This window comes from Delphinapterus leucas, chromosome 5, assembly GCF_059928025.1.
Source record: "Delphinapterus leucas isolate spDelLeu-1000000601 "Yukka" chromosome 5, BTC_Dleu_Yukka2, whole genome shotgun sequence".
In the NCBI taxonomy this organism is placed as follows: domain Eukaryota; kingdom Metazoa; phylum Chordata; class Mammalia; order Artiodactyla; family Monodontidae; genus Delphinapterus; species Delphinapterus leucas.
The window spans coordinates 13,918,735-13,987,703 of NC_143133.1; the positions used below are offsets into that span (position 1 = coordinate 13,918,735).

Genomic DNA, 68,969 nt, shown 5'->3' on the forward strand with positions numbered 1-68,969 from the left:
CATTAAACAAAGCTAGCCATCATCTCAAGTTATTTCCCTGTTAACTATTTTTGCAGCACATGCATGTTAGGCAAGTATCAAAAACAAAACAAAAAACAAAACAAAAAGCTAAAAAATGTTAAATACATGGTTTTTTTGTTTTACTGCTGCGCTTGATATACATGAAGTAATGAATATCAAGCAATTCATTTTTACTGCATCTTTACTTGTACATTTGTTCTTAGGTTGCCTAAAACATTTAAATACAAATAAAATGAGTGTAGCAAAAATAATGAAAGAAAACAGCAGGTAACTTTACAAATAATGGAATGTGAACCGTTTCCGCCCTTATCCAGAGTAAATTGGGTCACAACTAAAGGAACACTTCAGTAGCTGTAGTCAGTGGTGTGCACACTGAGACTGAGTATTCCACAGATAACACATAGTTTAACATGTAATATCCATGGGATATCTATTTCTACTACAGCCTTGTAAGTGCTCCAAACCTTAAAGTACCCACAGCTACACCTGTGACTAGAACCAATTATCCCTTTTATTCCCCACCAGGACAAACCAATATGTAGTCAGTTTTCTTTGCTTAGACATGGAAGCAGTTTTAACACTGGCCCTTCTGAAGCCAAAATGTACCAAAAGTACTATACCAAAAGTATAACTATACAAGTTATAAGTATTTATAACTTGTATAAAAATTCCACATCCCCATATTGGCCACCTCAAGATGAAAACAGATAACTCCCTAAATGTTAACTGGCTCTACTCCCCTAATATTAAACATAAAAACCACATGGGAAATATAGAAATTCAAATAGAAGTAACATAAACCTGTCATAAATCATAAACAAAAACTATTTGTGGGACAGCATGGATGACAAACAGTCTACTGTGTCAATTTTAGAACGAGGCAGACGAAAGTTGGAAGGCAGGTTAATTTTCCTCTCCTCCTGCTTCAGCTTTGTCTCCTTGGGTATCCGATGTCCACAATGTCAAGGTGTCTCTCAGTAACTGCATTATTAGTGTGCTGTCTTTGTATGACCCTTCACTTAATGTATCAAGTTCAGCAATGGCTTCATCAAATGCTGTCTTTGCAAGAGAGCAGGCTTTCTCAGGGGAGTTCAGAATCTCATAATAGAACACAGAGAAGTTAAGGGCCAGACCCAATCTGATAGGATATGTTGGTTGCATTTCCTTTTTGCTGATTTCAAAAGCATCTTGGTATGCTTGCTGTGATTGATCCACAATCCCTTTCTTCTCATCGCCAGCAACAACCTCAGCCAAATAACAGTAGTAGCCTCCTTTCATTTTCAAATAGAAGACTTTGCTCTCTGCTTGTGAAGCACTGGGGATCAAGAACTTTTCCAAATGAGACAGTACATCATTGCAGATACCTCTTAGCTCGGTCTCAATTTTCTCTGTCTTCTCCAGCCATCTGCTGTTTTTTCTCAGCACCTTCCGTCTTTTTCTCAGTACTTGAGACGACCCTCCAAGGTGACCTACAGGCTCCTACAACATTTTTATAAGCAACTGAGAGAAGATTCCTCTCCTCATTGGATAATTCAGCTCCTTGCTCAGTTACAGACTTCATGCGGGCTGCCATGTCATCATCTCGCTCAGCCTGCTCGGCCACTTTGGCCTTCTGCACCACTCATTTTTATCCATGACTGGGTGTTCTGGCGGGCGCTTCTGGGCCGCCTCGGCTCGCAGCCCGGTGCCTGGGCCCGGCCTGCCCGCTGTGCCGCCATCCGGGTCAGGGAAAGCTGGGTGCCGCTGCCACAGCGCAGGGCGCAGAGGCTGCGCCGAGAAGCGGGCGGGAGAGGCAGCCATACATAGACTTTTGATTCCACCAGGAGGGTCCCCCAATTCCACCAGCCCCCTCCCGCCATTGTTGAAGGGTCAACTGTAGCATTTAACAAACCCCGGAAATTTCAAACTACTAAAATGTTTCTGTTAGTGCTACCCAGATGCATGACTGTTGCATTTTAAGCTAGACTGGGGAGAATACTTGAAGAATCCTAAATTCTAGCTCCCCTAATAATGTCCTTTGTCTATCATCCAAATTTGCCCTATGAGTCCCGGTGCTTAGTCCAGTTCCAGACAACTGATGTGCATGTCACGTATCACCTGTACTGGGGACAGCTCTGGACTCAGAGTGTCCCCCTGAGGCTTAGTAGGTGACAAGATAGGCCAGAACAAGGAGACCCAGAACCCCACAAATAGAGCCCAGGAGGAAAGCTGATGATGGAGAAGGGTCCCAAAAGGGACGACTGGTCTGGACAATTCAATGTCTTGTTACAACAGAGTAACTGAAAGTACTGTTGGACTAGAGGAATGACTGTGTGTGTGTCTGCAGGGGTAGGGGGAACAGCAGGGCGTTAGAGTCTGACAGGAGGGGACTTTTAAAAGCTGATACTTTCCCAGCCCACAGAAGAAGATCTGGGGTCCCAGGCAGCACACCAAGCCAGGGAGGGGACCATCTGAGGCCTGGTCATGGGAATGGCAAAAAACTAGTCACCAGTTATAGTGAAATGAGCCACATCAGATCCTTTCAAGAATTAGTGATGGTAGGGACTTCCCTGGTGGTCCAGTGGTTAAGACTCTGCTTCCACTGCAGCAGGCGTGGGTTCGATCCCTGTTCAGGGAACTAAGACCCCTCATGCCTCAGCGCAGCCAAAAAAAAAAAAAAAAGAAAACATTAGTGACGGTATGGATAAACACATAAAACTACATATGGGAGGAAAATTCTAGTTTAAAAATTATAAGATTAGGTATCTAGTCTCATGTTTTCCCCTTACAAATTACGTGACCTTCAACAAATCACTTGACCTCTCTCAGCCTAGTTTAGCTGCTTTAAATGGAGACAATAACCATCACACCTATTACACAGGGTTGTAAGGATCTGATGAAAGGACAGATGTGAAAGCAGTTTATAAACCACGGTGCTCTAGACCTGTGACATGGCTTCTTTCCTCCTTGGCTGCATATCCAAGGGATGCTCTGGACTTGCAAGAGGAAGAGTGGCTAACAATGTTAGGACTTTCACCATGGTAGGAAGTGGGGAAGCACCTGGACTGGGAAAGTATCAGAATCTGTGCAGCTCTTAAAAGCCTCCTCCTGGGGCTTCCCTGGTGGCACAGTGGTTGACAGTCCGCCTGCCGATGCAGGGGACACAGGTTCGTGCCCTGGTCCGGGAAGATCCCACGTGCCGCGGAGCGGCTGGGCCCGTGAGCCGTGGCCGCTGAGTCTGTGTGTCTGGAGCCTGTGCTCCGCAACGGGAGAGGCCACAACAGTGAGAGGCCTGCGTACCGCAAAAAAAAAAAAAAAAAAGCCTCCTCCTGCCAGACTCCAATGTCCTGCTGCACCCCACCACACCCCCACAAACACACACTGAGAGTCATTCCTCTAGCCCAACAGTATTTTCAATTATTCTGTTGTCAAATATGTGACTACTCTATTGTAGTTGAAACTGGAGGCATGGAGACCCCAAGGTCCAAAGATGTGCTTTCCTTGGCCTGCTGTTTGGCCTACAAAGGGTACATCTGCTCCCTCCCCCACAAAAATTAGATATATGCTTTATATATATTTATATATTTAAATATATATATATATATTTAAAAATCACAAAATTCCCATAAAAAATTTAGTTTTCTAGCTTCTCTTGAAAAACCAAAAGATCTAGCAACACTGGGCCCAAATTCCCACAACGCCAACACAAACTTTAGGGAGCATAAGAATCACAGCAAGAGATCATTAAAACATAAGCTGCAAGACCCCATCCTCAGAGTTTCTGATTCCTTAGGTCTGGGATAGGACCGAAAAAACAGCATTTCTAACAAGTTTCAGGTGATTTTGATGCCGCTGGTCAAGAGACCATACTTTGAGAACCACTGTGCTAGATCCTTGCATGGGCTGTTCCTGTTCAATAGGGATGCACACTCCAGTTTAACATAGCCCACACCACATCCTATGGTCAGTGACACAAGTATCTGTTGTCAACTATCATGCTTACTCTCTTGTTTCTCTTACACATGCAAAGTCACTTAACTAACCTAATATGCCTGACCTCTTAAGCATTCGAGTTACTAGCAACCTCTGCTACTTGAGGGCAAGAAACCTGCCTTATACACCTCCTTCTCCCTCTCCAACCCGTCTCTCTGCCTCTCTCAAACATACATACTCACCATCTTACACAGTGTCTTACACATAGCGCTCAACTATGTTAGTTGATTTGAGTACCTGCATAAAGTCTGAATCCTTCAAGGCCTGAGCTTGAAGGACAGCAAGCCTTTTAAGCTAGGAACTGGTTTAGGCCTCCTTCCCTTTGTCTATTGGATCCTGATGAAAGAGCAGGTCAATGCTGCCTCAAATGTGGAGGTGGGAGACAAAGAACAAAGATCATTACACAAGATGAAGCATAAGCTCTCCTGAGACCCATTTCTCCTTTTTAGCTTCTCAGAATCAGTACTCAGCCCCAAATCCTCTAAAATTAGTTATCATTCAGGAATACTATCAGTTGAGCAATTCAACCAACTGCCTTCGCTAAGTGGTTTCATGATCATCAGCTTGAGGGCAGGGGAAGAGGCCTGGGTGATAAATCTAGATTCCCTCTAACTTTCTTTTCTATGAGCCCATTCATGACGACTTGGAACAAATTCTAGTACACATTTTGAAATCCACCAAAATGCAGGCCAGACTCCTCCCTAGTGTCTACCCCCAACCCACACATGCTCTGTCTTGTAGCCTTGGCCCTAAGCCATGGTTTGTGTAAAATGGCCTCAAATTTAATTTCCACTTAGAATTTAAATGTTTCTCTCTTCAATAATGAAATATGGGCAGTTCCTTCCAGAGAGCTGTAGAGTGTCAGTCTTTAAGGTCAAGAACTTTTATCCTTCTTTTACAAGCTGACAGCAAATGAAAAGAGTTTGTTTCACCAAAAGGGATACCAAGGTAATTTGTGAAGACCTGACCTCATTAAAATATTCTTGAAATGTGACCAAAAAGGAAGAAACATCTAAGTAAACTGTTGGAGGCCTATCCTATGTCAAAAAGTGGCCTCAAAGCAGTATTATTATCACTTCCATTTTATGAAAAAGGGCCCTGAGACTTATAACAACTTCCCCAGGATTATACAGCTGTAATCAAAGACAGAATCAAACTCACTCTCAAGCCCACAACATCCCCATTACCAATTTATCTTCACCATCCATACGTCTTATACCAAGGGCACATCTTCCCTCTAAACTGTCTCTAAAAAGCTTAAGAACTCAGAGGCTAAATATGGCCCCAAACTCAATACATAAAATAGAAGACCCCATGGTAATTGCTTCTTAAAACTAGAAGAGAGAAACAAAATGAGCACACAGTGAATCAGAGCAAAGATATGCAAACGCATTTTTATAAGTGACAAATGATTCCCAGGCTAGAAAGGCTTTGCTTGAATGTAATAACAAATCTCAAGAAAACAGATCCCTCAGAAGGAGATTGCGAGGTAGCAGCAAAGGTATAAGAGTCTGAGAAAAGTCATCAAAGCCCATCAAGCAGCCTCCAAGGACAGTCCTGGCTGGCTGGTCCAATCCTTAATAAAGGGAGATGCCCAAAACCTGTCAATGTCAAGAAGCCCAAAAGCCATGACGGGAAAGACCAATAGATTTGAGCACATACAAATTAAATTAAAGGATGCCTTAAAAAAGTCAAAAGGTGAATGAACACAGAAGAGGAGGAGATATTTGAACACATGTCAGAAAAAGCGTTAATATTACTACTACTATAAACATGCTCCCTCCCGCCAAAAAATGATCAAGGAAAAACAATCCAACAGAAAAAATGAACAGGAGAGGAAATGAATAGACAAATCATGGAACAGGAAATGCAAATATCTCAAAAACACACAGAAAAATTCTCAACTGCACCTGTAGTCAGGAAACATGCAAATCATAACAAAGTTGCACTGTTTCTACTGACCAAAGTGCCAAAAAAAACCCCAAAACCTAAAAATATCAGTATTAGAACTAATGAGGGTATAGGGAAACAGATACTGTCCCATGATTCTTGGGGATATGAAAATGCTACACAATCCTTGGAACATTATTTGGTCATGTACTGATTTAAAAATAAGTATGACCTCTGACCTCAAATCCCGCTTTGGAGAATTACATATTGAGGCATTTTAAGTGGCAAAAAACAGCCTCAACATTCATCAACAGAGGAATAATTGAATAAATTCTGGACCTCCATATAAATATTGTAGTTATTGAAAAGAACAAAAATAGCATTATTTGGAAGATAGCAAAAGGCAGTGGACTTGAGAGCCACATTGCCCTAGTTCAAATTGCTGCTCCCATTAACTGGGCAACCTTGGGCAAATTAGTCACATCTCAGTTGCTTGTCTATCCACTGGGGATCACAGTACCTACCTTGTATGGTAGTTGTGGGGTAAATGAGATAAAGCATAGGGCCTGGCATCCAGCAAATACTGGATATTCTGTTGGGGGAGCAGGGAAGAACTGTACAAATTGTATAGCATAGATATATTTTAGTTAAAAGTGTATATATGTTTTAAAGCACACTATGTATGTGTGTGTGGTGGTGAGAGGAAAGGAGAAGGTTTTAGCTCTTCCTCTGCATGTCTCTGTGTTGCAAGGAACATGTATTGCCTTTATAGGTTGGAAGACTAATCCTGTAACACTTTTTGAAAGTGGCCTACTGAGAGTGCTAGCAGGAGTGGAGGCTACGAAAGCATAATTAAAGATCGGGAAGTGAGTCTGGAAGCTGGGAAGTTTGGTGGGTCTGGAGCGCAGAGTGCGCTGTGGAGGCAGCAGGTATAGCAGGTATAAGGCTGGGGGTAGTAAAGGAAGGACTGCGTGTTCTCGGAGGAGGAGCGTGGACTTTCTCCAGATATTCATGGAAAGCTCTTTGGAAGAAAGGAATGCAAAGTATTGGCTGTACTAGGGCAGTCTGAAAGATGTACTCTGCCCCTTCACCAAAACAAAAACTTTCAGTAGCTCCCTCTCATAGGGATAAAGTCCAGACCTACTTAGTTTAGGTCTGTGAGTCTGATAGCCAGGCTTCTCATTCCACCTTTCCCCAACCTTACTGAACTACTTGTAGTTCTTAGAAGGTTCTGCTCTCTCCAGCTGACCTTTGCTCAGGCTGCAGCTTCTGCCAGCAGTGCCCCCCACACCTTTCCTTGTTCTGCCTGGCTAACTCTTCAGAGTTCAGCTCAAATAATCCTAACTCCTGGGAAGCTCACCTTGATCCCCCAAGGCTCAGTTTCCCTTCTAGGTCCTCCTACATCACCCTGGCATGAACCTAGAAAGAGAACTTTTGACATTGATCTGTAATTGTCAGTTTATTGTCTGCCTCTCCAACTAAACTGCTGGTGCTTAATAGTATTACTTGTTGATTCTTCAGTACCTAGCACAGAACACAAAACAAAGTCAGAAATCTATAAATATTTGTTAAATAAACAAATGTCTTGAAACATACAAGGCATCTTACTCTTTCCCCTTTTTTGTATTCCATGTTTTCCCAAAAAGTTTCTCACTTAATGCCCTATCCTATGTGTGCTAGCCCACAGGCAGAAAATCCACAACAGATCATATTACTACGAGTCTGGGTCCATGTGACAGCTATATTGCTCACTGAAAACTAATAAATTAGTATAGGGATTTTACAGTCTTATACTTTCATTAACGTAAGTTCTGCCCTGGAGGAAAAAACCTCCATGTGCTGGCAAAAGCTGACATCTGAGCATTTAAAACAAAAGGGCCACAACTCTGAACTATGGTAAATTACTAAGGTAAAGACCTCTTGGGAGGCCTTCTCTGGCTACATCTGGACCTTGAGTCATTCACTCATTCAAATATGTAATAAACCCCCACTAAATGGCAACCTTCATTCCAAGCACTGAGGATATAGCAGGGAACAAGACAGACGAGCCCTACCCACCATGGAGTCACATTCTAGTGGGGGTTAGCAGAGAGCCAAATAATAAACTGTGAAAAATAAGAGAGTTTCAGGCAGTACTAAATACTGTGAAAACAATTAAGCAGGATAGGAAATGATTAAAGTTGGGGAGAAGGGATGACAGCTCTTTAGATGTGTGGTCAGGATAAAAGGCTTCTCTGAGGGATGGACATTTGAGCTGCAACCTAAGTAATGAGAATGAATCAGCCATGAGAAAATCTGGGAGCAGAGAATTCCGGGCTGGAAAAAGAGCAAATGCAAAATCTCAAAGGTAGGAATGAGCTTGGTGCATTCAAAGAAAGATAGAAAACCAATTTGGCTAGAGCATAATGAACAAGGAATGTGAGTTAAGAGCAATCAGAGGGTAGATGTACAACAGATCATAAGGGCCATGATGAGGAGCTTGGATTTTATTCTAATTGCAAGGGAAAGACATTAGGGAAGTATAGTTAGGGAAGTGATAGTCTGATTTATATTGTTAAATGGCTAATGATTGAGAATGAATTCTAGGAAGGCAAGAGTGGAAACCCAGGAGCCAGACAAGAGGCTATTGTCATGGTCTAAATGAGAGCTGCTGATGGCTTGTACCAGGATGGTAGCAGTAGACATAGTGAGAAGTGGTCCGTCAAATTTGGGATCATATTTTGGAGGTAGGATCAACAGGACTTGATCTTCGATTGGATGTTGCAGGCAAGAGAAAAAAGAAGAATCAAAGTTGTGATCTTTTGGTTCTTCTCATCAGGAATTCCTGCACCTGCTTGCCAATAAAAATTTATGTTCTGCCGGAGAACCTCCTTTCAGTAACCATAACAAAGTCAAAGCCAGTCAAAATTTCCGCTAGTGTATGACAATATTTGAATTATGCATGCCAATTTATGACAGAGGGTTCAAGAACAGTTTATTCTTCATTAAACTGAAGCTTTAAGCTCCTGAGTTTTTTTTTTGTAATCTAAAAAGCAGCTCATTTTCTAAAGACCCAAGTTGCTTACAAAACAAAGATTCGTGCTTTATAATCTTATTGTCTCATATGAGGGCCATATTTTATATCATTGTTTTATGAATGTTAAAAGGCTTAGCAGGCCAAGTAACTTACAGTACAGGAAGAAACAGAATGGCACGCCTGATCTCCTTACAATCAACCCCTAATGTATTCATTCACCTTCTATGAAACTCTGGCAACAATGTGTCTTGAAGAACTAGCTGTTTAAGGCTACAGAGCAATTCTCTTTCTCCTGAACTTAACTATTCTGATGTTTCATATATTGCCCAGTAACAGTCCTTTAGAAAATAACATTTTGAAAACAAACAACACTCATTAGTATGTACAAATCTATGAAATATACACAAAATATTATTAGAAAAATAACAGGTAGGATTGAATGTAATTTCATAGCTAAAAAAACATAGGAAAATTCACAGTAGTATTTGTGGTGTTAATATGCACAGCACTGTTAAGGACTGAGAACGTTTAGGGGACTCAGTAAACCACATCCCTCTTCCTACCAAGTTGTGAGCCAACTGAAAAACAGGAAAAAGAGTAGACAGCTGAGAACTGTCGCTCTTCCTGATAAAGCTGACGCTGGAGGCGAGATGGCGCCAGTGGGCCTCCCAACACTGAACCCTAGGACAAGGCAGACTTACCACTGGGTTGCTGACTGGCAGAACGGGATTACAGAAACTCTCCACTCCACCTACTCCAAAGACTTGTCCCTGTAAATTCTGCAGCATAAAGGAATAGACTAGAAGTCATGATTCCTGATGGCAGCCTGGCCCCAAGGGTAAGACTTGCCAAAGGGCTGAGCTTTCTCATGCAGCTTCTCACTATGTAGTATCTTACTCAATGGGGAAGAGGAAAGGCTGGCCCAAGACGCCAGGAATGTTAATAAAACCCCCTGCAACTTACACCACATTCCCCACATAATTTTATTCTCTTAACCTAGTAATCTCCAAACAGGAATAAATCTACCCTGGGATTCTACTTTCCAAGAGGAATACAAGCACAGATAATTTTAAGGAAATCAATTCCATTTATTCAACTTTCACCTACTCCTTCCTAAAGTTGAGCTGTCTAAAATATGACTGAGGTTGAGATTTCACAACAATTCAATTTTTCCAATTCTATTTTAAAATCAGTCTTTTCTCACTTATAAAAGACAGGCATCCTCTCACCCATCCCAGATATTACTATGACAATTTGCTCCCATGTGCAAAAAGCCTCTAAGGCACCGTACAAAGGAACAATTCTAAATATTGATGTCAATATTTAATTTAATCAATGCATTATAAGTAGCAGGAGGATTTCCTGGCTTTCCTTATCTTAAATATATTTCTATTAAGAGAAAAGCATGGTGCTAGAAATTGGGTATTTTGGTCTGTGCGGGAATGTTCTGAGTTCAGATAATTGTAGAGCAGGGTGGCAAGAGTTACGATCATTTTTGTCTAATGCCATTTCCTCTTCCATTTCCTGATGGTGTCAAACAATACTGTTGAGATAGCAAAAAGAAATACTGAAGGAGGTTGAGCCCTATTTCATGTGGGCAACAAACCCACAGCAAAGTTTCATGCTCCAGATATCTCTCTCAGAATTCAAAAATGGAATATATGTAGAAAACATTCTGGGAAATACCAGTTACAAGGCACATCTGCTCAGTTATGAGAGAGAACTTGGTGCCATCCTCCTGTGTCTCAACTGCATATTTCAGATGATTTCAAGGAAAAGGATGTTAAAAAAATTCCAAATTTCCTTCTAATAGATCATCATTACATTACATGTAAAAGGAACATATATCACAGATACATTAATGTTTTGTAGTTCTTTTTGAACAATTATTCAGACTCATGGGAGAAAATATTTTCACTAGTTTTTACCTGAAGATTATTGAATATAGTAAGTCTATACTTGTTTTCTTACCCAAACACTTCTGCTTATTATTTGTTAACCACTTCTCACCTCATTATTCATTCCTATCTTTTATGTAATAAACTTAGATTTAGATATATAATTTTCTATTGTAAATAATGCATTGAACATCATTTATTCATCTTTTGTAAGCCCTGCACCTAACAGTCCCCCAACTTGTTTTTTTATTGTGTCCTAGCAGGAAATTACATTCATGAACCAACTGGAGAGGAGGAGCTTCACCCATTTCATTAAGAGACATATTTCCAGGAAAATTTTAGTTCTCTTTAGTAATTATTTGGAAAAATTTGTAATGTACTTAAGATTAATTATGTATTACTACTAATAATTGTAAAAATAACTCAATCCAAAAGAAATTTTTGGCATTTAGAACCTTTTGGTGGTAGAAATTTTTTTAAATTATAAACAATTTTTTGACTGCCACAAAGACTGATAGGGTAAGCAATAAAATACATTTGAGCATAAAATATATTTTTAAGACTTCTGTGGGGAAGTAGAATAAAAACAAATTCAAAGAGAAAAAAAGAGTAATGTAAAATTTCTGTAAATATGGATGATGGTGAGTATTCAATTTCTATGGGATTTAATTTCACTAAATGCATTTTTAAGTGCTATAACCCTTTATACTTTAAAATATTCATATTTAGATTACACCAGAAATTACATCTTTTGCAACTAAGGACAAAAAATTTTACATGTGAACCTAAAAATTATTTTGGGTGGTATGTCAGTAAAAATGTATGAAGACCATTGCTTTGACCCTTTCAGCTTACCCACTGAGATCACCTTAGGACATGGTTATCCCCCTTGGCTAAGAAGTCAGCAGTCAGTTAGTGTAGTCCTGCTCCCATCTTCATAAGGCCACTTCAATACTGATTTCAGCTCTTTTGTGGAATCTCGTGGGGCCACTGGTAAAGGGTAGGTGTTGTTCCCAGAATGCCCTGAATGGGTCAGAACAATACATCAATTAAATCAGCTCCCATGCTATTCTGTACGCAAGGCTATAATTCACAACCTGTTCTATTGCCACCTCAAATTATGTCTCACTACCTTGTTCAACATTACCAGAAGTTCTAAAAGAAGATCAAATGATAACATAAAAATACTCTAAAAACTAAAAGCCAAAAAGACATCCTCAATCTGATTATGACCCCTTTCCAATATGAATTTTCCAGCAAGAAATGAAAAGTTCAGACATTACATTATCTTATTCTTCTGAATTACAGCCCAAAGTAATCAGTACCGACTTCATGTTAAAGTCCAAAATTATTAACTTCCAACTTGTTAACACTCTTGCGCTTGTGGATTAAAGTTCAAACAACAGGTTTTTTCACTCCATGGCAGTGAGTTTAGCTCCCAAGCCTGAAGCTCCCCTTCCCCCAGAGCGCCTATCCTGTTAAGCTTACCCCAAGCCTCCCTTGTCCTGGGCAAGCCTCCCTTGTCCTGGGCAGGCCCCCCTGGCATGGGCAGACACCTGTGAAACTTGTGGTATGAAGCAGCAGAGTAGAAAGCATACTTTCTGTGGGCGGCCTGGCTCTCATGAGAAAGGAGAGAGGAAGAAGGTGGGCTGCACACGCCAAACTTACACATCAGGAAACTTGTTAGAAGCGCTGGAATGAGGTATCGAGTGTTATGTTAGTGGCACCCCCTCCATACTTTAAGAAACATCTGATGTGGGAAAGAAGTGTTTTCCCCTAAAATAGAGAAATAGAACAGAATTACAAGAAACAGTCTATCTTATTTAAGAAATATTTATTGAGCTCAAATTTCTAAGCTACATTTGCTGAGAGATTCCTAAGTGAATCAGAGCTGGATGCTGCCTAACAACCAACCACTAACATTTGTAACATAGTCATATATGTCAATGCCATATATTTTAGGTTTCTGTTACAGCAGTGCCCTACTTCCAGTACCAATTTTTGTATTACTATCGATCAGGCTTTATTTGCTACCAAACAACCACAAATATCTCAGTGACTTAGAACAGCAGAAACGTATTTCTCACTCATACAACCATGTGTATTAGCTAAGGACTCTTTTCCACTTTGTACTGACCCTAGGACCCTGGCTGATGGAAGCAGCCACCATGTGGAACATTGTTGGGGTGGTAGATTAAATAAGGCCATAAGTTCTTTGTCACTCTTCCCCCCAATCCCCGTCAAGAGGTTGAGTTTATTTACCCTCCCCTTGAAACTGAGTTGCCCATGTGACTGCTTTAACCAATAGAATGTGTTATTTCCAAGCCTAAGTCTTACAAACACCTGGAAGCTTTTGCTTTTTGAAGAGTCCTGAGCCACCATGTAAGAAGTCAGGCTACTCTGCAGGAGAAGCCATTTAAACTAAGGCCCTGCAATAACACTGGAAAAAGAAAGGCTCAGCCATTCTAGCATCCCCATCGAGCCTCCAGATTACTCCAGTCCAACAATACCTGGCTGGAACCACATGAGAGACACCAAGCAAGATTAGACAACTGCCCATGAGCCCATTCAACCCACAAAACCATTGATGATAATAAAATGTTACGGTTTTAAGTCACTAAGATTTGGGATAGTTTGTTATGCAGCAATAGGTAACTAAAACTTTCCGTCACTGTGCCAGAAGGAAAGAGCATGAGAAACTGTGCACGGGTTCTTAAAGCTTTTGCTCGCAAGTGACACAGATCACTTCAATCACACTTCAATGGCCATGCTGAGTTGAAAGGAGGGAAATGCAAGTTGGCTACGTGAGAAAAGAAATGGAAAAGAGGGCCTCCCTGGTGGTGCAGTGGTTAAGAATCCGCCTGCCAATGTAGGGGACACGGGTTCGAGCCCTGGTCCGGGAAGATCCCACATGCTGCGGAGCAACTAAGCCCGTGCGCCACAACTACTGAGCCTGGGCTCTAGAGCCTGCGAGCCACAAGTGCTGAAGCCTGTGTGCCTAGAGCCCGTGCTCCACAACAAAAGAAGCCACCGTAGGGACTTTCCTGGTGGCACAGTGGTTAGGAATCTGCCTGCCAAGGCAGGGGACACGGGTTTGAGCCCTGGTCTGGGAAGATTCCACATGCCACAGAGCAACTAAGCCCCCACACACCACAACTACTGAGCCTACGCTCTAGAGCCCGTGCTCTGCAATGAGAAGCCACCGTAATGAGAAGTCCGCGCACTGCAATGAAGAGTAGCCCCTGCTCGCTGAAACTAGAGAAAGCCTGCATGCAGCAACGAAGACCCCACGCAGCCAAAAATAAATAAATTTATTAAAAAAAGAAAAGAAATGGAAAAATTTGTTGGGTAGTATGGATACCTCCAGAGAGGGGTCAGGCCTAGAGAGGTACATCTTCCATAGAGATGACAAGTCAATCAGTAAGCAGCGGATTACACTTGTAAGGGAAAGGCAGGGAAGTCATCTGTGGATTTATGGAGGCCTTTGAGTGCCAACTGAGTTTCTGAGATAGCTGAGGACCATTGGAGATAGGTATCTGAGTAAAGGAAATCAGTATACAGGACTAGTCCCTTCATGTAGTAATGAAGGAGGGAAAGACAGAGCAGGCCACCAGTCTGAAAGTTACTACAGTATTCAAAAAAAGAGTATCCTACTGGGAGAGATTTTTCCTGTGGGGAGTGTGGGGGCTTCAAGTGTGAAGTTGAGATGCTTATTTTATCAAGGATATAAAAGAAAATGTTTACTGGGTCCGTGAGCCATGGCCGCTGAGCCTGCACGTCCGGAGCCTGTGCTCCACAGTGGGAGAGGCCACAACAGTGAGAGTCCCGCGTACTGCAAAAAAAAAAAAAAAAAAAGAAAGAAAATGTTTAATTCTCATGGCAGAATGTTAATTACCTACCCACCATTTCCCACCCTACTCCCCTGACAACAGAACTTCAATACTGCTTAGTTCCTCTCTTCCCTATACTATACACACATAATTCAGTACCAAGGTAAATCCCAACTGGTCTAAGCCAGTGGTTCTTAACCAGCACCATTTCTCTAGGGAGTGTGTGTGGGATGGAGGGGAAGAGGGTTTTTTTTTTTTTTTTTCTTTTTTTGGTGTCACACTGCCTTGGGTTGCTATTTAGTAGGAAGGCACCAGAGATGCTAAATGACCAGCAACGCATGCCACAGTCCTGTATAATAACTGTCAAAAGCCAGATAAACACTAACCAATTATGGTAATCCCATGCTCCTTGTCAGTCACTATTTTAGGGACTAGCTAGCAACCCAATTCTGGTAAATAAGATATAAGGAGTGGCCAGCTATGAAGCCTCTGGGGTGGTTTCTTCCTGCCTATCGATGTTGTCCCAACCATATGACACCTGGGACTGCTACAGCCATCTTTTCCCTAAAACCAGTGTCTTCCCAAGCTCCCTGTTTCCATTATTGCCACTTCCATTTCCTTTTACCAGGTCCTGAAGCAATTTTGACTTCTCTTAACCATTAACCTTAGGATGACCACTTGAGGTTGGCTTAGGACAGTCTAATTTTACTCCTATTCTCCCAGTGTAATTAACAGTGCCCCCTTTAACTTCGGAGAGTATTCTAGATTGGAGGAGTACAGACTATACATGGTCATTATCCCCAATTAAATCTTGTTCACTCTGCCTCAAGAAAATACCTCTAAAGCAGGGGTCAGCAAACCATGGCCTATAGGCTGTTTTTGTACCTCTGGAAAGTGAAAAAAAAAAAAAAAGTTTTTTACATGTTTAAATGATTGAAAAAAAGTTAACGGGACTTCCCTGGTGGTCCAGTGGCTAAGACTCCACACTACCAATGCAGGGAGCATGAGTTCAACCCCTGGTTGGGGAACTAAGATCCTGCATGCTGGGCAGCACAGCCAAAATAAAATTTTTTAAAAAAGTTAAAAGAATATTTCATGATATCTAAAATTATATCAAATTAAAATTTCAGTGTCCAAAAATAAAGTTTTATTGGAACACAGCCAAGCTCATTCCTTTAAGTATTGTCTATGGCTGCTTTCTCACTACAAGACAGAGTTGAGTAATTATGATAGAGAACACTTAAAATATTAATGTTTGGCCCTTTGAAGAAAAGCTTGCAGACCCCTGCTCTAATGCTGTCATTAGTCCTGCGTTCCCTCACTTCCCTTACTCCTTGCACCAATACGGTAGCCTACTTAACTGGTTTCCCATTCTTTTCCCCACTCCAATCTTTCATACCAATCCTAGTAGAGAACTCTACAGAAGAGTTTTGATCCTGTCACTTGCCTCTTCCATATCTTCAGTCTCCTCCAAAACCGGCAATATGAAGTCCAAGCCTAAACCTCGATACTTAAGACTCCAACCTCAAGTCTTCCAGACTGTTCCTCTTCACTACTTAAAGCCAAAATGGACCACTTGCTGTTTCCCTAATTAGCATACCATACGCCCCCACTGCTTGCCCACGTCTCTCCTCCATCCCATCAGTTCCTCAAGATAAAACGAAAACTGGGGGGGGACCTTGAAGATGGCGGAAGAGTAAGACGCGGAGATCGCCTTCCTCCCCACGGATACACCAGAAATACATCTACACGTGGAACAACTCCTACAGAACACCTACTGAAGGCTGGCAGAAGACCTCAGACCTCCCAAAAGGCAAGAAACTCCCCACGTACCTGGGTAGGGCAAAAGAAAAAAAGAAAAAACAGAGACAAAAGAATAAGGACGGCACCTGCGCCAGTGGGAGGGAGCTGTGAAGGAGGAAAAGTTTCCACACACTAGGAAGCCCCTCCGCGGGCGGAGACTGCGGGAGGCGGAGGGGGGGGGGCTTCGGGACCGAGGAGTAGTGCACAGCGACGGGTGCGGAGGGCAAAGCGGGGAGATTCCCGCACAGAGGATCGGTGCCGACCGGCACTCACCAGCCCGAGAGGCTTGTCTGCTCACCCGCCCGGGCGGGCGGGGCTGCGAGCTGAAGCTCGGGTTTCGGTTTTGGACGGAGCGCAGGGAGAGGACTGGGGTTGGCGGCTTGAACATAGCCTGAAGGGGTTAGTGCACCACGACTAGCCGGGAGGGAGTTCGGGGAAAAGCCTGCACCTGCCGAAGAGGCAAGAGACTTTTTCTTCCCTCTTTGTTTCCTGGTGCGCGAGGAGAGGGGTTTAAGAGCGCTGCTTAAAGGAACTCCAGAGACGGGCGCGAGCCGCGGCTAAAAGCGCGAACCCCAGAGACGGGCGCGAGCCGCGGCTAAAAGCGCGAACCCCAGAGACGGGCGCGAGCCGCGGCTAAAAGCGCGGACCCCAGAGACGGGCGGGAGACGCTAGGGCTGCTGCTGCCGCCACCAAGGGGCCTGTGTGCGGGCGCAGGTCACTCTCCACACCCCTCTTCCGCGGAGCCTGTGCAGCCCGCCACTGCCAGGTTCCCGGGAACCAGGGACAACTTCCCCGGGAGAACGCACGGCGGGCCTCAGGCTGGTGCAACGTCACGCCGGCCTCTGCCGCAACGTCACGCCGCCTCTGACGCCGCAGGCCCGCCCCGCACGCAGTGCCCCTCCTTCCCCCCCCTCACCCCCGGCCTGAGTGAGCCTGAGCCCCCGAATTAGCGGCCCCTTTAACCCTTTCCTGTCTGAGCAAAAAACAGACGCCCTCCAGCGACCTACACGCAGAGGCAGGGCCAAATCCAAAGCTGAGCTCCTGTGAGCTGTGAGAACAAAGAAGAGAAAGGGAAATCTCCCCCAGCAGCCTCAGAAGCAGCGGATTAAAGCTCCACAATCAACTTGATATACCCTGCATCTGTGGAATACCTGAATAGACAAGGAATGATCCCAAATTGAAGAGGTGGAATTTAGGAGCGAGATCTATGATTTTTTTCCCTTTTCCTCTTTTTGTGAATGTGTACGTGTATGCTTATGTGTGAGATCTTGTCTGTATACTCTTGCTTCCACCATTTGTCCTAGGGCTCTATCCGTCCATGGTTTTTAAAAAAAAAAATTTTTTTTCTCAATAATTTTAATTGTAATAACTTTATTATACTTTACCGTCGTTCCTTCTTTCTTTCTTTCTTTCTTTCCGTCCTTCCCTCCTTTAGACAACGAATCACCCCAAATTGAGGAGGTGGTCTCTGAGAGCAAGATTTATGATTTTTCCCCCTTTACCTCTTTTTGTGAAGGTGTATGTGTATGCTTCTGTATAAGATTTTCTCTGTATAGCTTTGCTTCCAACATTTGTCCTAAGGTTCTATCCGTCCCTCTTTTTTTTTTTTTTTTTCTAAATATTTTTTAATTCAATAAATATATTATACTTTATTTTATTTTTACTGTATCTTCTTTCTTTCTGTCTTTTTTCCTTCTTTCCCTCCTTCCTTCCTTCCTTCCTTCCTCCCTCCCTCCTTTCTTTCCTTCTTTGCTTCTTTCTTCCTTCCTTCCTTTCCTCCTTTCCTTCTTTCTTTCCTCATACATCTACTAATTCTCTCTACTTTTTCTCCCTTTTATTCTGAGCCGTGTGGATGAAAGGCTCTTGGTGCTCCAGCCAGGAGTCAGGGCTCTGCCTCTGAGGTAGGAGAGCCAACTTCAGGACACTGGTCAACAAGAGACCTCCCAGCTCCACATAATATTAAACGGTGGAAATCTCCCAGTGACCTCCATCTTAACACCAGCACCCAGCTTCACTCAACGACCAGCAAGCCACAGTGCTAGACAACCTATGCCAAACAACTAGCAAAACAGGAACACAACCCCACCCATTAGCAGAGAGGCTGCCTAAAATCATAATAAGGCCACAGACACCCCAAAACACACCACCAGACGTGAACCTGCCCACTAGAGAGACAAGATCCAGCCTCATCCACCACAACACAGGCACTAGTCCCCTCCACCAGGAAGCCTACACAACCCACTGAAACAACCTTAGCCACTGGAGACAGACATCAAAAACAACGGGAACTACGAACGTGCAGCCTGCAAAAAGGAGACCCCAAACACAGTAAGATAAGCAAAATGAGAAGACAGAAAAACACACAGCAGATGAAGGAGCAAGATAAAAATGCACCAGACCTAACAAATGAAGAGGAAATAGGCAGTCTACCTGAAAAAGAATTCAGAATAATGATAGTAAGGATGATCCGAAATCTTGGAAGTAGAATGGACAAAATGCAAGAAGCAGTTAACAAGGACCTAGAAGAAATAAAGGTGAAACAAGCAATGATGAACAACGCAATAAATGAAATTAAAAGTACTCTAGATGGGATCAATAACAGAATAACTGAGGCAGAAGAACGGATAAGTGACCTGGAAGATAAAATAGTGGAAATAACTACTGCAGAGCAGAATAAAGAAAAAAGAATGAAAAGAACTGAGGACAGTCTCAGAGACCTCTGGGACAACATTAAACGCACCAACATTCGAATTATAGGGGTTCCAGAAGAAGAAGAGAAAAAGAAAGGGACTGAGAAAATATTTGAAGAGATTATAGTTGAAAACTTCCCTAATATGGGAAAGGAAATAGTTAATCAAGTCCAGGAAGCACAGAGAGTCCCATACAGGATAAATACAAGGAGAAATACGCCAAGACACATATTAATCAAACTGTCAAAAATTAAATACAAAGAAAGCATATTAAAAGCAGCAAGGGAAAAACAGCAAATAACACACAAGGGAATCCCCATAAGGTTAACAGCTGATCTCTCAGCAGAAACCCTACAAGCCAGAAGGGAGTGGCAGGACATACTGAAAGTGATGAAGGAGAAAAACCTGCAACCAAGGCTACTTTACCCAGCAAGGATCTCATTCAGATTTGATGGAGAAATTAAAACCTTTACAGACAAGCAAAAGCTGAGAGAGTTTAGCACCACCAAACCAGCTTTACAGCAAATGCTAAAGGAACTTCTCTAGACAAGGAACACAAGAGAAGGAAAAGACCTATAATAACGAACCCAAAACAATATAGAAAATGGGAATAGGAACATACATATCGATAATTACCTTAAATGTAAATGGACTAAATGCTCCCACCAAAAGACACAGATTGGCTGAATGGATACAAAAACAAGACCCTTATATATGCTGTCTACAAGAGACCCACTTCAGACCTAGAGACACATACAGACTGAAAATAAGGGGATGGAAAAAGATATTCCATGCAAATGGAAACCAAAAGAAAGCTGGAGTAGCAATTCTCATATCAGACAAAATAGACTTTAAAATAAGGACTATTACAAGAGACAAAGAAGGACACTACATAATGATCAAGGGATCGATTCAAGAAGAAGATATAACAATTGTAAATATTTATGCACCCAACATAGGAGCACCTCAATACATAAGGCAAATACTAACAGCCATAAAAGGGGAGATTGACAGTAACACATTCATAGTAGGGGACTTTAACACCCCACTTTCACCCATGGACAGATCATCCAAAATGAAAATAAATAAGGAAACACAAGCTTTAAATGATACATTAAACAAGATGGACTTAATTGATATTTATAGGACACTCCATCCAAAAACAACAGAATACACATTTTTCTCAAGTGCTCATGGAACATTCTCCAGGATAGATCATATCTTGGGTCACAAATCAAGCCTTGGTAAATTTAAGAAAATTGAAATTGTATCAAGTATCTTTTCTGACCACAACGCCATGAGACTAGATATCAATTACAGGAAAAGATCTGTAAAAAATACAAACACATGGAAGCTAAACAATACACTACTTAATAATGAAGTGATCACTGAAGAAATCAAAGAGGAAATAAAAAAATACCTAGAAACAAATGACAATGGAGACACAACGACCCAAAACCTATGGGATGCAGCAAAAGCAGTTCTAAGGGGGAAGTTTATAGCAATACAAGCCCACCTTAAGAAGCAGGAAACATCTCGAATAAACAACCTAACCTTGCACCTCAAGCAATTAGAGAAAGAAGAACAAAAAAACCCCAAAGCTAGCAGAAGGAAAGAAATCATAAAAATCAGATCAGAAATAAATGAAAAAGAAATGAAGGAAACGATAGCAAAGATCAATAAAACTAAAAGCTGGTTCTTTGAGAAGATAAACAAAATAGATAAACCACTAGCCAGACTCATCAAGAAAAAAAGGGAGAAGACTCAAATCAATAGAATTAGAAATGAAAAAGGAGAAGTAACAACTGACACTGCAGAAATAAAAAAAATCATAAGAGATTACTACAAGCAACTCTATGCCAATAAAATGGACAATCTGGAAGAAATGGACAAATTCTTAGAAATGCACAACCTGCCAAGACTGAATCAGGAAGAAATAGAAAATATTAACAGACCAATCACAAGCACTGAAATTGAAACTGTCATTAAAAATCTTCCAACAAACAAAAGCCCAGGACCAGATGGCTTCACAGGTGAATTCTATCAAACGTTTAGAGAAGAGCTAACACCTATCCTTCTCAAACTCTTCCAAAATATAGCAGAGGGAGGAACACTCCCAAATTCCTTCTACGAGGCCACCATCACCTTGATACCAAAACCAGACAAGGATGTCACAAAGAAAGAAAACTACAGGCCAATATCACTGATGAACATAGATGCAAAAATCCTCAACAAAATACTAGCAAACAGAATCCAACAGCACATTAAAAGGATCATACACCATGATCAAGTGGGGTTTATTCCAGGAATGCAAGGATTCTTCAATATACGCAAATCTATCAATGTGATAAACCATATTAACAAATTGAAGGAGAAAAACCATATGATCATCTCAATAGATGCAGAGAAAGCTTTCGACAAAATTCAACACCCATTTATGCTAAAAACCCTGCAGAAAATAGGCATAGAGGGAACTTTCCTCAACATAATAAAGGCCATATATGACAAGCCCACAGCAAACATCATCCTCAATGGTGAAAAACTGAAAGCATTTCCACTAAGATCAGGAACAAGACAAAGTTGCCCACTCTCACCACTCTCATTCAACATAGTTTTGGAAGTTTTAGCCACAGCAATCAGAGAAGAAAAGGAAATAAAAGGAATCCAAATCGGAAAAGAAGAAGTAAAGCTGTCACTGTTTGCAGATGACATGATACTATACATAGAGAATCCTAAAGATGCTACCAGAAAACTACTAGAGCTAATCAATGAATTTGGTAAAGTAGCAGGATACAAAGTTAATGCACAGAAATCTCTGGCATTCCTATATACTAATGATGAAAAATCTGAAAGTGAAATCAAGAAAACACTTCCATTTACCATTGCAACAAAAAGAATAAAATATCTAGGAATAAACCTACCTAAGGAGACGAAAGACCTGTATGCAGAAAATTATAAGACACTGATGAAAGAAATTAAAGATGATACAAATAGATGGAGAGATATACCATGTTCTTGGATGGGAAGAATCAACATTGTGAAAATGACTCTACTACCCAAAGCAATCTACAGATTCAATGCAATCCCTATCAAACTACCACTGGCATTTTTCACAGAACTAGAACAAAAAATTTCACAATTTGTATGGAAACACAAAAGACCCCGAATAGCCAAAGCAATCTTGAGAACGAGAAAAGGAGCTGGAGGAATCAGGCTCCCTGACTTCAGACTATACTACAAAGCTACAGTAATCAAGAGAGTATGGTACTGGCACAAAAACAGAAATATAGATCAATGGAACAGGATAGAAAGCCCAGCGATAAACCCACGCACATATGGACACCTTATCTTTGATAAAGGTGGCAGGAATGTACAGTGGAGAAAGGACAGCCTCTTCAATAAATGGTGCTGGGAAAACTGGACAGGTACATGTAAAAGTATGAGATTAGATCACTCCCTAACACCATACACAAAAATAAGCTCAAAATGGATTAAAGACCTAAATGTAAGGCCAGAAACTATCAAACTCTTAGAGGAAAACATAGGCAGAACACTCTATGACATAAATCACAGCAAGATCCTTTCTGACCCACCTCCTAGAGTAATGGAAATAAAAACAAAAATAAACAAATAGGACCTAATGAAACTTCAAAGCTTTTGCACAGCAAAGGAAACCATAATCAAGACCAAAAGACAACCCTCACAATGGGAGAAAATATTTGCAAATGAAGCAACTGACAAAGGATTAATCTCCAAAATTTACAAGCAGCTCATGCAGCTCAATAACAAAAAAACAAACAACCCAATCCAAAAATGGGCAGAAGACCTAAATAGACATTTCTCCAAAGAAGATATACAGAATGCCAACAAACACATGAAAGAATGCTCAACATCATTAATCATTAGAGAAATGCAAATCAAAACTACAATGAGATATCATCTCACACCAGTCAGAATGGCCATCATCAAAAAATCTAGAAACAATAAATGCTGGAGAGGGTGTGGAGAAAAGGGAACACTCTTGCACTGCTGGTGGGAATGTGAATTGGTTCAGCCACTATGGAGAACAGTATGGAGGTTCCTTAAAAAACTACAAATAGAATTACCATATGACCCAGCAATCCCACTACTGGGCATATACCCTGAGAAAACCATAATTCAAAAAGAGTCATGTACCAAAATGTTCATTGCAGCTCTATTTACAATAGCCCGGAGATGGAAACAACCTAAGCGCCCATCATCGGATGAATGGATAAAGAAGATGTGGCACATATATACAATGGAATATTACTCAGCCTTAAAAAGAAATGAAATTGAGCTATTTGTAATGAGATGGATAGACCTAGAGTCTGTCATACAGAGTGAAGTAAGTCAGAAAGAAAAAGACAAATACCGTATGCTAACGCATATATATGGAATTTAAGGGGAAAAAAAATGTCATGAAGAACCTAGGGGTAAGACAGGAATAAAGACGCAGACCTACTGGAGAACGGACTTGAGGATATGGGGAGGGGGAAGGGTGAGCTTTGACAGGGCGAGAGAGAGTCATGGACATATACACACTAACAAACGTAGTAAGGTAGATAGCTAGGGGGAAGCAGCCGCAAGGCACAGGGATATTAGCTCGGTGCTTTGTGACAGCCTGGAGGGGTGGGATAGGGAGAGTGGGAGGGAGGGAGACGCAAGAGGGAAGACATATGGGAACATATGTATATGTATAACTGATTCACTTTATTATAAAGCAGAAACTAACACACAATTGTAAAGCAATTATACCCCAATAAAGATGTTTAAAAAAAAAAAAAAAACGAAAACTGTTACTCCTTTAATAAACCTTCATTCGCCACAAGGGTAGTTCACACGCGCGCGGGGGCGGGGACTAGCGACACAAAACAGACTGGGGGGAGAAGGAGCACATCAGATGACCTGAGAGCGTGAGGTGAGGGGTTCAGAATGAGGCTTCAGAGGTGACATTTACACAGGAATTTTAAGGACTCGAGAGGCTAAAAGACTCTACAAGACCCAGGAAGATGAAAAGAAACTGTAAATAAAGCTAAATGCGCGAAAAAAAGGACCACCTCATCCTATTCACTTGCCTCTCGCCCCAAAGAGAACGTTTCAAGGAAAAACGACACCTTTAGTACAAAATCTGAAAGAAAATTCTACAAGAGCAGCCTTGGCTAAAACCACTGGGGAATGGCGCAGACAGCACGTAGATTCCTTTTGCCAAACAATCCCTGGGCGAGCTCCGCGCGCGCTCTCCGCGCCAGGCGACTCCAGCTCCTCGCCAAAACTTCTAGGCTGTAGCTTTGCCTGCGCGCCCACGCTCCGGGCTTCCGGACAGGCGCGATGGCGCCCGGGGGAGAAAGAGACACCCCTCTTCAGTGCGCGAAAGCAGTTATAACTATGTCGCGGCCTCCCACTAGCCACCAACCCGCACCCTCGGGAAGGCGTCAGGGAGGGTCCCGCCTCAGCGGCCGCCTCAGCGCACGTGAAGCTCTCGGGCGGAGCCAAAGCGAAGAGGCGGGAGTTTGCGGACGCGAACCCTGGCCTGGGAAGAAAAGCGACCCCTGGGCGCACGCGCACAGCGAGGGGACTGGGAGGAGCGTGTCTCCCAGAGGGCTTGCAGAGGAAAGGAGAGCGCGTGGCGCCGCGGGGCCCGCGCACGCGCCGTAGTTTCGCCCCGCCCGCGCGCGCGGCCGGCGCACCGTGTTTTCTTCAGACCCGCCCCCCTCTTCTACTTCAACTAGAGGCGAAGGACGAGAGCAGGGAAGTGTGGGGCGAGGTGGGCGGGGCGTCGCACGCGCGCGCGGCCTGCAAAAGGAGGGAGGGGGACGGAGGGAGAGATCCAAGACAACGTTACCGCGTTAACCCCCAGTCGGGAGCCGGCCTGACCCCGCCCCCTACCCTCACGCTATTGGCTGGGAGGCCCCACATGGGCGGGGCCGACCGTGGGGTTGGGGAGGGCAGGGGGCGGGGAGGAGAGGAAGGCGCTGGCGGGCAGTGATGGCGGCGGGTGATGGGGACGTGAATTTAGGCACCCTGGGGAGTGGCAGCGAGAGCAGCAGCGACGGTAGCAGCGAGAGCCCGAGCGGCGCGGGAGCGGCAGCAGAAGGGGGCGGCTGGTCGGCTGCTGCGCTGGCCCTTCTGACGGGGGGCGGGGAGATGCTGCTGAACGTGGCGCTGGTGGCGCTGGTGCTGCTGGGGGCCTACCGGCTGTGGGTGCGTTGGGGGCGGCGGGGTCTGGGGGCTGGGGCCGGGGCGGGCGAGGAGAGCCCCGCTGCCTCTCTTCCTCGTATGAAGAAGCGGGACTTCAGCTTGGAGCAGCTGCGCCAGTACGACGGGTCACGCACCCCGCGCATCCTGCTTGCGGTCAATGGGAAAGTCTTCGACGTGACCAAAGGCAGCAAGTTCTACGGCCCCGGTGAGGAGTTGGACGGGGAGGGGGAGGACCCCCTGCAGCTCAAGCGCGACCATCTTATGATGGGGAGGCCCCTGTGCAAAGGGTTAGCTTGCCATCCTTCTCGACATCTGGATCCCCGCGCCTTGTCTCCCGCACCTGAGACGGCCCGCCCCCCACACGCCTCGGCCGCGGGCCCCTCCGGCGTTTACCGCCCCGAAGTCGGGGTCCCAGTGTCGCCCCAGGAGCCAGCTCTCATCTTTCATTTTTCTCCTATCCCATTTCTCCTCGCAGCCTTTTCTTGTGCTGAATTTTTCAAAATCCTTTTAGTTGTCGCCAGTCACGCTGGCCCTCACCCTTTCCTGAGCTTTCTGATTCCTGGGATCGTTGGGGGCGGGAGAGAAGAAAGATTTCTAAAGTAGGGACCTAAAGTTTTAGGCGCTGTAATTCATAGCTTTCCTTTCTTTACTGTGTGTGTGTGTGCGCGTGTGTGTGCACGCGCCACTGAGCTTCCTTTTCCCTCTACTACTCCCCATAAGGCCACATTTAGGTACACGGAGTTCCAAGTCCCAGCCCTCTGTAAACTCCTGTCATATAAGCAACACCTCGACTCTTTTTTTTTTTTAAACGGGTTTTGGTACGAAGATGCTTTCCAAGATTAACAATATATGTGGGATGAGGCAAACCTGAATGCAGATCCTAATAAATACTGGCAAGGATCTTCGCCCAGAGTTTTGGGGGTGGAGCTCATATACCCAGCAGGCGTGCCTGTCCGGTTTCTCTCTTTTATCTTTTTTTTTTTTTTTTTTTAGTAGGAAGGCAAGTATTCAACTACTCGTTGATTATGATTTACTGTGTTTTCACTGAGGAGCAAAAACTTAAAACAGCTATAAATTCATACCCCCAGGCACCAGTGCTGCAAGTTAAAGATTTTTAAAACTTTGCTTTCAGAGAACTGTGTGTGTGTAGGGTGTTTGGTTTAGAAACCCTTCCTTTACAATGTAGTTATAGCATACATTTCAGATTATGTTAATAAACTTCAGTTCAGACTCATGGAACCTGTTGGTATACCATAAAACTGATCAACATTGTACATGCTGGTTGTGTAGTTATTCTGAGCTTTAAAAAAGTGACTACAATAAAAGTAAATAAAATTAGAGACCTAGAGTGACCTGTTATTCGAAAGAGTACATCCAAGTCTTAAAGTCAAGGGGGTTGGCAAGTCTAAAAACAAGTTGGTTTCCTCTTTAATCTGTTAGTCCATGAGATTTATTGATACTTGCAAATATATACTTAGATTTCTGTGCTTAGTGGCTGGAAGGTATTTCAGAAGTGCTTTGGTTAGTTGTTAATTAGAGGTAAGAAATTGGAGATTCTACATGTTGAACTATTTATTTCTTAGTGCCTTGTATTTTCTGTATATATTTATAGTACATTCAATCCAACCAAGTCACAGATAGCTTATTAAGTACTTGCTTCTCGTTGTATAAAAATGAAAACCAGATGTCTGCCTACTCATATCAGCTGAAATAGTTAATACTTTTTTTGTTTACTTATGAGCATGGGGGATAAGACAATAGGGCCAAAGTACAATATTTAAACGGACAGACCAAATTAAATAGTTTTTTTTTTTTTTTTAGTCAAGGATTTACACAGTATGTGTGTTCGATGATTAGAAATTGTGTACAGGTTTAGATTTTTAATACAGAGCTTAACCAAACTAAAAACTCTGCCTTTGTACCCCTATCTAAACTGACAGTGAAGCAACCAAAGTATTAGTACAAAGAAGCATATCGGTCCTCACACATTATGCCTTGCCACTATCTGAAAATAGCTAGGAGAAACAGCCTTAGACACAGTTTGGCAGGATCCAGTGGCAAATGTTCTGCAACAGAAATTTTAAAATTGAGTCATAGTTGTAATGTAGATAGCCTTTGTGTGGCTTGAGCCAGTGAGGGGGTTCCTCGTAACAACAGAGGAGTCAGCTTTAGGTTAGCTTCCACTGATTTCCAGGTCCTAATGAACAGGCTAAGAGTGATATTCAGTTATTTTATTCTAAGTACTTATCAATTAACAACCTAATAGAGATATTTGGAATATTTTATTATTGAAAGGAACCTTAAAGGTAGCCAGATCATCTTAGGGGCTGAGAATATATTTCACATTAAGAGAAGATAAAACACTTCCCAAAAGTCTTGAAGCCAAATTTCTGGCTATGAAACAGACATAAGTTCGGTTTTGGTTTTAATTTTTTATTTTCATCCTCAAATCAATTAAGCAGTTTTGTAGCAGAATAATTCAGAAGTAAAAATCCTTACCTGAGACTCTTAGTAGCTGAAAGAATGAGCTAAGGGAGCTAGAAAACCTAGTTTCTGTGCCTAACCAATATCTACTCCCATTTCTCAGTAATGGTTTTAGAGTTAGATTGTTTTGTGAGGCTTTTTCTGTGTTGAAGATATTTTTAGCCATACATTTTTAAAGTTTGGGTTGTTAAAAAATTAAATATTGGCAGTTTAATTTAGTGGAGTAAACACATATTGGCAAACAGTTGTCATTAACTACATTTGTCAATATTAAATTTAGTAACAGTTCAGGCAGTTGGCCAGCATGTGAGGAAAGTGGTCAGGTAAGAAACAATGAATGTGGGAGGAGAAAGGAACCAGATTTGTTAAGCAGCTACTACATCAAATCCATTAATTTGTCATCTCCACAATGCTTCAGTGAGATTAGTGAGTATTCTGTCTTTCAGATGGGGAGCCTGAGGTTTAGGAATTTGAGGTAAATTGGCTTGGGTCACACAGACGTGGTATTCAAATCCAGACATATTTGACCGCAAAGCCTATCTGTTCTATTTCAGGTATACTGCATTCTGGGATAAACTTAAAGAGAATCTCACTGCTGTTATTTTTTATACCCTCTCCTAGTTCCATAAGGATTTAAAGCCTCAAAGAAACACACTTCATGGCTTTATGTTGTGCTGTTTGATATGGTAGCCACAAGCCACATGTAGCTTTTTAAATTTAAATTAATTAAAATTAAATATAATTAAAAATTGAGTTCCTCAGTCACACTAGCCATATTTCAAGTGCTCAGTACCCACATGGCTACCGTACTATACAGTGCACTTTATAGAGCATTCCCGTCTTCCCATTGAGTTCTGTTCAACAGCATTGATTCTAGAGGTCAGGGTAGAAGGAGTAGGAAACTCCATTTGGGGCTTATTATCTCATTTAATTTTCAGACAGCCCTAGGAAATAAGTAATGTTCCCATTTTACAAACGTGGAAACTGAAACTCAGAGAGATTTTGCCCCAAGTCACATATCTAGTAAGTAGCCAAGCTAGAAATCAAACCCAGTCTAACAGGCTTCATAGGCTATCCCCTCCCACTGTATCACAACATAATATAATTTCACGTTTCCATAGTCATAATAGATGAGGAAGACTCCAACAGATAGTATAATTTTAAATAATTTGATGTAATATTACTGCAGTGGAATTAAAACAGTGTTTTTTATTCTTTAGAATGGCAAGAAATTATACAATTGACCTTTCTAATAGTTTATCTGCGTTTCTGATATTTAGATATATAGCTTCCCTCATTATTCCATGTATTCTTTGACATATACCAAAGCTGTATTTTCTCCAACATATCATTTAAATTCCACTGGAAAGGAAAGAAGTATATACGAAGTACCCCATGAGATGCCTAATATTTAGGAGCTGGGGGAAAGGAGCACATTTACCTTTCATGTGTCTTTCCTCCTTTTTTAACTTTATGTTCAATATGTGAGTTTTATTTGTAGTTTGAAGAATTGCAGCTGAAGCAACAGTTGAGGCATATAGACAAACCTATTCCTTCATCAACGTCCTACTGACACTACCCAGCTCTCATCCTAGCTTCTTGCTTTGAAGCCAACTGGGTCTGTGTTAGGTCTAATGCCCATACACATTCATTACCTACTATTCATTACCTGCCAATCAGATAAAGGGATCATCTAAGTCTTCTGATGAATTTTGATACTCTGCTCAAATTTATACTAGTAATTTCTACAGTACCTTCTTGTTTGGCTCTTCTGAGTTCAACATCATTCCAGTGTTTTTAATCTAAGAGGGAATTGTATTTGTATTAAATACTAACACAAAGTATAATAGGATAGCTTAAAGCATGTATAAGACCAGAAGATGTTATTCAGGTTGGAGGAAAGGAGTACATTTAGTAACATCTGGAGTTAGCCATTCAAGTTCTTTTATAATAGTTCTTTCAACAGTGTAACATAGATCACTTCTCCCCCACGTACTTGTGACAGACATCACTAAATAACTGCTGTACTCTTAGAGCCAGCATCTTGTCTCAAGATCTTTAATATAGGATTTCATCTCCACTTTTAAACTCTAAGAAGGAATTGCCTGGATTTCATTACATTGTTGCCTAGATAAGATGTTTTGAGAAATGAGAGTTCTCCGAGTCTTCAAAACATTTGCCTCCCTACCCTCATGGAGTTTATGGTCTGTTGAGGAAGACAGATGATAAACAAGCATTCAATACATGATTATAGTCTGTAATTAAATATGATGTGAAATAAATGAATAGGAAATGTAATAGAGGTTAACAAAGGACTTTATTTAGATCAGACGGTTAAGAAAGGTACCTTATTTATATTGGTTTGTCAAGAAAGTGAGGATTGATACCTAAGCAAAAACCTGAAGGAGCCAGCCTTACAAAGATTGGGTATATCAATGTTTTGAAGCTATCTAAGCACTAGATCTAGAACTGATACTGTGTTAATCGGCAGAGGAAGAAACATCCTTATCACCCTTACTGATTTTCAGATTTGACTTGAGGCTTCATTAGATTAGTGTTACCTCAGTGCTTCTTTTTCCACCCTTTTACTTTTAACCAATCTGTGTTTTTTTTTCCTTATAAATAACATATAGCTGATTTTTTCATTAAATTTAATATCAATACTGTCTTTTAACAACTTAATCAGTATATTTTTTATTCCTTCCACGTTTTCTCCCCTACTGATTTTTTTAAAATTTATTTTATTGAAGTACAGTTGATTTACAATGTTGTATTAATTTGTACTATACAGCAAAATGTTTCAGTTATACATACATATACATTCTTTTTTATATTCTTTTCCACTGTGGTTTATCACAGGGTATTGAATATAGTTCCCTGTGCTATACAGTAGGACCTTGTTTATCCGTTGTCTGTATACTAGTTTGCATCTGCTCACCCCAAACTCCCAGTCCATCCCTCCCCCACTCCACCCACCCCTTGGCAGCCACAAGTCTGCTCTTTATGGTCTGTGTGTCTGGTTCTGTTTCACATCCCCCTACTGATTTGGATGCATTCTATTTCTATTCTTCTGGTGATAAGATTCTTTTCCTTCAGTTTTTGCTATAGAATATAAGAATGTTAACCAAACATTTTTGTATGAATTAGAAAGAACTCTTTAAGACACTTCACTGCCATTTGACAGAATATTTCTTAATATTAAATATACAAAACTATCATGTATACAAATGTAAATGGTGTCCCCTGGAGTTATATGGCACATAGCCATATATTGTGGCCCTGGTTAGAAAGCATTAACTCTAATCCCTCCCACATTCCATTTTTTCTATGTTATTACTATTAGACTTATAGTTTTACTGCAGTTTTTAAAACTCTACCCCCAAATTGCTTAAATTATTAACTTTTTTTTTAATAGTCGATCTTCATTTAAATTTACCAACATAGTTACCATTTTCTTTATTCACTGTCATTTCTTTCATCTCATTCCTTTGTTCAGGGTTCAGTTTTCATTTTAGTGAGGTACATCCTATAGCTTTTTTCATTGATAGAAAAAGATTCTGTGTCTATCTGCCCTCACTCAGGAATAATAGTATAGATGTAGGATATAAAATTGTGGGTTAACTGTTTTTTTAACTCATATCCTCAATAATGGTTTTTTTAGTTTTTTGTTTTCTTTTTTTTTATTTTTTCTTTTTGGCTGCGTTGGGTCTTAGTTGCAGCACGCAGGATCTTTCGTTGTGGCGTGTGGGCTCCAGAGCACAGGCTCAGTAGCTGCAGTACACGGGGCTCTGTAGTTGTGGTGCACAGGCTCCAGAGCACGTGGGCCCTGTAGTTTGCAGCACACAGGCTTTATAGTTGAGGTGCGCAGGCTCAGTAGTGCAGCATGCGGACTCATTTGCCCCACGGCATGTGGGATCTTAATTCCCTGATCAGGGATCGAACCAGTGTCACCTGCATTGGAATGTGGATTCTTAACCACTGGACCACCAGGGAAGTCCCCTTAATTTCTTAATAATTTTAAGTAAACATACTATATCTCTTTAATCTGCTTCTGTTATCTTATTCTTGGGATACCATTTCTCTATCTGTTCTGTGTGCTCACCCCTCCATGGTAGTTTGTTTCTTCATGTAGTTATAACTTTTATTACAAAATTCAGCAATTGCTGTCTTTTTGTTTCTTGAATATTTTCTGTGATGTTCCATGAGCCTTGGGTTGTGGAAGTCTCCCTGTGGAGTGGTTAGGGGTATGCCTCAATGGAAGTTTCTGAAAAAAAAAATTTTTTTATTAGGTAATACGTGCTCAAGACAGAAAAATTTTAAAGGGTATATAGTAAAAGATAGTCTCCTTCCCACGACCCAGCCACCATGTTCCCCTCCCTAGAGGTGAGGAACCAGTCTGAGTATCTGAGTCTCGTTCCAGAGCTATTCTCTGCAAGTGAAAGCATGTGGGTATGTACACCCCTCCCATGCACTAATTGTAGCATACTATACAAACCTTTAACAATATTTTAATATATTGAGAGCCTTTCATATCAGTTTAAAGAGAACCATTTCATTCTTTTGAATGTGTGCATAAATTCTATTATATGAATATATCATAATAGTCCACTTTTTTTTTTTTTTTTTTTTTGCGGTACGCAGGCCTCTCACTGCTGTGGCCTCTCCCGCTGCGGAGCACAGGCTCCAGACGCGCAGGCTCAGCGGCCATGGCTCATGGGCCCAGCCGCTCCGTGGCATGTGGGATCCTCCCGGACCGGGGCACGAACCCGTGTCCCCCGCATCGGCAGGCGGACTCTCAACCACTGCGCCACCAGGGAAGCCCAATAGTCCACTTTTAATGAACATTTGTTTCCAATCTCTTGTTATTACATGGTACTGCTCTAAATATTCATGTATCATTTTAGACGTGAGTAAAATCATAATTTTCTATCAAATAAATTCCTAGACGTAAAATTACTGCGTCTTAGGGTATGGACATTTTTAATTTGGGTACTTATTTCCGAATTGCCCTCCAGAGACATTGGACCAATTTACACTCACACGAAAATGCCTGTTTCTCACCCTTTTGCCAAAAATGTGATATTTTTGGTCTTTGTCAATCTGAGCAGTTAAAATAGTATTTCAATATTATTTTAATTTACATTTCTCAGTGAGGTTGGACATCCTCAAAAATTTGAGTCATTTATGTTTCCTTTCCTACAAATTATCTATTCATATATTTTTTGCCACATTTTTTCAATCATGACTATTTTATTGCTGCTGGGCTTTGTATCGTACTTAAAGCTTTTTTTGCACTTAAAGATTATTTTTTAAAATCTGTAGTTTCTTAATACTTTTATGGTTTTAGTTTGTTAGTTCCACTTGGAATTTATTTTAAGAAGTGAAGTAAGCATCCAACTTTGTTTTTGTTTTCTTACAGAGGGCTGTTCAGTTATCCCAACATCATTTATAGAATAACTTCTTTTTCCCAATACTTGCTGTATTACCATTACTGTTTGTTAAATTCCAACAGATATTTAAATCCATGCTATTGTATTTTTTTCACCTTAGAGTTCTCATTCTACCTGGGCTAGGTGAACTCAGGCCCCACCCCCACAAACGGCACAGGCCTGGGGTTTTAATTTTTCAAAGTCTTCCCTGCCCCCAGCCCAGCCTTGAGCCCTGAGGCCAGGGCCACTAGCTCAACCCACAGTATTGCTGAGAGCCTCCTAGTTTGAATTTTCGAAGCAAGGTTGAGTTTTCAGTTCCTCCTAGAATTATAGTAGTCAAGAGATTATCTGGTTTGACCTCCAATTTTAGGCATGTAAATTTGCCCAAGGTCAAGTGTAGGGTGCGGCCTCGAAGCCAGGTATCTTAACTTCTTAAGAGGTATTCTTTCAGTTTTACCATGCTACCTTCTCTCTAAAAGTCCTGGGAGTTCCTAGAGCTAAGTATAAAAAAATAATATCTATTAGTTGGATTTCATTTAGTCACTTTTACATATTGTTTCATTTGTTCCTAGGCACATTAAAACCTTATTTGGAATAAACTACTCAATACCAAGTATTATTAGATTTTTTTTTAACTTACTTTAATAATCACAGAAGACTATTGTCAGAACATGCCAGAAAACTGGGCTGTTTATAAACTTTAATGAATTAAAGTTTGTCTCTGAGAGCTATGGTTTTTATACCATGGAAATAACTAAAACATTCTGGAATTTTCTCTTCTTCATAAATACTAATGTAGATACATAATCACCTTAATAGTCACAAAATTATGTGTTACATATTTTAGATATTTTATTTACTTCCTCCTGGAATTGCTCATTAAATTATTCTTTAAAACATTGTTTTACAGTGACCATATGTTGTTGCCTTCAAAAATATGTCACCCCATTGTCACTTGATTGTATTAAAGTAAGCAGTTTCAGGATACAATAACTAGTAGATTTACTGATTTTTGAACTTTAAAAATCTGTATCATAAGTGGTATTAACTCTTAAAACTGTGAATGAAATCTGAATTCTAACTAGTATAATGTCATTTCGGTGTATTTAACAATATCGTGGAAATAAGATTTATCATTAAAATGATGTCCTAGGATATTTGTTATATATGTACATTTAAGAGAATCTGTCTTGGCTAAATAATTGGGTACATTTTTTGTAGCAAGAATTTTCTTGAAACTGTAAATCTAGTTTTGTATCAGCACTATATTTTAGTCTTTGATAAAGCAAGAGTATAATTTGCTTAGTTATTACTGAAATGTTAATATCTAAATGAGCCTTAATCAAAACAATCTGATTAATTTATATAAGCGAGATTTGAGTGTGTGTGTGTGTGTGTGTGTAAATTATACCATACTGAAGACCTAATACCATTTAAAATTTGCTTTCCTTGGGTAGCTCTCTGCTATTATAGTATTATGGATAGCCAAGAGTAGCTATCAAAATATTAGAATCAGTAACATTTAGGTCTGTTATGTAAGGAGGTAGTGGAAAGGGGAGGTATTACTGACCTCTTACATATGGTTTTGATTGTGTTAGGGATGCAGAGAAATATACTTTAACTAGACCTCAAATCCTCCTTTTTCTAAGCAACTCATCCTTTTCCAACTCTAGTTCTGAATCTTTATATTACGTTCTTTATGGTCTTACAGGAAAAAGTAAAGAAAACTTTTCAAAAAAACCTTTTCAGAAGTTAAATGCTTCTTGAGGGAATTTGGAAACATGTGGAGAGGACAGCAATACAAAGAGTGGGAAAATATGTTAATCACTGAATCATTCTTTTCAAGAGTTAACAAAACATCATTTTGTCTAGAATTAGGCTTGGGTTATTAACTGTTGACTCAAGTTCACTCTAAGTTAGCCAAACCAAAAAAAGAACATCATTCCTTCTTAGGGAAGTTGGCAGACAATTTTACTAAAGAATACACTGTTATACGTTAATACACTCAAAGATGGAGGGTTTTATGACTCCTATTTTTTATAGTGATCATCTTTTCTTCTCTCCTGTTTACCATTTGGATATGTTTTAAGGTTGATACTGTGAAGTATCCTGAAGTAGATTGACTTTTGTAGGCCAGGGAGGTAAGTATTATAACACAATGCTAAGAAAACCTGATGATTTCTAAAAAAAAAAAAAAAAAGCTTCTTTTGTTAATGCTCTTCCATTTTGATTTAACAGGTATTCTAAAATAGCCATTTCCCTGAAATTTTGTGATTAGTGAAATGCTCCAGTTTTCAGGATTGTCACTCCATCTTTGGGTTTGTGGGTCCTCTGTGTGTTTTCTCAAGATGTGCTGTGTTTGGGGTAGTCAGAAAAGTGGAAATGTTACTTCCCAGTTCTGTCGGTAATTTTAGGCAAGGCACTGAATGCCTCTGTTTCTATTTGTCTGCCAAATAGGGAGGGCAAAAACTGTCCCTTCCACTTTGCAATACTGTGAGAGAGGAAAGTGAGATTGCTAGCAAATTCTCCAAAAAGTTGAAATTCTCATTTTACATTTGTAGTTTTTTATAGCCTTGATCAATTTTATTTTTTTCTTCTGTGTGTTTGACTAATCACTGTTTTAAGTTTGTAAGCATTGGTCCAGTTAGCATTAAGAGGCTATATATTGGGCTTCCCTGGTGGCGCAGTGGTTGAGAGTCCGCCTGCCAGTGCAGGGGACACGGGTTAGTGCCCTGGTCTGGGAGGATCCCACATGCCGCGGAGCGGCTGGGCCCGTGAGCCATGGCCACTGAGCCTGCGCATCCAGAGCCTGTGCTCCGCAACAGTGAGAGGCCCGCGTATTGCAAAAAAAAAGAGGCTATATATTATTCACAGATTTTTTTTTGTCATTGTTGCTTCTTAAGAAAAAAATCACATTAGTTCTCTCTGTATATACATAAATGTGTATGTGTGTGTATATATATATATATATATATATATTCTCCATCTCCTGAAAACAGCCATTGCCACAAAGCATGTGGAGTTATATACCACAAAAAAACACAACTGCTTTAAGGTGGACTGCTTTTCTTTCCCTAGGGACTGTTCTTGCTTAGTTTTAAAAGTTAACGTTGAGAATTCCCTGGCGATCCATTGGTTAGAACTTGGTGCTTTCACTGCCAGGGCTGGGGCTCAATCCCTGGTGTCGGGAACCTGCAAGCCAGGTGGCATAGCCAAAAAAAAAAAAAAAAGTTAAATGTTTCTCATAAAAAAGAATGAAATAATGCCATTTGCAGCAACATGGATGGACCTAGAGATTATCATAAGTGAAGTCAGTCAAACAGAGAAAGGCAAATATCATATGATATCACTTGTATGTGGAATCTTAAAAAATGATACAAATGAACTTTTTTACAAAACAAATAGACTCACGGACTTAGAAAACAAACTTATGGTTACCAAAGAGGATGGGGGGGGATAAATTAGTAGTTTGGGCTTAACATATACACACTACTATATATAAAATAGGTAAACAAGGACCTACTGTATAGCACAGGGAACTATACTCATATCTTGTAATAACCTATAATGAAAAAGAATATATATATATCTGAATCACTTTGCTGTACACTTAAAACTAACAGCATTGTAACAGACTTAAATTTAAAAAAAGTTAATGTTTCTCCAAAATAATTAAATCCAATTAAAGAACTTCAGATTTTACTTTGTAAATAGAAACAGTATTAGATTTCCTTCTCTCAAACACTTTTTGAATGTCAGTTGTCATACCTTTTTGAATGTCAGTTGAGATAATGGGCAAAGTTTGAAAGTTACAAATGTTGGCCAGTTGTAAATAGTGTCCCATTTTCTTATATAGAAGACAAATTTAAAAGTATAAAATGATAGCCTAAGTTTATATTAATAGGGGAATGATTAAATAAATTATAGGTGTATCCACTCAGTGGGAAAATATATAACCCTTAAATGATAATTGTGATAGTCACCTAATATTAAGCAGCAATATGGAAAGTACTTAAGAACGGGAAAGCAGGAAAAAGTACTTTACTGGAAGTATTGCCTTTATTTTCATGTTAATATATTAATACCTAATAATGCTACTTTTTAAATTTATTAAGGCCACTTTTTCCATGCAATTAAAAAAGAAATGAGTTTTCCTACATCCAATGAACTTTATGGTGCAGTGCTTTCTGTAATTCAAATTAATGTTCATAAATGTTTAGATTTTCGTCTATTTAATTTTTGAATTCTATTCTTAAAAGTATAGATGCTTTTCTGACACATAACCTTCAATTTCCTAAATGATTTCAAATATGAATATGGCTATAATCATTATTTTGCTCATTTAAAAATCAGGGGATTTCCATTTTTTTCTACTTGTGTACTTCTCATTAGAAAATGCTTTATTCTGTTATATGTGAAGTAAAACTTTCCTCTCCATTCTCCAGAAATGTTGCCACTGTAAAGTGCTTGGTCTGTATTCTTCCTGGTGTTTTTTTGTGCGTATACAAACGTGGGTGAAATGTGCATATATGTATATCTTTTTTTAAATTCAAAGTGAGTCATACTATATAATTTGCTGAATTGCTTTTTTCAATTACTATATCATGGACTTCTTTCTGCGCCTGTACATATAGAGTTACCTCATTCTAAGAAATTTCTTCTCATTATCCTATTTAGTGTCTGTGCATGTTTTGAAATTAAGGCTGTGTACCACATAAGAGTCATGAGGTTTCCTTTATTTGACTTTTTCATTTGAGACATTCTAACATAGGGTTAGATAATCTAAATAATTTCTTTTTTTTCCCAGCGGGTCCATATGGAATATTTGCTGGTAGGGATGCCTCCAGAGGACTGGCGACATTTTGCCTAGATAAAGATGCACTTAAAGATGAATATGATGATCTCTCAGATTTGAATGCCGTACAAATGGAGAGTGTTCGAGAATGGGAAATGCAGTTTAAAGGTACCTTCATTTTGTTGGGTTCTTTGCAAATATTAAATATATGGCCAAAGAAAGTACATACTATTTCATTACTAAAGAGCCTAAGGATGCTGTCTGTTTTCACTGCCATCATTATTTGATGATAAACATAGCTAACTATCAAAATGATTGTTACATGTGCTTATTATTTATAAAATCCATATTTAAAAATTGGCTTGTTACAAATTTATAAAAATTGTGACACCTTTAGTCTTATAAGGCTTGTTCATTAAGGTATAGTTTTTTAAATATAGAATTTAAAACAATTATTTAAAACAATTAATTAGTGATATTGATACTGTAATTTTAGTTTATTCTAAAATGATTTTCTTGATCTTACCTTCAAACCATAAAGGAAAAATGTCATTCTCCTTCATTACATGCTCATGACATCAATTTTTACCGCCTCTGTGAACACTCTGGACTGCTATTTATGTGACCTGTGGATCCCTTGGAATACTTCTTCTGGCTTCTTGGCACTTATACTGGTTTTGCTATACAAAGCAGTCCTCCTGTCTTATCCTCTCGGTTTGTCAGTTAATTTGCTTAAACTAGGTTCAGAGTCTTGACCAAGAAATGACTAAACATGTTATCACCTTGGATATAACGATGTTCTAAATTAAACACCTGGTAACATAAAAACAAGCAATGTAACCGAGATCTAAGAAGAGAGTTTGATAGGAGAAAGAACAATAATGTACTAGGCACCACATATCGGGAACTCAGAGAACACAGGATAATAAGTAACGAGTGAATTTTCATCTTCTCATTTGGTTTGTTTTCTTAGGGACTACTAGCATGTGTCACATTTTCTCCCCAAGAATATTTCCTGGTTGGATCTACTTTCCATGTGATTTTCCACCTCATGTACTCTTTCTCCCCAAGAAAGTAACCATTAACTTTTTTATGGTCTTCTAACTGTTGGAAATGCCCTACATTGCCAACTTATGTATCTAATGACAATACTTTGGGCTATTAAAATTTAAAGAAAAAAAATAAAAAAAATAAAAAAAATAAAAAAAAAAAAATTTAAAGAACTATTCTGAGACTCACAGTGCACATTAGAGTTAAACCAGTTTCAAAGTACATGTCCTCATACCTATTCCAAGAGCCTGGCATGGGTGACTCCAAGATGGGTCCTGGATGTGCATATATTTTTTTTAAAGGTCTCCAAGTGATTCTGATGCAGTGTCCTTGATTAGGAACTGGTTGTATGGAACACTCTCCTGCAAAAGCACAATTCCCAAGCTTTATGAGTTCCCTGACCTTGTTTTCTTTTGTTCAAGTGTTACATGAGTACAAAGACTGGACAAGGTAAACAATAGGAAAAACTTATCTTGTTCTATATGACTCTAAAGGAAGCATACACCTTCCCTGCTGTATAATGGAATAGTGAGACAAATTTGATCACTACTGATTTTCTTTTGATGTATCTTTCAGAAAAATATGATTATGTAGGCAGACTCCTAAAACCAGGGGAAGAACCATCAGAATATACAGATGAAGAAGATACCAAGGATCACAATAAACAGGATTGAACTTTGTAAACAACCAAAGTCAGGGGCCTTCAGAACTGCAATTCTTACTCCCTTTCACAGAATGTCCAGCGTCTTTGGGTTTGGTTCACCTGCTGCAAAAAAACATTCAACAGATTGTTTGTACAAGCTAAATGAGTCTCACTATGAAGATTCGAATACTAGACATTATGCTGCCAGACTCATTTGTTGCAGTTGTTTGTAATGTCTGGTGGGGCTTCTTCATCCTGAAAAGAAGGAGACGGATTTTTTTAAAGAGCAAGAAAGTCACAAGATTACTTTTCCTTTTCTCTTTTTTTTTTAAATCAAAGACAACCTGATACGTATTTGCTACTTAAGTGTACAGATCTCCTTAAAAAAACAGCAAGGAATTCCTACTTCATGTGCTGGGTCTCTTTTAGCAATGAGGGAGGGGGGTTGGTGCCCATCAGTCTGAGTAGTTAAGGCTACTGAAACACTAAGATGTGACTCCCCGAGCTTTTCTTTTTGGGTTTTGTCAGAGAAAAGAAAAAAACTTTTATTTCTAAGAAATTTTTGGAAATTAGAAAAAGGGATTTCAGGTGGATTTAAGTCAAAGCTAATTCCCCAACAGTAAGATCATTTGAAACTGGTTTTTATCCCTTTCCTTCCCCTAGATCAAATCAATATTAATTGTGCCTTATTTCACTTACATAGACTTGAATTATTTTTAGGGAAAGCCCCTATGTGAATTCAGAAGTCACTACAAGCAGCATTGAGACTGAAGTTGGAATATTCTGTTGACCGCAAAACCTTGATGTCATTCTGTGTATATAGAATGTAAAAGGAATATTCAGTGTTACTGCCATATATGTTAATATACACAAACTTAATTAGCATTGTCATGGCCAAATGCATTCCCCCATGCTTTTTTCTCTTTTCAAAAAAATTGAAAAACAAATCAACAACTCTATCCCCTAACAGCTGCCTAATTTTAGGAGTCTTGACTCTCACATCTCACTGGTGTGGGTGCATGAGGCCGTAGTATGGATGTCGTGTGGGTGTGTCTGAGTGTGTGTGAGAGCGCCTTGGAAGGGATCTGCAGATACTGTAAATACCCGTACCATTTTAATAAAGCATGTACAATAAACCAAAATAAGCTTGAGTTGGACTTTATATACAAACTGTAAGCCAGTGCATTATGATATGGGAGTTGAGATTGTGTATTTGATTCAAGATAAGGAAAAATCTTGGAAATGAAAGGCAGGCACTGGTTAACCAAGTTGTACACATTGTACCACATTCACTGTAACTTTAGGAAGAAATTCCACTTTGTGGAACATTCTCAAGAGATCTGAGATTATTCAGGTAAGGATTGATATATTAAAATGTACATATTTTTTCTTTATATTTTGATGCCAACTGATAATACTAGAAGTAATAGTACTCCAGGTGGTAGTTATTGAACACAAAACAATTAAGGATATTATACTGATTGATAGGTGTTAAATTCTTCTATTGTTAGTTTGAAAAAGCTCTTACTACAAGCCCTATATGTGTCCATTATTTGATTGCATCATGACTATTTAGGTTCTTAATTGGAGACAAGTTATACCAAAAAAGACAATTTTATTCATTAAGTCAGCAGTTAGAGAAAAGAATTCTCCTGCTTTACGAGTATAATATATGCAGAAGCCATCAAAGAAACAGGAACTTTTAACCGCAGTAATAAGCTAAAGTATGTAAAATACTACATTCTATTGTGTTCAGTCTTGGAATGTTTTGTAGAAAATGATGAACTTCAGCCAGATCTTTGCTGAAGACTGGTTGTAACAACTGAAGAGTGTTGGTAAATGGTTTGTGTGTTTTTATGTAAAATATTTTCTGAACAGATTTGTTAGAGTATGTGTCCTCTGGAGTAAACTGATATATATGAATCATTTGAGCCTAAACTTAAGAAGTAAATCTACACTTGTGAATAGAGAAACCCTAAATATTCATGCAGTAAAAATTATGTAGTCTGTTAAGAAAAATGAGTAATGTTGTGCTTTGGACTTGCAATAAACAGTGTTCTATGGACAATTCCTCAATTTCAGTTGAGTGCTCCCATTCTCAGGAAGTTTGGCGGGCAGTCAGTCGTTGAGTAAGGGGACGGGAGCTGTGGTGGCATTGTTGCTGTTGTTTCTCCCTTAACCACTATTTCCCTAACTTGCCTGATCATTAGAACCACTTGAGGTGCTTAAAATACAAATTCTTGATCCCCAGTCAAAACCTACCACCCACTGAGCCAGAATGGAAAGAGAATGAGTCTCGGACTCTATTTGTAAGAAGTGCCTTGGGTAATTCTTATGATCAGAATTTTCAAATGTGAAAAACACCACACCAGTCTTTTCAAGTTATACAATTGACCCTTGAACAACAACGGTTTGAACTGTGTGGGTCCACTTTATTTTCTTCAATAAGTATTACAGTACTACAGTACTTCATGGTCCACATTTGGTTGAATCTGTGGATGTGGAACTGCAGACCCAGAGGGCCGTAAGGGGAATTTCACTCAGCACAGGTCGGTACCTCTGAACCCCTGCATAATGTTCAAGGGTCAGCTGTATTATCTATCTTTGTCATCTACTTGAAATGGACCTTAACCTTAGATAATTTTGGTCTGATTCCCTGTATTTGGTTTTCTCTTTCACTCCCTAAACATCCATAGCATTTCTGAGTTAAAAATTAGGAGATTTCACATAAAAATCTCGTATGTGATTTTTTTTTAATATCAAATATTCTCTTCAGTTTTTTGTCTTTTGATAACTTCTCCAAGTTGGCAGTATGTTTCCCAAATAAAGTCTATACTGTGTGTACTAGCCAGTTTCTCTGTTAGGGAGTGAGCCCATTTAGATTACAGATCACGTTTTTAAAACCTTGACTATGGTGCTTATGTTTTCCTGACAGTAATTCCACCTGCCTTTTTTGAAATCTGCATAATCTGACACTTTTACCCCCACCTACAATCTAGAAAGCAAAAGTTAATATGTTGAACTATTACTGGAGAAAATTATTCTCTTGAAAACTTGGCGTAAATCAGACTCTCCTCACCCAAGTATTCCATTTACCTCTACTGATAACTGAGAAGTGCAGCACATTGCTAGAAATAGATGCCATTGGCATGTAAACACAGTGTATAGCCTTACAGTGTTTATATGGATTAGAACAAGCTGGTAAGGAGAAAACTTTAATTCGAGAAGATACATGCACCCCAATGTCCATTGCAGCAGTATGTACAATAACCAAGACATGGAAGCAACCTAAGTGTCTATCAACAGATGAATGAATAAAGAAGATGTGGGGGCTTCCCTGGTGGCGCAGTGGTTGAGAGTCTGCCTGCCGATGCAGGGGTCACGGGTTCGTGCCCTGGTCTGGGAGGATCCCACGTGCCACGGAGCGGCTAGGCCCGTGAGCCATGGCTGCTGAGCCTGCGCGACTGGAGCCTGTGCTCTGCGGCGGGGGAGGCCACAGCAGTGAGAGGCCCGCGTACCAAAAAAAAAAATATATATATATATATGTGGTATATATATACAATGGAATATTACTCAGCCATAAAAGAAGAATGAAATAATGCCATTTGCAGCAACATGGATGCCTAGAGATTATCAGTCATATTAAGTGAAGTCAGACAAAAATACCATATGTGGAAACTAAAAAGATGATATAAATGAACTTATTTACAAAATAAATAGACCCACAGACGTAGAAAACAAACTTATGGTTACCAAAGGGGAAGGGAGGGGGGATTAAATAGGCGTTTGAGATTAACAATATACATACTACCATATATAAAATAGGTAAACATCAAGGACCTATTGTATAGCACAGGGAACTAGATTCAATATCTTGTAATAACCTAGAATGGAAAAGAATTTGAGAAAGAATAGATATACATGTATATGTATAACTGAATCAGTTTGCTGTATACCTGAAACACAACATTGTAAATTAACTATACTTTGATTTTTTTAATGGTTTAAAGAAATTAAATAGGATAAGCTGGTGATACTATACTAAAGAATTTATAAAATGTATAAGTTGCTTTGAGCACAGTGGAAATAAGTTATTGAATATTGTACTGATGGTTCTTTTCCTCTAATGAATTAAAAGTAGCAAATGCTCAATGACAGCTTTTGAGTATGTGTGCTCCATTAAAGTCAGCCATCAATCTGGTCGATGATGCGAATCACAGGTTACAGCCCATTTGTTGTGGGAAGGAAGTTCAAGTGGACCCACCCCGCTTTTCCTTACCGCTCTTCGGCGGGGCTCATCATCCCCAGGCCATGTCAGAAAAGCCCGTACCTCCTCACACAGTCCTGCGAGTCAGACTTTGAGGAGACCCTGAGCTACATTTCAGGTTTGCATTTGTTCTGCCATCACTAGTGACAGAACATTAGGGCTGCCCGTGATTATTCCTTCAAGAGAGAACTTAACGTGCTGCGAACACTGGTTTATTCTCAAGAGATTTTTCTGTCTTCCTATATCTGCATGGAGCCCAGCTAAACCAGACTGTGAAGTTTAGTCTAAGAAGGCTGGTAAATACTTGTATTTTTCCTTTGGAAGCATGATTTTTAGTGACGACATAGTACTGTTCGTGAAAACGCAGGATATTGCATATATGGTATGATGCCAGTTGGGTTAAAGAGCAAAGCTTGGAAGATAAGTTGGCAGACTTTAGAACAACTATGCTTTTACCCATTTATAAAAGTAATATACGTGTACAGAAAAAGTTTAAGAAAGTGAGAATTAACCACAAATTAAGAGTTAAGCAAAGTTAACCTTTTCCCACATCTCTTTTTCTGGCCACACCACGCGGCGTGTGGGATCTTAGTTCTCTGACCAGATATTGAACCCACACCCTCGACAGTGAAAGCACAGAGCCCTAACCACTGGACTGCCAGGGAATTCCCCCCCCACATCTCGCTCGAGTCCCTTTCTATGTAGGATCATAGTGTATTCTCTGAGGCTTCAGATGAGATACCCGTCCAATCATGCTGGACATCTGCCTGGAAGCACAACATGAATGCATCATTTTCCTGCCAGACTTGCTCCTGCTCTCACGTTCTCCGTCAGAGAGCTCCTGCTATATACTCTCCTGTCTTGTCTTCCTACCTCCCTTCTTGTCCTCATCAAATTCACAGTCCCTGTTGGCAATCCGAAACAAATTTGACCTCTTTGTCTCCCTACCTAAAGGCCTTAGTGGCACCCTACTTCCTATTTCAAGATAGGGCTTAGGCCTCTTCACCAGTTGCCACAGAACTCTCTGCTACGTAAAATGACTTGTAGCTTCCAGAATATACCCCTAGCTACTTACCCACTCCATTCTTCAGTCTGTATTATACTCTTCCCCACACCTTCCCAAGTTAACTGCCCTCCTAGCTCATTTGCTCAGTCCTAGAGACTCAGGCTCAGACTCAGCGTCCCCAGACCGGATTAGAGAGCCCCAATTCCGTGCCTCCATAGCGTCACAGGTAATTCTGAATCACTGAATTCGCTGTGTTGTGTCGTAATCATCTGTCTTTCCTGATAAGCCAGGGACCAGAGCAGTTGAGGCCCAGTGTTTTTCCTAAACTTAGTCCGGTGCTAGCTAGACACATTGTATTCGCTCAGAACTTTTTGTTCAGTTCATAAAATGAGAGGATAGACTAATATCAATAGATTTGAAGTGAGGGCTCCAAGGAAAGGTTAACTGAGAAAAGAGCTTAGGAGCAGCACCTCTTGGTTTTGGTTCTGGGCTTGCAAGTAAGTTTGAAGAGAGTTTTGTGCTATTTAAAAAAAAAAAAAAATGTGGGAAAACCACTGGACTAGATAATCTCTAGTACCCTTTCAGTTTATGAATACAACTCTAGGGTAGAACCATATAGTCTTATTTATATCTAGCAATGCTATATGAGTGCAAAATATAGATTCGTCTTCATGACACAACTAGATGAAAGCACCACCGTGCAATCTTGTCCTGAGTGCCTATCTAAACAAAACTGTTCTGCAGCAATGACAGCTTAGAGGCTTCATCAAAGGCGTGACCAAAGGAAAACCGGAGGGAAGGAGAAGACTCCCTCTTTTTTTTCTTATAACTAAAAACACTCATCAATGCCTTTGAAATCCCACCCAAGGAGTCGTTTGCTCCCTCCCACTATGCCCCCCCCGCCCCGGTCTCCATCCCCACCACTGCCATCACACAGGCACTGATTGCAGTTCCAAGTCTACTCCGGTGGACTAGGAAAAGGCAAGTTAAGGTGAGAAGCAAGTTTAAATTTGATCTTACCAAAGACAAACTGCAATGTAATAAAAGCATAATGAAAACAGTCCCACCTGCTGCACTTGCCTGGAAAGAAATGCCTTATTTGTGGGGGAAGACCTTTGTCCTTACAGCTGTGCTAATGGTGAGAAAGGAGACAAAAGCAAGATAAGATAGGAATAAATCACCTTTGTTACATAAGAAATGCAAGAGCAAGCGGTTTTCTTAAAATACTTATTTAGGCTGCGCCAGGTCTTAGCTGCAGCAGGCGGGCTCTTAGCTGAGACATACGGACTCTTAGTTGCAGCAAGCAGGCGGGATCTATTTCCCCAAACAGGGATCGAACCTGGGTTGCCTGTGTTGGGAGCATGGAGTCTTAGCCACTGGACCACCAGGGAAGTCCCAAGAGCAAGCATTTTAATTCCTTCTGTGTTTCAGCTGGGTCTGTAGAGAAAGAGTTTAGGCCTTGAAGGGAATCTGCTGCTTTCTGGTGACCTTAAGCAAGTTTCTGAAATTCTATGAGCCTAATTTTCAGAGACTAATAATACCTACCACACAGGTGAGAAATAAGATAAAGGCCACCAATTCCCTGACATACAATACACTATTCCCTCCTTCCTCTCCTTTGCAGTGGTAGGAAGACATTTAGATATCTTTTTCGGTGGTATATAATTTTCTTCTTTAAAGGTAACAATCTTTTGTTAATTAAATAGATAGTTCTAAATCTGAAAAACGATTACTAGTTTTTCCTCAGTTTATCATTAACAAAGTATTGATGTGTTTAGTAATAGAGAATCAAGGCAATACTAAAGCAGTAATGCCAGGAGTCATAGATCCACATTTATTAATATTCTCAAATGCCCAGCTCATAATTTAGAATCTATATTCCGGTGGAGATTATCCTGAAATCATTTGCATAACTTAGTTAACCATTTGTGTAACTTGCAGATGAGATGTCAGAGACAGAACTGAGTGATTATGTTAAGTTGAAAACACCTCATTACTGACCAGCTTCATTGTACAACAGTATGCACATTGTGTCTAAGTTAACTATCTTTAGGAGCAAATTTGAAAGTGTGAGATTACAGCGATGAGTTCATTGTGTTTGCTGTTTAGCTTCACAGATTTGTGTGCATTTAGTTAACCTTATAGTTCAACTGCTGGGAATTAATTCAGAATCATCTCACAACCTAGCTTGTGTTAAGCAAAACTGGTGATTAGAATGGCTAAATATATTGTGAATGTACTGTTCAAATATTTTCCTCAAATGATTGAATCTCTTAAAGCAAATTAGAACTTCAGGCATCCTAAATGAAAAAATCACTAGACTGATGTATCTCTAACATACTTTCTTTTTTTTTTTTTTTTTTTTTGCGGTACGCGGGCCCCTCACTGTTGTGGCCTCTCCCGTTGCGGAGCACAGGCTCTGGACGCGCAGGCTCAGCGGCCATGGCTCTCGGGCCTAGCCACTCCGCGGTATGTGGGATCCTCCCAGACCGGGGGCACGAACCCGTGTCCCCTGCATCGGCAGGCGGACTCTCAACCACTGCGCCACCAGGGAAGCCCCCTAACATACATTCTTGAGCAGTCAGAATTAAGTTCAAATTAGACTTTACTCATGATGGTTAACTATGTGTCAACTTGGCTAATCTGTGATGCCCAGTTGTTTGGTCAAACACTAGTCTAGATGTTGCTGTGAAGGTATTTGTATATGTAATTAACATTTACAATCAGTTGACTTGAAGTTAAACAGATTACCCTCCATAATGTGGATAGGCCTCATACAATCAGTTAAGACTTAAGTTTCTCCAAAAAAGAAGCAGTTCTGCCTCAAAACTGCAACATAGAAACCCTGCCTGAGTTTTCAACCTGCTGACCTGTCCTGTAGATTTCAGACTCAAGAGTCAACATCAACTCTCACCTGAGTTTCCAGTTGGTCAGCCATACAGATTTCAGGCTTACCAGCCCCCACAATTGTGTAAGCTAATTCCTTAAGATAAATTATTCTTGGACTTCCCTGGTGGTCCAGTGGTTAATAATCTGCCTTCCAGTGCAGGGGATGTGGGTTTGATCCCTGGTCGGGGAACTAAGATCCCACGTGCCGCGAGGCAACTAAGCCCACACGCCGCAAATACTGAGCCTGTGCACCACACCCATGTGGCACAACTACAGAGCCCACATGCTCTTGAACCTGCATGCCACAACTACAGAGCCTGTGTGCTGCAAATACTGAGCCTGCGCTCTACGGAGCCCACACGCCACAACTAGAAAGAAGCCCACACACCGCAACAAAGAGCCCGCATGCAGCAGTGAAAGATCCCGCATGCTGCAACTAAGACCCAACACAGCCAAAAATAAATAAGTAAAAAAAAAAAAAAGAATCCACCTTCCAATGCAGGGGGCGCAGGTTTGATCCCTGGTCGGGGTACTAAGATCCCACATGCCACAGGGCAACTAAGCCCACACACCATAACTACCAGGCCCACGTGCTCTGGAGCCTGCGTGCCACAACTTGAGTGCCTATGCGCCACAACTACTGAGTCCACACGCTCTAGAAGCCCACACGCCACAACTAGTGAGAAGCTCACATGCCACAGTGAAAGATCCCGTATGCCACAACGAAGATCCCATGTGCCTTAACTAAGCCCGACACAGCCAAATAAATAAAATATTCTCTCAATATCTATCATAATCTCCATAGATTTACATCTATGTTCAAAGATTACATATATCTCTATCTATTTGTATCTCCTATTGGTCTGTTACTCTGGAGAACTCTAATACACTATTTTCTAATTATTAGTACATATGAGACTTTAAAAGTTTTACTTCATTTTTGTAATTAAATGACAAATCCATTCTTGATTTAGTTCAGTACTTAATAATGATCTGACATGGCTACCTGGGCTTCAGTTTCTAATTCTGAAAGACATTTCAGCCATGAAATATATTACTTTTACCAATATGTCTCCCATTGTTCCAGATAAAATCTGAAATAGGATTTTATCTAATCTCTGAAATAAGATTTCATCAAAGGTCATGAGACTGACAAAGAGGAAAGATGAACACAATTAATCCTTCTGCTCCCAAAGATACCAAAGTCAATGTGAAATTTAGGAGAAGAGCATAATCTAGTAATCTGACTCAAAATCACTTCTACTGGGTCTCCCCTGGTGGCGCAGTGGTTAAGAATCCGCCTGCCAATGCAGGGGACACGGGTTCGAGTTCTGGTCTGAGAAGATCCCCCATGCCACGGAGCAACTAAGCCCGTGTGCCACAACTACTGAGCCTGCGCTCTAGAGCCCACGAGCCACAACTACTGAGCCCATGTGCCACAACTACTGAAGCTCATTCACCTAGAGCCCACGGTCTACAACAAGAGAAGCTACTGGAATGAGAAGCCCGTGCACTACAACGAAGAGTAGCCCCCGCTCTTCACAACTAGAGAAAGCCCGCACACAGAAACAAAGACCCAACACAGCCAAAAATAAATAATCACTCCTATTGACCCCAAGATTTTTTTTAATATTTTAAAATCATTTTTAATTAATTTAACAAGTAACAAGAAATCATTATCTTGGGGGAACTATCTTTGGGGGAAAACAAAACACATTGCAGCTGTTAGAATATTTGACCTGCCTGAACTCCAATTCCTGATTGCTCTCCAAAGACAGCGATGATTTTCAGATTAGTGTATAGCCTTCTGAACTTTTCTCTAAGCATTTACATTCATATAGCTGTACCTGTGGAAATACTGCAAAGCTTAGGTTCCAGAATCTATAGGCGAACTGCCTGGGTTTAAATCCTAGCTGTGTGACCTAGGGCAAGACACTCAACTTCTCCATGCCCAGTTTTCAAGTCTGTAATATGGGGATGATAATTATAGTACCTAATTCACGGAGACGTTTTGAGGATCAAATGAGTTCATCTATCTAAAGCACTGAGAACAGTGTCTGGCATACAGTATGCACTATAAAGTATTAGCTATTATCATTTTTTAAAACCTTATTTATTTGGCTGCCTCAGGTCTTAGTTGCAGCATGTGGGATCGTTGGTTGAGGCACACAAGCTCTTCGTTGCAGCACACAGGCTTCTCTAGTTGTGGCCTGTGGACTTCTCTCTAGTTGTGGCACACGTGGGCTCCAGAGTGTGCAGGCTCAGTAGTTGTGGCATGCGGGCTCTCTAGTTGTGACGTGCAGGCTTAATTGCCCAACCAGGGATCAAACCTGGGTTCCCTGCATTGGAAGGCAGATTCTTTTTTTAAAAAAATAAATTTATTTATTTTTGGCTGCCTTGGGTCTTTGTTTCTGCTCGCAGCCTTTCTCTAGTTGCGGCAAGCGGGGGCTACTCTTCGTTGCCATGAGTGGGCTTCTTGTTGCAGTGGCTTCTCTTGTTGCAGAGCATGAGCTCTAGAGCGCAGGCTCAGTAGTTGTGGCACACGGGCTTAGTTGCTCTGCGGCATGTGGGATCTTCCCAGACCAGGGATCGAACCCGTGACCCTTGCATTGGCAGGTGGATTCTTAACCACTGCGCCACCAGGGAAATCCCTTAGCTATTATCATTTTCACCTCTTTTATTTATCATAAATGGCATCCTACTACTGTATGTTATTTTGAAAATTTGTTTAACCCCTTCATGTATTATGGAAATATTTCCATAATATTACAAATAAAATATACCTCTTCTTTTTTCAGCTATTTCAAGTCTCATTTTCCATATAATGATTTCAACCTCAGTACCTAGAAGTAATATCTACATTTATTTATCCAAATAGTTTTTCTCTTTTTAAGTGTTTGGTAAACTAAAAAGCATTATGGAAATATTTGTATAGATGTCTTCACTGGGTATCAAATGGGGAAGGAGATAAGACTCTGCCTTATCTGGGTCATACCCATTACTAACCTTGGTAGCCTCCATTCATTTTTGAGGCTTGCTTCCATTTACTAAAGATGGTGACTCACCAAAGATGTAAGCAGTCAGTGGCAAAGCTACCATACTCTGGCTGTTCTATTTTTCCCTTCTTCCAGTTGGGTTGCTGCCTCATTGCCTTGAATGAAGCTGCATGTGTGTTTAAAGAAAAGCAAGGGAGGACAAATGATTGACATGGTTGAAGGTGATGTTTACATTGCAGTTCCGCTTCCTTTTGAAGTTCCCTTTTGAGGGCATCTCCTCCTTTCGACCCAAAAAAGGATTAGGAACTGCTGCCACACATCTGGTGCTGTTGGGGTCCATCCTCAGAGGGCTAGGTGAAAGGGCAAGTGAGAGGGGCAAAGGGAGATGAGGGAGGCTTCTGCTTTGATCTTCCTAACATTATCCTCAGGCTGCTGTTTAAGTAGACACAGCACCTGGTACAGCTTCTGGCACAAACCAGGCATTTGGCAAATGTTTGCTGATTAAATAAATGAATCAATTAAAGCTTTACTTGCCATAGCAGGACAAAGTGTGGTTCACATTTTTAAAAGGTGGGGGAAAGAATTCTGTATTATCAGCATCTATTTTGATGTCTCTCCTCCCTTCCCCTCTTAGATCCTCACCCTATTGCATGAACTCTAAGGGGCAGAAATTGAATCTCATCTATCTTTGTGTCTCTAGCTGTAGGACAGTATCTGCTCATAAATATTAATGAACAAGTGAATGAATGATTCTGGCTAAATTAGGTTTGTCATAAAGCAACACTTACTCTTTAGGTTAACTCCAGAAACACAAAAGCCCCTGAGACTGCTCCAAAAGGCATAAGACCTGAGGTGAGGGTCACTCCAGCTTCCTCCAAGGCAAACCCACCTTTGTGAGGCTGGGTCAAAACTAGCCAGTCTGTGAATCCTGCAGGAATTGGGAAACAAGGCAGATGTACCTGGGGCATCTTGTTGTTTTGCCATCCACCAAGCTGGGAAGTACTCCTCATTTTTAACCAGATGGTCTTTGAGCTGATATTTCTTCCCAGTCACATGTCTGAACTGATGCAATGGTGTTCCAGAGGTTATAAGAGAAAAGTTGCTGGCGATCGCATCTGAAAGACCTAATCCCTTACTTCTGTTTCTGTTGCAAAGGTTTTCACAACAATCAGTCTTCTCAAGAAGTATACACACAGCTTGCATGACCGGGCCCCAGTGGGAGACAGAGCGTGAAGCCGTGCAGGCGGAAAACACTGTTTGCACTCTTAGAGAATAACATCACCGTCAGCACACTCGCCAGGGTGCTCAGAGGTTGACAAACATATACTGTGCCTTAAAAGAAGAAGAACAGAAATCTGAGTCCTGGTGAGAGTTTTCAAGTGGATCCCAAGGCCAAATGAATAGTATGTTTCTTCATCCAAATGTAGCCAGTAAAGGAATAGGACAGAACATTCAAGTGGGGCCAGCAAAGACACTGAACTTTTCACTTTTACGGATGGTACTGTGAATGTGAGAGCTAAGAGATGGGATGAAAGTTAAAAAGGTGTGCTAGCAAACGATTGCTTCTTTTGCTTACCACACCTTGCAGTGCTCAGATTTGTCTAGCTCAGTTGGCAGAAAGGAGGTCAGCAGCAGATTAGATGGTCCAAATCCATTTCATACACCAGATATGAATTCCCAGAGACTCCTGGGGAGGACAGGGCTGATCTGATTTGTTGGGGTAGAAGGAAAGGCAACTCAAAGAGAGGAAAAGGGCCAAAACAGCATTTTTCAAATGAAGAATTCTTCCCCTGCCTTCATTCCTAGGAGCAGAAACTTTTACTTTCCTGGTGAGATCACAGGAGCTGAGTGTGTAAATTCCAAACTCTTTGGCATTGATTCTTCAGAAGATGTTACAAATTCCAATTCCATCCTGCCCCATGTCATTCTGGATGTGGTATTTAAATAAGGGCATTCAGGGACTCCCCTGGCAGTTCAGTGGCTAAGGCTCCGTGCTCCCAACGCAGGAGGCCCAGGTTTGATCCCTGGTCAGGGAGCTAGATCCCCCATGCTGCAACTGAGTTCACATGCCGCAACTAAAGATTCCACAAGCTGCAACTAAGACCTGGTGCAGCCAAATAAATAAATAAAATAAATAAATCTTAAAGAATAAGGGCATTCAACATTTTCCTCTACACTAGCTTCATGCCTGTACATTAACTTGGCAGTCACCAGGATTTCCCTTGTAGTTACCTTCAGCCAGGCTTTATCTTGCTAAAACAAATCACATACTGTGAACTTCACATAAAGAAGAGATAATGTCACAAAAATTTTACCCGTTTAGGCCTTAGATAAATTTTGGCCCTAGGCTTTTCAAAAGTCATACTCTTTATATATCACCTCATACAAAGCAGGGCCTAAGTTTATGGGGCTCTAAAAATGGGCTTCTTACCTGGGCATCCGCCAGGAGCTGAAGCAGCCAAGAAATAACTCACTGGAAAGAGTCAGGCAGACACCCTCTCTGCAAGCTCTCAGTCCTGTTGAAACATGCCTCACAAGGACATGAACACTTTGTTCAACACAGCCCCTTTGCAACCATATGGAGCAGTGACATATTCAAACCGTGCACTCAAGAATACAATATATAGAACTTCTCTCTTTCAACAACCCTATAACCCAATTCAAACTCTATTTTGAACTTGCATTTCCCTTTGTGATGGATGTAAAGCGGCCCCGAATTCTTTGTAGCACCTCACACTGAGGTGAAATCTATTTCCCCACTCCCTGAATCTGGAAAGGCCCTGTGACTTTCTTTGACCAACAGAATGTAGTAGAAGTGCCGTGGGACTTCTGAGCCCAGACTCAAGAGACCTCACAGCTTCTGCTTTTATCCTCTTGGAAAGCTTCCAGCATTCTGTGAAGAAGACTGGAGAGAGACTGGAGAGAGAAGACAGCCATCCCATCTGAGGCACCACACCTGTGAGTGAAGCCATGTTGGATGGTCCAGCCTCATGCAATCCCCAGATAACTGCAGCTGCAAGAGTGACCTCAGGCAAGAATGGCAAAAGAGCCACTCCAGCTAAGCCCAGTCCATTGCCAACCCATAGAAACCGTAAGCAAATGAATGATGGCTTTTTAAGCCATTAACGTGTGGGGTGACTTGTTATGCAGCAATAGATAACTGATACAACCCTGGTGGTTGAAACCATAATTGTAGTCAATTCCAGAAAAGTGAGCTTGATTTAAATTCAATCAATTCAAAATTTCCTCATCTACAGCCTTCTCTCTGAAGTAGCATGTAAAGTTCCATACAATCCTATATCTGAGACCTGAACAAATTTGATAAGCTCAAGCTATTATATAAAACTCTACATTCAACAGAGAATACACTTTCAAGAACACATGAAAAACTGACAAAAATATTTCATGCATTAGGTCAAATGGAAGTCTAAATAATTCTGAAGGATTACAATGCAGACTTAATTATCTTGCCATAATATAATAAACTTAGAAATTACCAAAGGATACCTTTTTTAAAATCTCTTGTGTTTAGAAACTGAAAAATATTACTAAATATTAGTCACACTTACAGCCCTATAATGGAAACACTATGTATATGCCAAACATCTATGAGATTCACCTTTGCAATACTAAAAGGAAATTTATAACTTTAAATAAATTTTTAGGAAATAAATATTAAATTAACTAAGCCTTTAAGCTATTTTGGTTTCCTGGAAGTTGCAATCAAAATTGTGCTCACAACACCAGGCCCTCAGTTTTTATAAAGATTGCCATCCTCCCATTCTTGGTTGATTCTGAAAGTCTGTGGATCTTCTCTTAGACAACTACAGAGAATATTTGAATGTCAGGCTATGTAAAATTTTATGCATTGAATTCTCTCCTGCTCAACTTAAAAAAAAAATTCAGCCTTTATTGAGGTATAGTTGACATATAAAATTGTAAGATATTTAAAATGGTCATCACGGTGAAAGGATTTCCCACATCTAGTTAATTAACACATCCACCAGGCTCCTGCTCAACTGTTATCAAAAGTCCAACTGAAGGAAATATGCAAGGAATCCATCTTGAAGAACATACAGTTACTCCATCCCCTTAGACGGCTCACTTTTATTCCCTGGATTATCACAGAGTTGCATATGGAATCTACTGTCTTCCTTCAGAACATGTTTTTGAATTATGCATACTGTTATATCTTTGGTTTACACAGAGGAATGGTAGAGGAAACTTCTGACAGGATCCACCATTGTGTTTATTGAGGAATGTTGTTAAAGATGTCCATGTGGCACTTGATGCCAACACATGAAACCCCACACAAATGTCTTACGGACCTAAGAAACAATAAAAGTTTCCTTTCTCCTAAGAAACTGAATCATTATTGCTTTAGTGAAATGTGAAATTTTAACCTATCGTGTTTCTCGTTTTACTTTGGCTATTAGGCAGCTCAAAAAAATATTGGCAGCCCAATTTTAAGAACAATAAACTACTTTATGATCTATAAATCTTCATGCTATCCTAGCTTTAAACCCTTTGTTTTTTTAAATTTCCATTTATTATAAGGTTAAAATTCTTGTAAATTACTTCAATTCCTTTACAGAATGAAGTAGGCAAATATAAATTTTTAAAATACCAAAAAATTGATTTTTTGGGGAGTCCTTGAACTAGAATGTAATCTTCATATAATATAACCATATGGTCTTCCAAGCTGGTGAGTTATATCTGACAGATAATTTTCACTCCATTTAGTGTTTTTCAGTTTTCAGGATAAGAATGTTATCCACAAAAGTGACTTATCTAACCAGTCTCAGGCTCTCTGGAGGCTATCAACTGGGTAAAGGACAGGCATCTTAACATCAGGTGTTTCTTGCAACCTCTGTTAACCATTCCTTCAGGGGCAACCTGAGGGGCAGCTGGGAAGGAAGACAGCTGCTCCCCAAGGGGCCCGTGCCCCTCCCCAAACTTCACTGGACCACTCTTGCAAAAGCATAGTAATCCTCCTTCTCAGGATGCCAGAATGTTCTTAATCTTATTACAAATCAGATCATTTTGAAAGCCCCTCCTCTCAAGGGAAATGGGATTGACCAAATCTGGTCAGATAAGTCAAACTGCAATTATTCCTTCTAGACACAAACACTTAGTGGTGTTAGAATGACCAAATGCAAAACACTGACAACACCAAATGCACGTGAGGATGTGGAGCAGTAAGAATGCTCATTCATTGGTGGTGGGAATGCAAAATGATATAGCCACCTCACCTTGGAAGACAGTTTGGAAGTTACAAAAATAAATATACTGTTATAAAATCTAGCAGTCACCCTCTATGGTACTTAACCAAAGGAGCTGAAAACTTATGTCCACACAAAACCCTGCACATGGATGTTTGTAGCAGCTTTATTCATAATTGCCAAGACGTGGAAGCAAACAAGATGCCCTTCAGTAGGTGAGTGGACAAATAAACTGTGGTATATCTAGACAATGGACTATTATTCAGCAAGAAAAATAAATGAGCTTTCAAGCCATGAAAAGACATGAAGGAACCTTAAATGCATATTACTAAGTGAAAGAATCCAATCTGAAAAGTCTTTGTACCGCATGATTCCAACTATATAACATTCTGGAAAAGGCAAAACTATGGAGATAGTAAGATGATCAGTGGTTGCCTGGGTTGGGGGAGGGATGACTAGGTAGCGCACAGAAGATTTTTAGGCAGTGAAAATACTCTATATAACATGATAATGGTGGATACATATTATTATATATTTGTTCAAACCCATAGAATGTACAACACCAAGAGTGAACAAACACTAAGGTAAACTATGGACTTTGGATGATTATGATATGTCAATATAACTTCACCCTTGGTAAAACATGTACCATTCTGGTGAGTGATGTTGATAACGGGGGAGGCTGTGCATGTGTATGAGCAGGGGACATATGGGAAATCTCTATACCTACCTCTCGGTTTTGTTTTAAATCTAAAACTGCTCTAGGAAAAATAATCTTCTTATTTTATTGTTTTTAAAGGGCATGTTTAGAAACCCTCTGGGAAACCCTCTGGAAGGGTACCCAGGAAATGGAGTAACTGGAAGAAACAAGGGGGAAGAAAGACTTTCCTCCATATACTGATATGAATTTTGAGCTGTGTGAATGTAATGTCTATTCTAAAAAGAAATAATTCTTAAAATACATTAAGATCTCGAGGGGCAGAGTCAAGATGGTGTACTAGGAGGACGTGGAATTCGCGTCTCCTCACAACTAGGGCACCTACCAGGCACCGACTGGAGGGGGATCACAGACACCTAAGGGGTTGGGAGGAACCCCCAGCAACTGGATCTGGGTTCTGTTTTACCTTGTTGATTCACTGTTGTTGATTCTTTTACATTTTAATTTTTCCTAATAAATCTTTTATTTTCTAATTTATTTTATTCTTTATACTTTGTTAATGTTCTCTCCTTTTGGCTTGTTACCCACCCCTCCTTTTTTTTTTTCCTTTTTTTTTTGTGGTTTTATTTTACCTTGTTGCAGTTGTTTCAATTATAGTTCTATTTTTCCTAATATAATTTTTATCTTTCTAATTCTATTTTATTTTTTATTCTGCTCCTTTTTTTTTTTTTTTTTTTTTTATCATGCCACAAAGCTTGCAGGATGTTTGTTCCCAGGCTGGAGCTTGGGCCCGAGCTCCTGTGGTGGGAGCTCCGAAACCAAATCACTGGACTAACAGAGAACTTCAGACCGTAGGGGATATCAGTCAGAGTGAGGCCTTCTGGAGGTCCTCATCTCAGCACCAAGACCCAACTCTACCCAACTGCTTGCAAACTCCAGTACTGGACGTCTCAGGCCAAACAACCAGTAAGACAGGAATATACCCATCAAAAAAAAATAAAATAAATTGACGAAAAAATATGTTACAGATGAAGGAGCAAGGTAAAAACCTACAAGACCAAATAAATGAAGACGAAATAGGCAACCTACCTGAAAAAGAATTCAGAGTAATGATAGTAAAGATGATCCAAACTCTCGGAAACAGAATGGAGAAAATACAAGAAACATTTAACAAGGATCTAGAAGAACTAAAGAGCAAACAAACAATGATGAACAACACAATAAATGAAATTAAAAATACTCTAGAAGGAATCAATAACCGAATAACTGAAGCAGAAGAACGGATAAGTGAGCTGGAAGATAAAATGGTGGAAATAACTGCCAGGGAGCAGAATAAAGAAAAAAGGATGAAAAAAATTGAGGACAGTCTCAGAGACCTCTAGGACAACATTAAACGCAACAACATTAGAATTATAGGGGTCCCAGAAGAAGAAGAGAAAAAGAAAGAGTCTGAGAAAATACTTGAAGAGATTATAGTTGAAAACCTCCCTAACATGGGAAAGGAAATAGTCAAGTCCAAAAGCACAGAGAGTACCATACAGGATAAACACAAAGAGAAACATGCCGAGACACATATTAATCAAACTATCAAAAATTAAATACAGAGCAAAAATATTAAAAGCAGTAAGGGAAAAGCAAAAAATAACATACAAGGGAATCCTCATAAGGTTAACAGCTGATTTTTCAGCAGGAACTCTGCAGGCCAGAAGGGAGTGGCAGGACATACTTAAAGTGATGAAAGGGAAACACCTACAACCAAGATTACTCTACCCAGCAAGGATCTCATTCAGATTTGATGGAGAAATTAAAAACTTTACAGATAAGCAAAAGTTAAAGAGAATTCAGCACCACCAAACCAGCTTTACAACAAATGCTAAAGGAACTTCTCTAGGCAGGAAACACAAGAGAAGGAAAAGGCCTACCAAAACAAACGCAAAACAATTAAGAAAATGGTAATAGGAACATACATATCAATAATTACCTTAAATGTAATTGGATTAAATGCTCCAACCGAAAGACATAGACTGAGGGTTTCCCTGGTGGCGCAGTGGTTGAGAGTCCGCCTGCCGATGCAGGGGACGCGGGTTCGTGCCTGGTCCGGGAAGATCCCACATGCCACAGAGCGGCTGGGCCCGTGAGCCTTGGCCACTGAGCCTGCGTGTCTGGAGCCTGTGCTCCACGATGGGAGAGGCCACAACAGTGAGAGTCCCGCGTACAGAAAATAAAAAAGACACAGACTGGCTGAATGGATACCAAAACAAGACCCATACATATGCTGTCTACAAGAGACCCACTTCAGACCTAGGGACACATACAGACTGAAAATGAGAGGATGGAAAAAGACATTCCATGCAAATGGAAATCAAAAGAAAACTGGAGTAGCAATTCTCATATCTGATAAAATAGACTTTAAAATAAGGACTACTACAAGAGACAAACAAGTACACTATATAATGATCAAGGGATCAATCCAAGAAGAAGATATAACAATTGTTAATATTTATGCACCCAGCATAGGAGCACCCCAATATAATAAGGCAAATGCTAACAGCCAGGGAAATGGAGAGTAACGCAATCATAGTAGGGGACTTTAACACCCTACTTTCACCAATGGACAGATCATCCAAAATGAAAATAAACAAGGAAACACAAGCTTTAAATGACACATTAAACAAGATGGACTTGACTGATATTTATAGGACATTCCATCCAAAAACTACAGAATACACTTTCTTCTCAAGTGCTCATGGAACATTCTCCAGGATAGACCATATCTTGGGTCACAAATGAAGCCCTGGTAAATTTAAGAAAACTGAAATCGTATCAAGTATCTTTTCCAACAACAACACTATGAGACAAGATACCAATTACAGGAAAAAATCTGTAAAAACTACAAACACATGGAGGCTAAATAATACGCTAGTAAATAACCAAGAGATCACTGAAGAAATCAAAGAGGAAATCAAAAAAATACCTAGAAACAAATGACAATGAAAACACAAAGACCCAAAACCTACGGGATGTGGCAAAAGCGGTTCTAAGAGGGAAGTTTATAGGAATAAACTCCTACCTCAAGAAACAAGAAAAGTCTCAAATAAACAACCCAACCTCACACCTAAAGCAATTAGAGAATCAAGAACAAAAAAACCCCAAAGTTAGCAGAAGGAAAGACATCATAAAGTTCAGATCAGAAATAAATGAAAAAGAAATGAAGGAAACAATAGCAAAGATCAATAAAACTAAAAGCTGGTTCTTTGAGAAGATGAACAAAATTGATAAGCCATTAGCCAGACTCATCAAGAAAAAAGGGGAGAAGACTCATATCAACAGAATTAGAAATGAAGAAGGAGAAGTAACAACTGACATTACAGAAATACAAAGGATCATGACAGATTACTACAAGCAACTATATGCCAATAAAGTGGACAACCTGGAACAAATGGACTAATTCTTAGAAAAGCAAAACGTTCTGAGACTGAACCAGGAAGAAATAGAAAGTATGAACAGACCAATCACAATCACTGAAATTGAAACTGTGATTAAAAATCTTCCAACAAACAAAAGCCCAGGACCACATGACTTCACAGGTGAATTCTATCAAACATTTAGAGAAGAGCTAACACGTATCCTTCTCAAAGTCTTCCAAAATATAGCAAAGGGAGGAACACTGCCAAACTCATTGTATGAGGCCACCATCACCCTGATACCAAAAGCAGACAAAGATGTCACAAAAAAAGGAAACTACAGGCCGATATCACTGATGAACATAGAGGTAAAAGTCCTCAACAAAATACTAGCAAACAGAATCCAACAGCACATTAAAAGGATCATACACCATGGCATTCCAGAATCCCAGGAATGCAAGGATTCTTCAATATATGCAAATCAATCAATGTGATACACCATATTAACAAATTGAAGGATAAAAACCATATGATAATCTAAACAGATGCAGAAAAAGCTTTTGACAAAATTCAACACCGATTTATGATAAAAACCCAACAGAAAGTAGGCATAGAGGGAACTTACGTCAACGTAATAAAGGCCATATATGACAAACCCACAGCCAACATCGTTCTCAATGGTGAAAAACTGAAACCATTTCCTCTAAGATCAGGAACAAGACAAGGTTGCCCACTCTTATGACTATTATTCAACATAGTTTTCAAGCTTTAGCCACAGCAATCATACAAGTAAAAGAAATAAAAGGAATCCAAATCGGAAAAGAAGAAGTAAAGCTGTCACTGTTTGCAGATGACATGATACTATACATAGAGAATCCTAAAGATGCTACCAGAAATCTACTAGAGCTAAACAATGAATTTGGTAGAGTAGCAGGATACAAAATTAATGTACAGAAATCTCTTGCATTCCTATACACTAATGATGAAAAATCTGAAACAGAAATTAAGGAAACACTCCCATTTACCACTGCAACAGAAAGAATAAAATGCCTAGGAATAAGCCTACCTAAGGAGACAAAAGACCTGTATGCAGAAAACTATAAGACACTGATGAAAGAAATTAAAGATGACACAAACAGATGGAGAGATATACTATGCTCTTGGATTGGAAGAATCAACACTGTGAAAATGACTATACTACCCAATGCAATCTACAGATTCAATGCAATCCCTATCAAGCTACCAATGGCATTTTTCACAGAACTAGAAGAAAAAAATTCACAATTTGTATGGAAACAAAAGAGACCCCGAATAGCCAAAGCAATCCTGGGAAAGAAAAACAGAGCTGGAGGAATCAGGCTCTTGGACTTCAGACTATACTACAAAGCTACAGTAATCAAGACAGTATGGTACTGGCACAAAAACAGAAATATAGATCAATGGAACAGGATAGAAAGGTCAGAGATAAACACGCGCACATATGGTCACCTTATCTTTGATAAAGGAGGCAAGAGAATATAGTGGAGAAAGGACAGCCTCTTCAATAAGTGGTGCTGGGAAAACTGGACAGCTACATGTAAAAGAATGAAATTAGAACACTTCCTAACACCATACAGAAAAATAAACTCAAAATGGAATAAAGACCCAAATGTAAGGCCAAGACACTATAAAACTGTTAGAGGAAAACATAGGAAAAACACTCTATGACATAAATCACAGCAAGATCCTTTTGGACCCACCTCCTAAAGAAATGGAAATAAAAACAAAAATAAACAAGTGGGACCTAATGAAACTTAAAAGCTTTTGCACAGCAAAGGAAACCACAAACAAGACGAAAAGACAACCTTCAGAATGGGAGAAAATGTTTGCAAATATAGCAACTGACAAAGGATTAATCTCCAAAATATACAGGCAGCTCATGCAGCTCAATAACAAAAAAACAAACAACCCAATCCAAAAATGGGCAGAAGACCTAAATAGACATTTCTCCAAAAAAGATATACAGATTGCCAACAAACACATGAAAAGATGCTCAACATCACTAATCATTAGAGAAATGTAAATCAAAACTACAGTGAGATATCACTTCAACTGTTCAGAATGGCCGTATCAAAAAATTTACAAACAATAAATGCTGGAGAGGGTGTGGAGAAAAGGGAACCCTCTTGCACTGTTGGTGGGAATGTAAATTGATACAGCCACTATTCATAACAGTAGGGAGGTTCCTTAAAAAAATAAAAATAGAACTACTATATGACCCAGCAATCCCACTACTGGGTATATACCCTGAGAAAACCATAATTCAAAAAGACTCATGTACTACAATGTTCACTGCAGCACTATTTACAATAGCCAGAACATGGAAGCAACCTATGTGTCCATCGACAGATGAACGGGTAAGGAAGATGTGGCACATATATACAATGGAATATTACTCAGCCATAAAAGGAAACCAAATTGAGTTATTTGTAGTGAGGTGGTTGGACCTATAGTCCGTCATACAGAGTGAAGTAAGTCAGAAAGAGAAAAACAAATACCATATGCTAACACACATATATGGAATCTAAAAAAAATTTTTTAATGGTTCTGATGAACCTAAGGGCAGGACAGGAATAAAGACACAGAAATAGAGAATGGACTTGAGGACACGGGCAGGGGGAAGGGTAAGCTGGGACAAAGTGAGAGAGTGGCATGGATTTATATATACACTACCAAATGTAAAATAGATAGCTAATAGAAAGCAGCCGCATAGCACAGGGTGATCAGCTCAGTCTTTGTGATCACCTAGAGGGGTGGGATAGGGAGGGTGGGAGGGAGATGCAAGAGGGAGGAGGTACGGGGATATATGTATATGTATAACTGATTCACTTTGTTATAAAGCAGAAACTAACACACCATTGTAAAGCAATTATATTCCAATAAAGATGATAAATATATATATATAAATAATATATATATATATTAAGATCTCGATTTTGAAGGCCTAAATACTAAGGAATTTCAGCAACACTCAGTGAGTGACATGATTAAAGTAAGGTTTATGAAAGGAGCATCTGGCATTAGAGGACAGGATAGGGAAGGGTGGGAGAGATTAGAGGCTTTTCTAGACAGTTTGAAAGCAGTGGCTTAAAACTTTTATTTGTAGCCCTGGCTAGTAGCTTGCACCTGGTAGGCTCTGATAACATGTCTGTTGCTACTGGGGCTGTTGTTGCTGTGGTTAATGATGATTATAAATGTTGATGATGGTGAGGGCAGTGAGGGTAATGATAATACTTGGTATGGTAGGGATTCAGGAAGCTTTTGGAGTAAGTCACACAGAGGTGATGTTTGACTCTCATCCTGCACACTTCTCTAAACCCCATCTTCTGTTCTGACAACCACTGCTCTAGTTTATTATTTTTTTATTTTTTAACATCTTTATTAGAGTATAATTGCTTTACAATGGTGTGTTAGTTTCTGCTTTATAACAAAGTGAATCAGTTATACATATACATATGTTCCCATATCTCTTCCCTCTTGCGTCTCCCTCCCTCCCACCCTCCCTATCCCACCCCTCTAAGTGGTCACAAAGCACCGAGCTGATCTCCCTGTCACTGCTCTAGTTTAAATCCTGCCCGAAACAATGAATAAGATAGAGTCTTTGCCACTGAGAAATTCACAAATGGTGGAAGAGTACGAAAACAAACCACTAAGTGAAACCGAGGGAGGCCCTGTGGGGTTCCCTGGCACAGAGGCCCTTTTGTCTCCCATTTCTTGTAGGCAAGACACCAGCCTCCATGACCTTCCCTTAGTTCAATGAAGGGTAGATTCATTGAACAGTTGCTAATCAAAGGAGGAGCAGCCAAGAAACCACCTGAGGCAAGATTAAAGGGACCAGAGAAGCTCATCAAGATTAGGAGACCACCTGAGACGAGATTAAAGGAGTGCAGGCCCTGCACACACCCTAATCTTGTCAGAGACCCCACCTTTGAATTATTGTTATAAACCCCTCATCAAATCCTCCTGGGTTGCTGACACATAGTTTTTCGAGGGAGAAGCCTGATGTGTCTCCCTTTGCCTGGCAAAGCAATAAAGGAATCCTTCTCTACTTCACCCAGAAGTCTGTCTCTGAGACCTGATTTGTACAGAGAGGCCAAGCTTTCAAGCTTTCGGTAATATAAGTGAAACATCCACTATGGCAGAGAGTGCTTTAAAAGAAGTCTCAGCTTCCAATGGTAGCATAGAGGATAGAGCAATCAAAGAACAATACAAAATCCTTAGGTGTATTCAGAATTTTCCAGCTCAAAATATTCTATTTAACCATCACAATAAGCCCGTGGGGTGGATCTGTTGTTCCAGTTCTTAACCAAAAAAGTTGAGATCAACAAAATAAGAGTATGTGGGTTCTAGAGATGACAGACTGGGTTTTAAATTCTGGCTCTACCACTAATTGTGTAAATCCTTGAGCAAGTTATTAACCTAAAATTCTGTTTCCTCACACAAAACATTAGGTCCATAACAGTACCTACCACACAAAATTGCTGTGAGGATGGAACAAATAAAGTATATGAAAGCTTTCTCATGGAGTCTGGTAAATAATGAGTACCCAATACGTTTTTTTTTTGTTTCTTTTTTTGTTTTCTTTTTCCCCGTACGCGGGCCTCTCACTGTTGTGGCCTCTCCCGTTGCGGAGCACAGGCTCTGGACGTGCAGGCTCAGTGGCCATGGCTCACGGGCTCAGCCGCTCCGCGGCATGTGGGACCTTCCCGGACCGGGGCACGAACCTGTGTCCCCTACATTGGCAGGCGGACTCCCAACCACTGTGCCACCAGGGAAGCCCGCAATACATTTTTGCTCTTTTCCCTCTTTACCTCTCAGCCTTCTCCACGAAGCTGTCTCCAACTCACTACTCTTGGTTTCAGCCACTCAAGCCCTGTCCCCCTCTTTCAAACCAACTTTTTATTTTCTGAGCAATTATGAGTTCCTGCTTCTCTATCTCTGTAAAGCATCTAGCCCATAATTTATTTTTTGTTTTATGTTCAAATCTTTTTTATAGTGGTGAAATATACATACCATTAACATTAAAATTGTATCATTTTAGCATTTTTAAGTGTACAATTCAGTGGCATTAAGTATATACATTCAGGGCTTCCCTGGTGGCGCAGGGGTTAAGAATCCGCCTGCCAGTGCAGGGGACACGGGTTCGAGCCCTGGCCCGGGAAGATCCTACATACCGCGGAGCAACTAAGCCCGTGTGCCACAACTACTGAGCCCGTGCTCTAGAGCCCGTGCTCTGCAACAAAGAGAAGCCACTGCAATGAGAAGCCCACCCAATGCAACGAAGAGTAGCCCCTACTTACTGCAACTAGAGAAAGCCTGTGCCTATCAACAAAGACCCAACACAGCCAAAAATAAATAAATAACTTTTTTAAAAAAGTATATACATTCACAATATTGTGCAACTATGTTTTCAAAACTTTTTCATGGACCCATGCAGAAACCTTATACCCGTTAAGTAGTAACTCCTCCTTCCTCCTCCCTCCAGCCCCTGGTAACCTCGGTTTTAGTTTGTTTCTATGAATTTGCCTATTATAGGTGCCTCATCTGAGTGGAGTCATACAATACTTGTCCTTTTGTGTGTTTCCTTTCACTTAGCATAATGTTTTCAAGGTTCATCCATGCTGTAGCATGTATCAGAATTCTATTCCTTTTTTATGACTGAATAATATTCCACTGTATGGATAAACCACACTTTGTTTGTTCATTCATCTGTCAATGGACATTTGGGTTATCCCACATTTCAGCTATTGTGAATAATGCTGCTATGAACATTGATGTACAATTATCTGTTTGAGTCCTTGTTTTCAATTCTTTTAGGTATATACCCAGAAGTAGGATAGCTGGGTCTTATGGTAATTCAATGTTTAAGATTTTGAGGAACTGCCAAACTGTTTTCCACAGCAGTTGTACCATTTCTACCAGCAATACACAAAGGTTCTAATTTCTCCACATCCTTGCTATCCCTTGTTACTTTCCATTTTTAAATTTTTTTAAGTTTATTTTTTATTGAAGTATAGTTGAATTACAATGTTGTGTTATAATTTTTGTTTTTATAATAGCCATCCTAATGGGTATGAGTGGTAGCTCATTGTGGTTTTGATTTTCATTCCCCTAATGACTAATGATGTTGCTCATCATTTCATGTGTTTATTGGACATTTGTTTATCTTCTTTGGTGAAATGTCTATTCAAATCTTTTGCCCATTTTTTAAAAATATTTATTTTATTTATTTTGGCTGCACCGAGTCTTAGTTGCAGCACACGGGATCTTCGTTGTGGCATGCAATGTCTTAGTTGCAGCATGCAGACTTCTTAGTTCCAGCATGTGGACTCTTAGTTGCAGCATGCATGTGGGATCTAGTTCCCCAACCAGGGATTGAACTTGGGGTCCCTGCATTGGGAGCACGGAGTCTTACCCACTGGACCACCAGGGAAGTCCCTTTTGCCCATTTTTTTTTTTTTTTAGAACTTAATTTTTTTTTTAATTTATTTATTTTTGGCTGCATTGGGTCTTCGTTGCTGCACGCGGGCTTTCTCTAGTTGCAGTGAGCAGGGGCTACTCTTCGTTGTGGTGTGCAGGCTTCTCATTGTGGTGGCTTCTCTTGTTGCGGAGCACGGGCTCTAGGCACACGGGCTTCAGTAGTTGCAGCATTCGTGCTCTGTAGTTGTGGCTCGTGGGCTCTAGAGCACAGGCTCAGTAGTTTCAGCACGTGGGCTTAGTTGCTCTGTGGCATGTGGGATCTTCCCAGACCAGGGCTCGAACCTGTGTCCCCTGCACTGGCAGGCAGATTCTTAACCACTGCACTACCAGGGAAGTCCCATTCCCCCCCCCCCTTTTTTTTTTTTTGCGGTACGCGGGCCTCTCACTGTTGTGGCCTCTCCCATTGCGGAGCACAGGCTCCGGACGCGCAGGCTCAGCGGCCATGGCTCATGGGCCCAGCCGCTCTGTGGCATGTGGGATCTTCCCAGACCGGGGCACAAACCCATGTCCCCTGCATTGGCAGGCGGACTCTCAACCACTGCGCCACAAGGGAAGCCCCCATTTTGCCCATTTTTGAATTGGTTTGTTTTTGTTGTTGAGTTATAGGAGTTCTTTATATATTCTGGATATTAATCCCTTATCAGACATATGATTTGCAAATATTATCCCCCATTCTGTACGTTATTTTTTTATTCTTTTTATAGTATCATTTGATGCACAGAAGTTCTTAATTTTGTTGACATCCAATTTATCTCTATATTCTTTTGTTGCCTGTGCTTTTGGTGTCATACTCAAACCATTGTCCAATCCAAAATCACGAAGATTTTCCCCTACATTTTCTTCTAAGAGTTTTATAGCTTCAGCTCTTAAATTTCGGTCTTTGACTCATTCTGAGTTAATTTTTGTATATGGTATAAAGGAAAGGTCCATCTTCATTCTTCTGCCTGTTGGATATCCAGTTTTCCCAGCACCATTTCTTGAAAAGATTGTCCTTTCCCCATTAAATGATCTTGGCACCCCTGTTGAAAATTAATTGACTATATATATGAGGGTTGTTTCTAGGCTCTCTATTCTATTCTATTGGCCTATATGTCCATCTGCTTGCCAGTATCACATGTTTTGATAATAACTTTGTAGTACATTTTGAAATTGATAAGTGTGAGTCTTTCAACTTTGTTCTTTTTCAAGGTTCATTTGGTAGCCCATCATTTGTATGCAGATGGATTTGAATACATGGTGTATGCATTCAAGAGAAGGGGAAAACTCAAAGTCATGCTCTCATAGTTCTCCACCTCTGGCAAGGTCTCAGTCAAAGCGTTTTTAGTCAGACTGGTCCACTCTGTACTCCTAGAGGTATAATGCAGTGTTGGGGAGGAAGAAATTTTCCTCTCCCTTTCTAGGTTCTCTGGGGCGATCTAAAAATTAAACTGACATGAGACAGATTAACAGGAGAAAATCAAACAAAGTTTAATAACATGTGAACATGGGAGAGACCCAGGAAGGATGATTAACTTGCCAAAATGTCAGAAGCCCTCACCTTAAATACCATCCTCAGCTAAAGACAAAAGAGAATGTTGAGGGTGAGGAGAGTAAGTTAAGTCAGGTGACCAGGAAAACGCACAGTAAACAAGGGTAAGACTGTGATGCAAGTTTAAGTCCTTGCCTTCTCCAGTGATAAGAGTTCCTAAAGATTTGGTTATTCTCCTCTTCCAGGTATAGAGAGGGAGACACCCTTACAAATGGAGAGTTCCCTTACAAATGTAAATGAAGGTAAAAGGGCAACTCCTACTTGGTTTTCAGAGCCCTTCACATGTCTGCTGTTTATCAGAAAATAATGAGCCGACTCCCCTGGTAGCGGTGGCGCAGTGGTTAAGAATCCACCTGTCAATGCAGGGGACATGGGTTTGAGCCATGGTCCAGGAAGATCCCACATGCCACGGAGCAACTAAGCCCATGTGCCACAACTACTGAGCCTGCGTGCCACAACTACTGAAGACTGTGTGCCTAGAGCCCATGCTCCGCACGAGAAGCCACCATAATGAGAAGACTGCGCGCTGCAATGAAGCGTAGCCCCCGCTCATCGCAACTAGATAAAGCCCGCATACAGCAACGAAGACCCAATGCAGCCAAATAAATAAACACATTAAAAAAAAAAAAAGAAGCAACCTTAAACAATATGTCAAAGAGATATATTTTAGGGTGGCAAATTCTGCTCCCCTATAGTAGCCTGTGGTCACATTACAAATAAATGGTCATGACATTACAGTA

General features: G+C 40.3%; 1 protein-coding gene and 1 pseudogene across 1 annotated transcript; one reads left to right on the forward strand and one right to left on the reverse strand.

Moving 5' to 3' along the window:
* Positions 1-1,880, reverse strand: part of LOC111165895 (14-3-3 protein zeta/delta pseudogene) — a 2,081-nt pseudogene extending 201 nt beyond the window's left edge.
* Positions 1,881-25,111: 23,231 nt separating this feature from the next.
* On the forward strand, positions 25,112-40,885 carry PGRMC2 (progesterone receptor membrane component 2). Its single transcript, XM_022556935.3, has 3 exons — positions 25,112-25,544; positions 38,060-38,215; positions 39,674-40,885. Exons 1-3 carry the CDS (start codon positions 25,127-25,129, stop codon positions 39,769-39,771), a joined length of 672 nt encoding a protein of 223 aa, XP_022412643.2. The 5' UTR covers positions 25,112-25,126; the 3' UTR covers positions 39,772-40,885.
* The last annotated feature ends 28,084 nt before the right edge of the window (positions 40,886-68,969 follow it).

Coding starts and splice junctions, on each gene's coding strand:
- PGRMC2 (XM_022556935.3), top strand. CDS start 25,127: ATGGCGGCGGGTGATGGGGACGTGAATTTAGGCACCCTGGGGAGTGGC. Junction 25,545..38,059: donor CAGCAAGTTCTACGGCCCCG/GTGAGGAGTTGG, acceptor TTTTTTTCCCAG/CGGGTCCATATGGAATATTT. Junction 38,216..39,673: donor ATGGGAAATGCAGTTTAAAG/GTACCTTCATTT, acceptor TGTATCTTTCAG/AAAAATATGATTATGTAGGC.